The sequence below is a fragment of the Phoenix dactylifera genome, chromosome 4 (genome assembly GCF_051530095.1).
Source record: "Phoenix dactylifera cultivar Ajwa chromosome 4, Ajwa_hap1_PhDact_Kaust_v1.1, whole genome shotgun sequence".
NCBI lineage: Eukaryota > Viridiplantae > Streptophyta > Magnoliopsida > Arecales > Arecaceae > Phoenix > Phoenix dactylifera.
This window is the reverse complement of record NC_143193.1, coordinates 1,516,014-1,587,769: the sequence shown is the minus strand read 5'-3', so window position 1 is coordinate 1,587,769 and position 71,756 is coordinate 1,516,014. Positions and strand designations below refer to the sequence as shown.

General features: G+C 38.5%; 2 protein-coding genes across 5 annotated transcripts; one reads left to right on the top strand and one right to left on the bottom strand.

The window, feature by feature from the left end:
- The first annotated feature begins 27,389 nt into the window (after positions 1-27,389).
- Positions 27,390-32,928, top strand: LOC103708072 (long chain base biosynthesis protein 2a-like). Its single transcript, XM_008792839.5, has 12 exons — positions 27,390-27,815; positions 27,937-28,002; positions 29,276-29,364; positions 29,606-29,751; positions 29,829-29,953; positions 30,048-30,141; positions 30,230-30,393; positions 30,635-30,796; positions 30,891-31,017; positions 31,127-31,293; positions 32,220-32,327; positions 32,435-32,928. The coding sequence occupies exons 1-12, from the start codon at positions 27,690-27,692 to the stop codon at positions 32,522-32,524; spliced, it is 1,464 nt and encodes a 487-aa protein (XP_008791061.2). The 5' UTR covers positions 27,390-27,689; the 3' UTR covers positions 32,525-32,928.
- A 1,215-nt stretch (positions 32,929-34,143) lies between these two features.
- LOC103708071 (uncharacterized) lies at positions 34,144-45,445 on the bottom strand. Of its 4 annotated transcripts, none has more exons than XM_008792838.5 (13): positions 44,989-45,445; positions 44,762-44,878; positions 44,573-44,670; positions 41,229-41,312; positions 40,875-41,005; positions 40,593-40,665; positions 40,451-40,496; positions 40,232-40,341; positions 39,962-40,069; positions 39,817-39,876; positions 38,414-38,475; positions 35,894-36,209; positions 34,144-34,909 (listed from the first exon to the last, which is right to left on the bottom strand). In XM_008792838.5, exons 1-13 carry the CDS (start codon positions 45,191-45,193, stop codon positions 34,688-34,690), a joined length of 1,632 nt encoding a protein of 543 aa, XP_008791060.1. In that variant the 5' UTR covers positions 45,194-45,445; the 3' UTR covers positions 34,144-34,687. The 4 variants fall into 4 exon arrangements, with proteins under 4 accessions (XP_008791060.1, XP_088575638.1, XP_088575636.1 ...); XM_088719512.1 differs by having other exon boundaries at positions 44,573-44,686; positions 44,989-45,377; XM_088719510.1 differs by lacking the exon at positions 41,229-41,312.
- Positions 45,446-71,756: the final 26,311 nt, after the last annotated feature.

Below are 71,756 nucleotides of genomic sequence, written 5' to 3'. Positions count from 1 at the left end.
GGCCATGCTTCCTCTTTAAAACACATGGGGCCAAGGAGCAAAGTAGAAGGAAAAGACTACCAGCTAAGAGAATATTAGACAACCGTGCAATTCTTCAGATTCAATTTGGTTCGCTGAAAGAAATAAAAAAAAAAGGTCAACAGAAAAAATAAGAAATTACTTTATATTTAGTTGGAGTTTTCAAAGAAGAGAGATAAAAAAATAGTTTTCTCATAAGAATAAGATTCCACATTTCATAGAAAAAAAATTTAGATAGAACATGGAAAAATCTAAATCCTATCGGTTGGAAATTTCAGTATTTTTTTTCCGAAAGTATTCTTAAGCTTTTAGATAAATTTGAATATTTTTTTTCTATTTATTAAGCATAAACATGTATTATATATAATTTTTTATAGAAAAATAGATGCTAACTCAAACATAAGTTGTCCTGAAATGTTCTCAACTAAATATGTAAAAATTGCTTTTCTAGATATCATATACCTAGATATGGGCTTTTCAGAAAAAAAAAAAATTAGTGAGCAAAACTTTTTTCAGCGAACCAGACAAAGATTGAGCACCTGGAAGCTGCCCCTGGCAACCTTACGGGCTCGTTTGGTTCGCGGGAAGTATTTTTCCTCCTAGGAATATGATTCCTGAGAATCAGATTCCTAGGAAGAGGATACCTAGGAAAGTACTTTTGACATGTTGGTGCCCGCACAGATATAATATTTGGTTGGTACAAGCTCAAAACTTCCAGCCAAATTAATCCACCATTGCCTCTACGTCTTTGTTTTTAACAAGAGAACTGCTTGAAGCCAAATAAAAAAGAAAAAAGATGTCTTCTATACAAACTTTCTCACGTTTTAAATGGCACTTAAAATAGTAGAGTTGGAGTTCTCTTTCGAGGGGCTTTCCCTTGGCCAGTGGAATCGCTGCATTTGTGTCTTTTTCTGTAGTAGGAACGTGGAGGGGAAGCCTTTTACTTCATTTGTTAGGTAGGAGAGATCATGGCAGCCATTGGAGGATTTGGTTGATTACAGTCCAACTCTAGTTGGAGATGGTGAGAGTTAGGTGGAGAAATTTCTGACCCGTATCCACCAAGCCATTTGAATTTGTCTAAAATAATCAGGTTCATGAACAGCTTTTCATAACTGGATTGGGTTTGGATTTTTTTTGTTTGTTTGTTTGTTTGTTTGCTATCAATATAATTATGATGCAAAAATATTTTTATTTTTTCTTTCTTTTTTAATAATATAAAGTGATTGAAGTTGTCATGTTGCTAGAATCTATTGACTATAGAGCACAATTCATGTTCTTAAAGGGACTTTCTTCAATATGGAGGACTTTGTGGGGGCTGTTCTTGGATGGGGAAAGAAAGAAATTTAGAGGCTCATGCATGCTTGTTTTACATGTTCCTCCACATAGTCTGATTGAATTTCTAGCTCCCATTTTCCCTACTCGGTGTCCATGAGATTAGTAGTTCTTGCTGGTTGTTATCTTTTCTTTCTTAGTCTTCTTTTATTCATCTTATTTGTTTTATCTCTTTCATTTACTTAATTAAAGTGGTTAATTCTTTTCTAATATTTATCATAAAAAAATACAAGTAATTAATATAGTTCATTATCTCAGGGATCTTCCCGTTCTAATACTCTATCCGAGAGCTATCAGTATTAATCAAATCTGTTCCTATCTAATGGAACGCTATTAGATCAAATGACAAAGACGTTGTTGAAAAAGAGATGACTTTTTTCGGATGAAATGAAACATTTGATTCATGTATTGATTATTTTAGAAAAATTATGCACATGATTGATATGTGAAAGTATTTGTTACGTAGCTCTAATTCCCTTGATGGGTACAATACATGATGTGATAGGATAAAGAGAACAGCTAGTATGAATGGAGTGGAAGTTTTCTCCTTTCTTGAGAAAGAGGGAAATAAAGCTTGGATCTTTTCCAATTGGAAAAGATATGGAAGGTGAGGTTCCTTATCTAGCTACATGTACAAACGTGTACGTGATAACACTTCCATATGCTTTCTGGTGCACAACTTTTTATTGGATGGATCTCACAATCACATCCTTGTGGAGATGGTACAGATTGTGGAAAAATGAAGCCAATAGCATATGCATGTGCCATCCAATGGTGTTACAATGATAAAGTTTACAGTAGGAAAAGTGAATTAAGCTATGAATACGGCTCGACTTTTGGTTCCCCCAATAATCCAGATAGCAACAAGAATCGGAATCCTATGCGAGTGCTGTGCATCCTCTGATGGCCACCATCAAGCTTGTGCACCATATTCGACACGATGCGTGCTCGTGGACTGTCTTGTTTGGTGATTGTTCATCTTTTGATTGTGGCTATCTGCAACTGCATAATACTGCGATGCCGCCCGCGCACCGTAGAGGATCCATGCCCAGGGTAGAAAAGGACGGCAAGAAATGGATTCGAATTTAGAGCATGGTAGGTATTGCATTCTAATTAAACATATGCCCCGGTAGATGCCGCCCTTAGGTTGGGTCAACAAGAATGTTAGGTTGCAGTTTCCAAGCAGGATTGTTAATCTCGGGTAATATCTAGTGTCCATATGAAAAGAAGAAGAAGAAAAAAAGAAAGGTAGAACTATAAAACTTCTTTAGTTGTATATAATTTTTATATTAGTTGGCTAGGAAACTTGTTACCTTAGTTGAAAAGCTCATTTCAACACATGCAAAGGAAAATCTGCTTTACTAGAAGCCATGTGAAAAAAGGAAGAAGGTGAAATTTATTATTATTAGTTTGGTACCAATCCAAAGATTGCAGATGCTAATGGGCAAGATTTCTTTCCAAGCTTCCACTGGGTTCCATGTTTTCTTCACTTTTTGTGAATCCAAATGGTTGGATAGTCATCTTTCGCTCTTTCAAGGAAAGAAAGTAAGGGACAAAATGAGGAGATTCAAAGAACCAAAAATTTTCAATGGAACCCACAAAATAAATATTAATCATATCTAAGTAGACATCCGGACCAACCGATCTGCATTTATAATAAAATATAATATGTTACCATCATTATCATCATCATCATTTTTTAAGCATATGTATTTATCACGCTCTCGACCCGAGATCACGAGCCGGGGGATGCGCCAACCGCCGCACATCCGTAGGAAACTCTCCTCACACGCATGTAATGCATCTTAACAAAATATCTCAAATATGTAACTAAAATTATTCAACTATTAAAATACAATCTTATTCTATTAACTAACTCAGATTATAAAGTCTCACAGTTCTAAATACGCAGCGGAATAATAAACTACTAACATGTAAAACTTAATTCTTTAAATAACAAAACCTTGCAATGTCTAACATGTTAGATTATGGCCCCACAATTGTGACAAATTGGGCTTTTAAACTAAGCCCATTATCTAGAGCTCTGTACTATAGTTTCTCATACGGATGAGATTAACTATATGGGCGGTTTCTTTGTACGGGACAGAAACCACAGATGGAAGTTTCGTAACTTCCATCCTTCTTCCTCTATAAAAATCCACCCTTGATGGGAGGATTGGGATCTGTAGTACGAGAGGAAATCAGAGAGAGGTCCCTGGCCTTGCAAGCAAGAAGCCCTGTTCCATCGTTGGCGTTCGAGAGAGGCTAGAAGATTTCACTCTTCTCCATCGAAGGATTGAGACCACATCCTGCTTGTGTAGATCGACATCCTCTTCATAGCTGGAGGTATTTTCTGCATTGAGATCAAGTTATTCATCCCACATTTGGTATCAGAGCCATTCTTCCTCCTCGGCCTTGCCTTCCCTCTATGTGGCCTCAGTTACCCCGCTGATATCCACAAGCGAGCCAAAGCCTCCGGCGGACGCTGGCGCTAAAATTGTGGCATGGCGCGATGGAAAAGGGGTAGGTCGCGTCAAGGACCGTGGGGACAAGAGAAAGGTTGGAGATTCATATTCACGGTGAACAGTGAAATCAGATTTTACTGTTCATCGTGAATATGAACAGTGAAAATCAGATTTCACTGTTCATCGTGAATATGAAAAGTGAAAATCAGATTTCACTGTTCCTGATTACGGTTCCCAAGATGAACAGTAATCCCGAATGAATTTCACTATTCTCGAATGAACAGATTTCACTGTTCATTATGAATATGAATAGTGAAAATCAGACTAGATTTCACTATTCCCGAGATGAACAGTAATCCCGAATGAATTTCACTGTTCCCAAATGAATAGTAATCATGAACAGTGAAATCTGAAATCAGATTTCACTGTGCATTCGGGAACAGTGAAATCATGATGAAAATCTGAAACAGTAATCATGAAATCGTGATGAAAAAGGTCGATTTTACTGAAATCAAATTTCACTGTTCATTCAGGATTACTGCTCATTTGTGATTACTGTTGATTCGTGATTTCACTGTTCATGTTCAATGTTCGTGATGAATAATAATGCTAGTGCATATTGTCAACTTATGTTATACATGCAACCATACATAAAATCAACATGCTAGGGTAAAATGCAAATATATATTAATCAATTTGATATCACTAGAAATTAAGTTGTATATTTGATTGGTCTAAGAGTAGCCAAAGCATCTTAAACCATGATAATATACATATTCGGTGTTTTAGTGGAATCAAAATTGGGATTGTCTAGAAGTTTGATAATTTGGTCTGAAAGGGAGATTGTCAAATTTTTGATAGATGTATTTAGGTTTATTGTTGAGTTTTCGTTTAGAAATTTGTGATCCAGAATCCATAACATGCTCTCTTACAAAACGGTATCTACAAAGATCTATCTAGGTAGCTTGGTACTTAAGTGAGCGTAGTGCTCCACCTATCTGGGATCGGCCTGGCCGTCTAGTACTTGAGTACTAACTGGATTTTTAGAGATCAAATATCTAGCAAGATAACTCTATTAGGTGTTAATAAGATAATATATTGATATTAAATTGAAAGAGATACCTAAATACCCAAAGGTAAAGGGTCTTATTCCTTTCAATATTAATAATTTGGGTCTTATTAACATTCTGTCTTTACAAATAACTTGTGTGTTATAACTTTTACTCAAAGGAGGGTTATAATGAGACTGGATTTTTGTTCATAGAAATCTCAACGTGGGTTGATTTTTCAAACTAAAGTTAAGGTGGAATTTTGTGTTTCATAGTACTTAGTAAATATGTTTATTTATTTGCGGTCATTACACCAAATGAGTCATCACGTATCCCTATACTAAGTGGTGATATTTTTTTGGAATGGAAGGAGAAAATTCTCCTAACTTTAGGGTGCATGGATATTGATTTGGCGCTCCGTGAGGATGAACCACTAATTTCAATGGAATTAAGTGCGACAATCGAAAAGAGTGCATATGATCGGTGGGAGCGGTCAAACCGCTTGTGTCTTATGTATATGCAGAACTATGTGGGAAAGAGCATTCGGGGTTCTATCCTTAAATGCACTAAGGCAAAAGAATTTCTCAAGGTTGTAGAGGAACAATACGAGAGTTTTGATAAGGCTTTAGCCAGCACTTTAATGAATAAGATATCATCCATGAAGTATAATGGTACCAAAGGGATCCATGAGCATATCATGGAAATGCGAGACATCGTTGCACAACTAAAGTCTTTGGAGATTGAGATTTCTGAGTCATTCTTTGTCCACTTCATACTTAACTCCCTTCCTAAAGAATTTGGGCAATTTAAGATATCTTACAACACATAAGGAAAAATGGTCTATTAATGAATTATTGACCATGTGTGTGCAAGAAGAAGGGAGGTTAAACCAAGAGAAACTGGAAAGTGCCCATCTAGTGACTCGTAAGACCGGATAAGGAAAAATGGAAAAAAGTGACTTCAACAAGAAGAAAGGTAAAAAGGTGCCTATAAAGAAAAAGGGCAATATAGATACTTCTAAGTGCTTTTTCTGTAAAGGCAAGGGTCACTACAAAAAAGATTGCCCCAAGTTTAAAGCATGGCTTTTCTTCTTAGTGTGTTTTGAATCTAATTAGTTAATGTACCTCATAACACATGGTAGATTGATTCTGAATCTACAATCCATATTGCAGGGTTTCATAAATCGAAGGAATCTGATGGAAAGTGAACGATGCATCTATTTAGGAAACTGAATGTGTTCACATGTTGAAGTGGTTGAAACCTTTAGGCTTGTCTTGCACTCCGGTTACGTTTTGGACCTTGAAAGAATTTTCTACATTCCATTTTTTGCCGGAAATCTTGTTTCCATTTTAAGACTAGCATCTTATGGTATTAGTTTTTCATTTGTGGGTTCTATTTGTAACCTTGTAAAAGATTCCGTCGTTATTGGAAATGCAAATTTAGTTGATGGTTTGTTCAAACTCCATTTGAATTTAACTTCTGATTTTACTCTTGTTACTACACATGGTACTATTGGCAAAAAGCATTGTGTTATGGGTGAGAATTCTTCTATGTTATGGCATAGGAGATTGAGACATATCTCCATAGAAATAATTAAAAGGTTAGTGAATGAAGAAGTACTTAGTGCTCTCGATTTCTCTGACTTTGGTACTTGTATGGATTGCATTAAAAGAAAACAAACCAACAAAACCAAGAAGGGTGCCAGGAGAAGCTCTCAAGCATTATAGATTATACACACTGAAATTTGTGGTCCTTTTTCTACTCCTTATTTAAATGGTCAGAAGTTTTTTATCACATTTATCGATGATCACACAAGATATATGTATCTCTATCTTCTATTTGAGAAAAGTGAAGCACTTGATGCTTTCAAAACCTATAAGGCAGAAGTAGAGAAACAATTAGAAAAAGTTATTAAAATTGTGAGATTGGATAGAGGTAGGGAATACTATGGTCGTACACAAATGAGGGACAACAACCAAGTCCATTTGCTAAGTTCCTCGAGGAACATAGCATTATAGCACAGTATACGAATCTGGGTAGATCAAAATGGTGTGGTCGAAAGACGAAACTGTACACTTATGGAAATGGTAAGGAGTATGCTTAGCAACTCCACCCTTTCTTTATCTATGTGAGGCGAGGCCTTAAAAACCGTAGTGTACATTTTCAATCGGATTCCGACTAAAATAATTCCAAAAATACCTTTCGAGATGTGGAATGGTTGGAAGCCTAGTTTAGGATGTATACACATATGGGGTTGCCCGGTTGAGATCCGCATTTATAATCCACATGAAAAGAAATTAGATTTAAGGACAACGTGGATTTTTTATTGGTTATGCAGAAAAATCTAAGGGGTTTAAGTTCTTTTGTCCCACTTATATACCTAATATAATAAAGGCTAGAAATGCAATATTTCTTAAGGATGGTGACAATAGTGGGAGTGAGCAATCTATGGACTTGATCTTTAAGGAACTACAAGTTCAAAAGAACCCTATAATTATGGATGAAGTGGTTGTACCTCTATGTATTCCTATGGATATTATCGGGGAGACACAGCCAACTATAGAATTGCCACCCATCCAGGAATAAGTTGCCATTGAGAATGTCATACAACCTTCTGAGGATGCGGACATGACATTAAGGAGATCAACAAGAGTAAGAAAATCTATAATATCCTCTGATTATGCAGTGTACCTTCAAGAGTCTGACTATGATATTGAAATTGAGCATGATCCAAGTTTCTTTTCACAAGTCATGAGTGGAAATAAATTCACATTTTGGTATGATGCTATGTTGGAAGAGTTAAACTCAATGGCGAAAAACCAAGTCTGGGATCTCGTTGAATTGCCTAAAGGAGTCAAAGCGATTGGTTGTAAGTGGGTTTATAAAACCAAAAGAGACTCTAAGGGCAATATTGAACGATATAAGGCTAGACTTGTAGCCAAGGAATTCACTCAGAGGAAAGGCATTGATTACCACGAAACTTTCTCTCCAGTTTCAAAGAAAGATTCATTTAGAATAATCATGGCATTGGTGGCTCATTTCAATTTAGAGCTTCACTAAATGGATGTGAAAATAGTATTCCTCCATGGAGAATTAGAGGAAGAGGTTTATATGTCTCAACCTGAAGGATTTTCTTTGGATAAGGAAAGTCATTTAGTTTGCAAACTTAAGAAATCTATATATGGATTGAAACAATCCTTCTGTCAGTGGTATAGAAAATTTCATAACGTAATAACTTCATTTGGTTTTGAAGAAAATATTATGGATCAATGTATATACCTTAAGGTTAGTGGGAGTAAATTCATCTTCTTAGTCCTTTATGTAGATGATATCCTACTTGCAAGTAGTGACTTATCTATGTTGCACGAAGCAAAATAGTTTCTTTCTCAGAACTTTGACATAATGGATATGGGTGAAGCCTCTTATGTCATAAGCATAGAGATTCACAGAGATAGGTCTCAACGGACATTAGAACTATCTCAGAAAGCCTACATAAATAAAGTTTTGGAGAGGTTCAGAATGAGGGACTGCTCGTCCAGTGTTGCACCGATTGTTAAGGGTGACAAATTCAGCCTAGATCAGTATTCGAGAAATGATTTAGAAAGGGAATAGATGAAGAACATTCCATATGCATTTGCAGTAGGAAATCTGATGTATGCTTAGGTCTATACAAGACCTGATATCGGATTTGTAGTAGGAATATTGGGCAGATACCAGAGCAATCCAGGCATGGAGCATTGGAAAGCTACAAAGAAAGTGATGAGGTATCTTCAAGGAACTAAGGATTACATGCTTACATTCAAAGAATCCGATCAACTTGAAGTGATTAGATATTCGGATTCAGACTTTGTCGGTTGCCTTAATTCCAGAAAATCTACTTATGGGTACATTTTTCTTCTCACGGGAGGTGCTATATCCTAGAGGAGTGCGAAGCAGATGCTGACCACTTCTTCTATTATGGAGGCAGAATTCGTGGCATGCTATGAAGCTAATTCACATGCGATATAGTTAAGAAATTTTATCACGGGTCTTAGAGTTGTGGATTCTATATCCAGACTATTAAGAATCTTCTGTGATAATTCTGCAGTAGTACTTTTCTTGAAAAACAATAAAAGTGATAGTCGAAACAAACACATCGACATTAAGTTCTTGGTTGTTAGAAAAAATGTTCAGAATCATCAGGTGAAAGTTACACATATTAACACAAGCTTGATGATCGCCGATCCTTTGACTAAAGGAATGTCTCCTAAATTGTATAAGGGTCTTGTGGAGCGTATGGGACTTGTTAGTTCTCCTTGTGTTTAATATGATTGTATGTACTCGAGACATCATTTATTAATGAAAAATCTTTCTATTGCAATATAAAGTTGATGATTTTGAAATTATGTTGTCTTCTCATATGGTGTGTACATAAAGTTTTAGAGAATGACATGATTGTCTATTATGACAATAAATAGTTCATTTGGACGTTAAGTTTGGACCTTGAATGATCATTTGATACTTCATTCAGTTAATACTACTTAATTGAAGGGAACAAACACATTGTGATACATGGAAGGTAGTATTAATTTGGAGGATATGAGCCACCATGATTCATGTATTTGAACTCTTTGATATAAGTATGAAGTTTAAGAGTGAGTATAAATCTCTTATCTATAGTTGTATGGCCATACATTCAGAATACAAGAGATTTTAAATACAATATGTGACAACATGGGCCAAGTGGGAGAATGTTAGATTATGGCCTCACAATTGCCACAAATTGGGCCTTTAAACTAAGCTCATTAAGTCTAGCCCATTATCTAGAACCCTGTACTACGGTTTCTCATACGGATGAGATTGACTGTATGGGCAGTTTCTTTGTATGGGACAGAAACTGTGGATGGAAGTTCCGTAACTTCCATCCTTCTTCCTCTTTAAAAATCCACCCTTGATGGGAGGATTAGGATCTGTAGGACGAGAGGAAATCAGAGAGAGGTCTCTGGCCTTGCAAGCAAAAAGCCCTATTCCATTGTTGGCACTTGAGAGAGGCTAGAAGATTTCACTCTTCTCCGTCGAAGGATTGAGGTCGCATCCTGCTTGTGTGGATCGACATCCCCTTCATGGCTGGAGTATTTTCTGTATTGAGATTAAGTTATTCATCTCACATAACAATCATAATAATTGTCTAAAATGACAGTTCAACTTAAACAAATCCTAATTTAAAATAGCTTGTGCCACTATCTGTGAGGAACCGTATGGGCGTGTGTTTAGTCTCACATCGGTTATTCGCTGGGTAGATCTTGGGTACTCATACAGGATCAAAAAACCCAAATAATAACTTCCGGCTAGCCATTTTAGGTGAGGTCCTAGGTTGTTATAAATAGTATCGGAGCGGACCCAACTCATAATCTATGTGGACCAGGAAACACTGCAATACGGATCCATTGGGGCTGACCACGAGCCGATCGTAGTGTTTGTGATTAGATTTGAACCCTTAGCTTGACGAGAATGTCATGGCTTGAACGGGGAAAGTATGTGAGGACCCGTACGGACGTGTGTTTAGTCCCACATCGGTTATTTACTGGATAGATTTTGGGTACTTATACAGGATCAAGGAACCCAAATAATAGCTTCCGGCTAGCCATTTTGGGTAAGGTCTTAGGTTGTTATAGTATTAGTACATGTATAATAGATCCTAATATGTATCTATGATAACCACTTATGATGTATTGGTACATGTTTGATGTCTACTGAAGGCTTTTATACCTATATTCCTCGCAAAAATGGAGGAACTTTTCACAAGCATGAAAGTATGATTTTGATGGTAGCTGGTACCTTGGTTTTAATTCCGTTGACCTAGTAGGATTGGAACTCTCATCCGCATGAAAAATTTGCTAGTAAATTTATGGGAATCTTTTATTAGACGTGATAATTGCATGTACACGGGGATTTGGTGTATAGGACACATTGGGTAACTTGAAATGCATGACACAAGGGCATGAGAGATGGCACAACAATCACAAAAAGAACACCATTGGCAAAAATACATAGCACTACTAATTTGTAATTTATAAATTTCATCAAAAATTTATGAACAATTACATAATTGTAATCAAAAATTAGCTAAACAAGGAATACTTTGGGAAATCATTCATCGAAGGGGAAAATCAGGTGGTTCATAATAGTTTGGTGGCCACGTGTAGTTTGGGATGCACGTGCCATGTGGCCTTGAATGGTTGGGTTTAGTCCGAAACAAATCCTTATTTGTTGCTGTGATCATGACCCATTCTTGGCTTTTAACCTAGTTGTTGACCACTTTGTACAATATGAGTTTTAGGTCTAAACCTCGATAGAATATGTTGAATCTTACATCTGTTGTATGTTGAGATAATCTTAGACATTTATATGGGCCAAAAAATCTAAATAACACATCAGATTAACCTTTTAGAATGAGGTTTTAGATTGTTACAAATGATATGATCAGCCTTAGTCTATGGTCTAGGAGATACTATAGTATGGATCCTTTCGAAACTAATCACAGGTTGATCATAGTATTTGTGTATGAATTTGATTTTTAGATTTTAGTTTTTTAGTTAGAAGAGGATGCCAGGAGTTAAATTGAAGGGATATACGAGGATTTATATAAACATGTATTCAATCTCATATCAATTATATACTAAAAAGATCTTGGAGACTTATACAAAGCCTGAAAACTCAAATAATACATTATGACTACTTTTTTCGGGTGATATCTTGGATTATTGCAGAGGTATTTTCTCAACGAAAATACCACTTCTTGACATGAATCCAGAATGACATGTGCTAAGGATAGGAGCGAAACCAAAGGACTAAATGTAATTCAGCATTTGTATAGCTAATTCAATTTGTTAAAAATCTACTTATATACAAATATAAGTACTTGACTAACTTGTTAGAAGCCAAGCAGTAATTATCTGTGAAATAACATAATTGGGCAATGGAAGTTGGAACTCCCAACCAAACTTTCAACATAGGGGTGAAGAGTGTTAGCGAGGGTTAAAACGTTGTAGTTGGGCTCAGGTGACAAGAATGATCAAAGGCCAATTGGACTTGGCTCAGCCATCCTTTTCCCATGGAAGAAGTCCTGGGTTTGAGTCCAGATTGTATCATCCTCATTATATTTGTATAAACAAGAGCAAAATAACCAATTTACAAACTAATAATCCTATAATATTCATACTTCTTCCCTCTTGTCCCTCAAGTGATCTCTCTCTGCATGCGCACACATAAACGTAGGGAAAAATAACCATCTTATTGAGTCTATCTCAACAGTTCACTTGGCAAGAGAAAGAGCATATGGGATTATTTGGTCAGTGTAGTCTGAAGTTGTCCTCTGTTTGTTATGTTTTCCCTTAGTTTCCACTTGGGGTACCAAGGGATGTTAATGGGTTGAGTAGGGCTGAAACCGGATTGGATACTAGTATATCCAAATGCATATTTATTTTGTTTGATGAATAGAGATATAGATACAGATTTTAGTTGGATGCAAAAATTTATATTTACATCTATTTTTAACGGATACGGATATGGATATAAATTGGATACAGAAAGTATGGATATAATTATGGGTATAAATCGGATAATTAAAATTTATGACTACATATTCAAAGATATTACTAAGTAGATGATAAATCAAGTTAATTGCATGTTAATTTGGTCATTTATTTTTCTTAAAAGTTTATAGTGCTATATAAAATTCGATAGAATTATAAATGGGATCAGATATTTAGATACGGATCGAATAGTTGTTTATCCATATCCATCTTTATTTTTTTTAATGGATATGGATACAGATATGGATATTAGTAGCTAGGATCCTCAAATTTTTATCCATATCCGGGTATATTTGGATACGAAAATAGATCCGAATGGATATTATCCGATCTATTTTCACCTCTAGGGTGGAGCCAAGGTGTAAGATTTGAAAGGTTAAATTATAAACTGCAACTCACTGAATCATTGACATCCCTAGGTGTATAAAGGTCTAGTTTGGGTCACTTTAAGTCTCATTAAGGGTTGGGTTTAGATAAGTTCTTTAAAGCTAGATCATAATTCTTGGACGAGCGCTGGGTTCGTCAAGTTATTTATTAGGTAAGTCTAACTTTGCAAGAACCATACCTCACATGACTAGAAGTCAGGCCTTTATTTTGCAGGCAAGCCTAACTTATGGATCGTTAGTGTTGGGGGAAAAACCCAAGTCATGCCGCCTCGGAGGCGCCCGACCAAAAGGGGCGCCGACCAGCAGCGCTCAACTAGAGAGCGCCGACCAGAGAGCGCCAACCAGCAGCGCTCAACTAGAGAGCACCGACCAGAGAGCGCCAACCAGCAGCGCTCAACTAGAGAGCACCGACCAGAGAGCGCCGACCAGAAGCAACCCCGCCATAGGACACTCCCTTAGGTAACCAGCTCGGCTCGGAACCCGGGCCGGGCCCGTGCCTTAGCCAAAAACTCAGTCCCCGCCTAACCCTCTAAGGGACCTGACAACTTCACTACAACCTGCCACCTTCTTTTAAGCCATCAAGGCACAAGATCTCCGCAGGTATTCGGCACGACCTATCATTAATGCATGAGACCCCCTCAGGTCTCCGATGCACTCAGTCATTAAATGAACACGGCTCAAGATGATCTCCGGATCACTGAACCATCAAAGCGTATGGCTCTCCCTGACCGCCGGTTCACTCGGTAATTAATGCACTTACCATCTACGAACTCCAGGCCCACCACGGCCGACGGTTCAACCACTCCAACGGGTCTGATCAACCGCGACAACTCCCTGACTCCGGTCTGATTCGGCCTTATTCTCCACTACGCCATTAATGAGCCAAATCGTGCTCAATTATCACGAAAGAGGACAAATCCCCTGTCACCTCCCAGGTAACAAAATACCTTTCTATAAAAGGGAACCTGGGGGGAAGGAGGAAGGGGACCAACACGAACACAAATACACACATAAAGAACAAACATTCTCCTCTTTTTCTCTCCCCCACATATTAGCCCCCTCTGACTTAAGCATCGGAGGGCCGGCGCCGGAAAGCCCGGCCACCGGCTTTCTTGCAGGACTCTCTCTCTCTCCAAGGAGGACGCCACCAGCCGGTGCACCGTCGTCCACCGTCCCTGCGGCGGAGCTCCTCCCCCCTTCGGTTCGCGGCGGCCCCCGGGTCCAATTTCCAGCAACAGTTGGCGCTAGAGGAAGGGCCCGAGTCGCTGCCATGAAGCTAAGGAGTAAAGGGGCTTCCAACACCTCTCGACGTCCTCCACCTAGTCCTGAACATTCTGTCCGAAACTCGCCGCCTCCGGCCGAGACAACTCCTCAAGTTCGGCCGGAGCAGTTTGATGCCCTGGTGCAACAGGTGCAAGCCTTGGCTACCGCTGTCCAAGGCTTGCAACCTAGGGGCATCCCGACGGCACCACTTCCTCCGGCTCCAGTTCAACCGGAGCCCCCTACAAGCGGGCTCCCCCTTCAAGGCCAGGACTCTCAAGTCCAGGCCTCCCTCTGGAGAGAACACCCAGTCAGAGGCCCTGGAGGCTGGCCACAACCTTCAGAGGCTGAGTCGGTTCCAGGGCAACTTGCACCCGAACGAACCGCCGCAGCGGTCCTCCAGAATGATGAACTCGACAAGAAGGTCGAGAAGTTGGAGCGCCAGATCCAGGCACTCCACGGAAGAAAATCGGGGCGTGATGGTGACTTCGAGTTCACCACGAAGTCCCCCTTCTCCCCGGAGATCGAGGACGAACCAGTCCCACTGCGGTTCAAAATGCCCCAGGTGGAGCCTTACAACGGCAGGGCTGACCCCCTCGACCACCTGGAAAGCTATCGGGTCTTAATGGCCCTACAAGGAGCCTCGGAGGCCATGATGTGTAAGGCCTTCCCAGCAACACTCCAAGGACCGGCCCGGCTCTGGTTTACCGGGCTGAAGCCGAGTACTGTCTCCTCTTTTGAACAGCTCGACAGATAATTCGCTGGCAATTTTGCCGCCAGCCAGCCCCAGCGGCAGACATCGGACTCCCTCCTTGATATCAAACAAAAGGAGGGAGAATCCTTCAAGGAGTATTTGGATCGTTTCACTGCCGCAACATGGGAAGTCCGGGAGCTTGACCAGTCAATTGCCATGTTAGCACTAAAAACTGGAGCCCGGTCTTACAGGTTCCTCTTCTCTATCGAGAAGAATTTTCCTGCGGACCTCACCGAGATGCTTGTTCGGGCACGGAAGTACGCCAAGGCTGAAGAAGCCGTGGCTGTTAGGCGGAGCGGGGCCGAGCAGAACCCCAAGAAACAGAAGAGACGCCGCGAGGAGTGTGGCCAGCCCAGAAGCCCGTCCCCGCGTCGGGCTAAAAATCCGCCCCGCTTGAAAAGTCCACCCCGGTTACGGGGACCGCCTCAGCAAAGGTCACCGCTTCGCCCGAGGTTCCCGCCACGGACCCGTGCATCCGAAGGGAGGTATGAAAACTATACTCCCCTCACTGCTCCTCGGGCTGAAATCCTCATGGAGATTGAGGGTCGGGATTGCATCCGGCTCCCACCTCCGAAACAAGATTTCAGAACTCGGCGTGATTCCCGGAAGTATTGCCGTTACCATCGGGATCACGGCCATGATACCGAGGATTGCTATCAGCTCCGGAACGAGATCGAAGCACTCATCCGCCGAGGGGCGCTTGATCGATTCGTGCGAGGCCGGCGTGAAGAGAAGAAGCCAGCCGAAGGAACCGCTCAGCCCGAAGGTTCAAATGCCAACAAGCCCATCGCCGGCACCATCAACACCGTCCGAGGCGGGGCCTCGGCTGGAGAAGCTTCAGGGGAAGGAACCTCCTCGAAGCGCCTGCGCGCCTCGGAAGCCATCTCCTTCTCAGATGATGATTTAGAGGGAGTTGAAACTCCCCACGATGATGCCGTGGTCATCTCCATGATCATAAATAAATTCGATGTAAAACGCATCTTGATCGATAATGGAAGCTCGGCGAATGTTTTGTATTTTGATGCCTACTGTAAAATGGGGATGACAAAAGAGCAGCTACGGAGGATGAATGCTCCGTTAGTTGGATTTACTGGGGATTCGGTCCCAAGAGAGGGCGAGATCGACCTCCTGGTCACAGCCGGGCTCGCCCCCCATGAAAGTACCGTGGGGACAAGCTTCCTCGTGATACGTCTGCCCTCGGTCTACAATGCCATCCTCGGAAGGCCAGGTCTCAACACCCTCCGAGCAGTGGTCTCGACACGCCACCTGCTCATGCGATTCCCCACCAGCCAAGGAGTTGGCGAAGTTCGAGGAGACCAAATGGTAGCAAGGCGATGCTACCTGGCGACCCACGAGGCAAAACGACCAGCCGAGGTGCCTATCCCAGCAACCGACCAGCCCCCAACTAAGACTCTGGAGGCACGGGTCAACCCTCAGAAAAAGCGGATAGAACCTGGTGAGTTATTAATCCAAGTTCCTTTACGCAAGAACTTTTCCGAGCTAACCGTGCAGGTCGGCTCTGGCCTCAATGAGTGCGAGAGGGATCGCCTCGTCAACTTCTTGCGAGACAACATGGATGTCTTCGCATGGTCGCCCGCAGATATGCCGGGGATAGACCCAGAGATCATGGTCCACCGGCTTCAAGTAAAGCCAACCTGCAAGCCCGTGCGACAAAAGAAGCGAGGTGCCGCCCCTGAGCGACAGCGAGCAGCAGCCGAGGAGGTCGACAAGCTCCTTGAAGCTGGCTTCATCCGGGAGATATCCTACCTGGAGTGGCTCGCCAATGTGGTCCTCGTCAAAAAAGAGACACTAAGGGGCTCATTATTCTACCCTGACCACGGTCGGGATGCCTCCATATTTTGGGACGAAGTACCTACGTGGACTTCCTGAAGATGTTCGTGAGTCCGCGACCCGTTCTCCATCGACCAACGAGCTCGGCTCGTTCTCCATCGACCAACGAGCTCGGCTCGTTCTCCATCGGCCAACGAGCACGGCTCGTTCTCCTACCCCGAGACGTCGGGATGCCCCGATATTTCGGGATGCCCCGATACGTCGGGATGCCCCGAGACGTCGGGATGCGTTCTCCACCGACCAACGAGCTCGGCTCGTTCTCCATCGGCCAACGAGCTCGGCTCGTTCTCCATCGGCCAACGAGCTCGGCTCGTTCTCCTACCCTGACCACGGTCGGGATGCCCCGAGACGTCGGGATGCCCCGATACGTTCGGATGCCTCGAGACGTCGAGATGCGGTCTTCACCGGCCAACGAGCTCGGCTCGTTCTCCATCGACTTCAACCAACGAGCTCGGCTCGTTCTCCATCGGCCAACGAGCTCGGCTCGTTCTCCTACCCCGACCACGGCCGGGATGCCTCGAGACGTCGAGATGCCCCGATACGTCGGGATGCCCCGATACGTTGGGATGCGGTCTTCACCGGCCAACGAGCTCGACTCGTTCTCCATCGACTTCAACCGACGAGCTCGGCTCGTTCTCCATCGACTTCAGCCAACGAGCTCGGCTCGTTCTCCTACCCCGACCACGGCCGGGATGCCTCGAGACGTCGAGATGCCCCGATACGTCGGGATGCCCCGATATGTTGGGATGCGGTCTTCACCGGCCAACGAGCTCGGCTCGTTCTCCATCGACTTCAGCCAACGAGCTCGGCTCGTTCTCCTACCTCGACCACAGTCGGGATGCCCCGATACGTTGGGATGCGGTCTTCATCGACCAGCGAGCTCGGCTCGTTCTAATCATCGAAAAGTCCATGGTTGGCAATAAGCTGGATTTCTCTCTGCCGACGTCTCCAAAGAACGGACTCCGAGCAGAGGAGCGTCTTCAGTCGCCTCGACGTAGGAATGCTCACGGTACCAAGGTACCCATTTATTTAATGTTTTTATATTATCTTATCTATTCTTGAATTTTTCTCTCTGCCGACGTCCCCAAAGAACGGACTCCGAGCAGAGGAGCGTCTTCAGTCGCCTCGACGTAAGAATGCTCACGGTACCAAGGTACCCATTTATTTAATGTTTTTACATTATCTTATCTATTCTTGGATTTTTCTCTCTACCGACGTCCCCAAAGAACGGACTCCGAGCAGAGGAGCGTCTTCAGTCGCCTCGACGTAAGAATGCTCACGGTACCAAGGTACCTATTTATTTAATGTTTTTACATTATCTTATCTATTCTTGGATTTTTCTCTCTGCCGACGTCCCCAAAGAACGGACTCCGAGCAGAGGAGCGTCTTCAGTCGCCTCGACGTAAGAATGCTCACGGTACCAAGGTACCCATTTATTTAATGTTTTTACATTTTCGGAATCTGTAATGACCCAACTAAAACTACTTCCCGCGCTCAAGCTGGTAGCCAGCTAGAACTCGGAAGTCGGGGGTAGTGTTGGGGGAAAAACCCAAGTCATGCCGCCTCGGAGGCGCCCGACCAAAAGGGGTGCCGACCAGCAGCGCTCAACTAGAGAGCGCCGACCAGAGAGCGCCGACCAGCAGCGCTCAACTAGAGAGCACCGACCAGAGAGCGCCAACCAGCAGCGCTCAACTAGAGAGCACCGACCAGAGAGCGTCGACCAGAAGCAACCCCGCCATAGGACACTCCCTTAGGTAACCAGCTCGGCTCGGAACCCGGGCCGGGCCCGTGCCTTAGCCAAAAACTCAGTCCCCGCCTAACCCTCTAAGGGACCTGACAACTTCACTACAACCTGCCACCTTCTTTTAAGCCATCAAGGCACAAGATCTCCGCAGGTATTCGGCACGACCTATCATTAATGCATGAGACCCCCTCAGGTCTCCGATGCACTCAGTCATTAAATGAACACGGCTCAAGATGATCTCCGGATCACTGAACCATCAAAGCGTATGGCTCTCCCTGACCGCCGGTTCACTCGGTAATTAATGCACTTACCATCTACGAACTCCAGGCCCACCACGGCCGACGGTTCAACCACTCCAACGGGTCTGATCAACCGCGACAACTCCCTGACTCTGGTCTGATTCGGCCTTATTCTCCACTACGCCATTAATGAGCCAAATCGTGCTCAATTATCACGAAAGAGGACAAATCCCCTGTCACCTCCCAGGTAACAAAATACCCTTCTATAAAAGGGAACCTGGGGGGAAGGAGGAAGGGGACCAACACGAACACAAATACACACATAAAGAACAAACATTCTCCTCTTTTTCTCCCCCCCACATATTAGCCCCCTCTGACTTAAGCATCGGAGGGCCGGCGCCGGAAAGCCCGGCCACCGGCTTTCTTGCATGACTCTCTCTCTCTCCAAGGAGGACGTCACCAGCCGGCGCACCGTCGTCCACCGTCCCTGCGGCGGAGCTCCTCCCCCCTTCGGTTCGCGGCGGCCCCCGGGTCCAATTTCCAGCAACAATTAGTATATAACAAAAATCATATGGGGCAAGCACTAGAGAAAAAAATATGGAACAAGTTTTCTATCTTGTCATGTTTCTTCTAATGCCTATTTTAAAAAAGAATTTTGAAAGTCGGAAACTCTTTGTAATGGAGTCGTCTAAAAACAAAAAAATCCTAAAAAAAGAAATCATGAACAATATCCTCTTTCTTTCTAGTCAAACCTCTCCATCCATCCTCTTTCTCATTAAGCCGTCTCTTTCATCCATAAGATTTTCCTTCTTTTTTCTGAGTCTTTTGCTTCTCCAAATTTTTTTCTCTTTTTCAGAATACTTGAACTTAAGAGTTCATGGAATCCAAAGAATAATACACACACACACACATATATATAATTTCTTATGGGAGAAAAAATAGAAAATTGTGTACTGTGCACTGCTACCGATCAATATCATGTTTTAGGAATTATGTATTAATTTACCTAAAGATGTATATTATTAGCTTGCTAGATGACTAATTTGCTTAGTGTATATCATCGAGCCATGCAGTGTGTACAAGTAAAAAGTATATTTTGAAACTGCATATCATTTTTTCTAGATGTGTGTATTGGATCATTATTAGGAGTGTATTAAAAAAGCTTACAGTAGATATTAGGAAGTTGATAAGTATATATCATCTAGCCATATAGCATGTAGTGGTGACCATAATATTCTAAAAACTGTATATCCATTTACTTAGAAGTGTATATTAAGTTGTTAGATTACTACTTTTCTAAGTGTGTATCATCTAACCATATATTGTGTATTGGTGAACGCCATGTTTTGGAAACTCTATATCAATTTATCTAAAAATATATATTGCCTTGCTAGATGGCTAATTTGCTTGGTGCGTATCATCTGGCCATGTAGTATATACTCATAAAAAGTATGTTCTAGAAGCAAAGAAGAAAAAAGATTAGAAGAGGATACCATGCACAATTTTTTTTTTCTTTTTTTTAGATTGCAGGATTGATGACTCTATTACTAGGAGTCTCTGATTTTTAGGTTTTTTCTTTAAGATGAGTATTGGAAGAAACGTGGCAAAATAAAAAGTACGTCTCATATTTTCTTCTCTGATGCCTGCTTCATATGATTTTATTCGTCACCGTAGATGTAGGCCAAATTTAAAACACAACTCAAATTCAGACAATTAGAGCACAATGGATGGTTGATGGTGACACATTTCTTTGTGTCATATACTATTCCTTTTCTATAACTCAAATTTTTCAATCACCAACTTACTTGAAAATTATTTTTTACTTTTTGGTTTCTTAGAAAAAGTGGAGAGCCCATCAAGCTCCTTTACAAAGGCCTCAAGCCAAAAATCAAGACAAACAAGAGAAAACTTGAATAGAAGTTTCATCCACCCATCTAAAAGATTATCAAACATGCACCAGTTATGCAAATCAAGACAAACATAGCAAGAGCAAATAAATTGGGCAATAAATCTTCCCCAAAGAAGTATTGTCATAATTTTGATTAACTTTTTCTTTTTATGATTTGAAATATTTTAGCTGCTCCAAGAGTTAAAATATTTTGATGGAAAATTGCATGACATTGGCTTCTCTGGAAAACTCTTTTGGAACAAAGATGCATGATCAATCATCAATCAGTGCATGGTGACATCCATGGGATCGATATAGATCATATCATGATATATTATCATGAACCAAGAGCCATTTAGAGCTATATTAGTGCAAAGAGTTCTACTTTCTATAAATTGTGATTCCATTCAATCTCTGTTGAGCTGCATTTTTATGGGAGTTCTGCTCATCAACAATCTATTGTTTCACATTGTGCCTGTCTTCTATTGAGTTGCAAGGGTGAAAGGATTTTTTTAAGGTAGAGATTCTATACCCAATCACACTGTTGATATGGCCATCCAATTTGCCCATGAATTTTGGGAGCCATCATCTTCTACTTGAGCTACCAACTAATGCCAATGCGATGCTTGCAATTTCAGGATCTCACTCCCTTCCTCCTCTCTAGTTTAGACTTACTCCCTCTTTCGTGGGATTGTCAAAGTAAATTTTGATGGCTTTTTCTAAGATGACCAAGTTGGAGCTGGATTCATTTTTTAAAATCGCCATGGTCAGGTCCTATTAGCAGGTTCAAGATCTTTTCATGCATCTTTTGTGCCTGTTTCTAAATTGCGAGCTACTTGGGCGAGATCGTTGATAGCCATTTATACTTCAAAAATGTACCAGAATTATGCTCGAAGGTGATTTGATCACTCTTGTAAACTGGATCAACAGTGATACACACACTTACATGCATGTATATGTATGCATGTCTTGTGTGTGTGTATATATGTGTGTGTAATACTTAGACACACACACACACATACATACATACATACAAGCCATTAGAAGTCCAATTAAAAAAAAAGAATTTAAAATTTTTAAATTTTGATTTATAAAAAAAAGACTTTGGTTTTATTCTTCGAACTATTGATGGGCCAACCGATTTGGACCGCCCAATAAATTGACCTTGATTTCCTCCTGGACCAACAATCTTATTGATACATCATAATTCCTTGCCTCCAAGTCAAGGCAATTGACACTACCCCCTGCATCTGATTTCCAATGCTTGAATTGGTCAACCCTAGCCATTTATCTGTAGTGACCAAAACTCTTATTGGTATGAATACGCCATAAATATCAAAAGTGCAAGTTTGACCTTGGCATGCAGATAAGCACATTTCAATGTGTCACATTGTATCGAAATAAGGCTACATGTGTGTTTCGACTTTCCAACGATATATTTGTCGAAACTAATGTATCTGTTGATACTCGACACTAACGGAATGTCTATTAGAATAGATGATTAGATTTTTTCATCAACATTATGGAATGTCAAAATGATGCCTACCATCGTCAAGGACATGTGTATGGCATTCAAGAGATTAGGTTAAGATAGACCGATTAGGGATGTAAGTGAAACTTGGAATTTATCACCAATTTCAAAGAGCTAGCAGGCTTTGTCTTGGAATTTATCACCAATTTCAAAGAACTAGCAGGCTTTGTTTTGTCCGCAGAAACCATGTAATGTTACAATTCAATGTTCTATTTCAAAGTTTGACTCATTCCATCTCAATTATGACCATTTCTTGAATATTTATTGGAGAGGCAGGCTACCAAGGAAAACATACATATTGGAGGCCCACACTAGAGGCATATGTAACACCTTTTTTTTATCCTTTGTGGTACGCACTAAGTAATTGACTTGGGCAATTCTTTTTGGCCTCTTCATTAAATGTATTTTGGCTTCTTCCTGCATCATTTGCTCCATGGATTGCATGAATACATGGTATGCAGACATTGTTTGAATGGGTAGCATCACTTAAAATATTCAATCATAAGCATGTTTGCTGACTCCATTCTTTTTTTTAAAAAAAGAAAAAAATTGTATAAGATATTCTAATTATTTCTCATAAAATGTTAATATCTCTTATTTGTGAATGTGTGATTTAAATTGGTTAAATTGGTTTTCAATAACTCAAGCTAAACCTAGTTAATCCGTATTCAACGAGGAACACAATTGTTTAAATTAAAACTTGGCGCAAACGAATTTCTCCGATTCATACACAAATTTTGTTTTTTTCTTTTTTTCACTATTGAACTTGTGCGCAAACTCTGGTTGGCTATGTTGGCAGAAAAATAGCTTTTCAAATAATTAGAGTGCACGTATTTATCGTTTATCAAGTTCCTTTGGAGCATGAGCATCATGATTTTAAGAAATTATTGTTAATGCATGTAGAGATTCAACATTTCATGTCATTTTGGTTTTTGTATGAATCAGTTGAAAAAAATTCTCTCAAACATTTTTCTATAGTAATTAGGTCAAAGATGAGATGGTGTTAAGTTTGATCAATCTTAAAAGATACATAAAATAGCTCCATAATCTATTTTTATATGGAAGTTCCTACAGTTGTTTTGCATCTTAACCAAGCTTCACAAGTCTCCATTGTTTTGAAAATCCTAAAGCATCTTTGCACTTTTGTTCTCCATGTCAAATATCAGGGTAATTAGATAAAGACCAAGATAAGTAGATTGGATTGGACTCCTTCAAATAACTTAAGCTACAGGATAGAATAATAAAATAAGCACAAAATACAACAAAGTTGACTTATGACTCACAATTCTCTGTTGTATGAGCCTTGCCATGACCCAGAACTGTAAATAAATTAAGCCTAAGAGGTACATGATTAGTATGGTAAATAGACCAAATATGTCATTCAATCATAGATAGGGATTTGACTAAGACATATTGACAGTATTGAGACCATAAAACTAAATAATATCTATCCTCTAAACCACCAGTTGGCCAACCGTTTTGGACCTCCCAAGAAAGGATCAAAACGTACCTTAGACGTCTTCCAAGTTTGTAGACAGTGCATCATTTGGAATGATTGAATTGGTCCACATTAACTCCTCCTTTGGTGGATAATAAGGTCACCCAAATTAGTGAGCTCTAAAACTTTGGATTTTTTTTTTTTGCTACAAAGCTCTAAAACTTAGGAAGCATAAAACTTAGGAAGCAAGTTAGGCATTGCATGGTCTCCTCGATTTGGCGCTTACACAAATGTGTCCTTCATTTGAATCAGGCTAGAACATGTATTTAGGCTACTTAGTTAAGGTTAGGGATAGAAAGTGTGAACAATGATACTAGAAAGCCATACATGCCAAGAAGACTGAAGTATGTGATCTAATGTTCACTAATTATCATCGATCATCATCAAGGACATGTATACATAAGTATGTCCATTTAAACCAGGCAACAACATTTGTTTAGGCTTCTCAATTAAGGTAGCAAATAAAAAGTAGGTCAACACATGGAAGGTAGATAACTATTCACTAGTAATTGTCTATTGTCATCAATCACATGTAAAATAGAGGACTTGGGAGAGTTTGAACAACTGATTGATCGATAAAATCTAGGGTTGAGGACCTACTTGTTGAGCATAGCCCATCTTTTGAAATTACGTCTTTCATCTTCAACCAGACTCTTTCAAGTCGAAAACCCTTCATGAACCTTTCATTTTTCGCCTACATTAATGTGTCCTTCATTTAAACTAGGTTAAAACATTTTTAGGCTTCTTAGTTAAGGTCAAGGACAAGAATTGTGTTAACATCAACACTATGATGTTGTATATATGCCAAGTTGATTGAAGTAGGTGTTCTAATTTCAGCAATATGGATTGTAGATAACTACTCTCTAGTTATCGTCTATCATCAACAAGGACATGCAAACATGAACATGCCCTTCATTTAATTCAAGTAGCCAGATTGATGCTTAAGATCCATTAAGAAATAATTTTCTAAGTTCTATATGCAAATCTTTGAATTGATCAAAAGTCCTAGGAGAACATTGGTGGATTCTTTCCATTTCATTGTGGCTCATTCAAAGGGGCCAAGCTCCCCACTCACCAACCCATTCTCAATAAGCTTGGTGCTAGCGTTGGAAGGAGTCCACCCAAGCTGACCCTAGGAAAAACCTTTGTTTGCCTATTCTTTACGGTTGTAGAATTTTGGGCATGTTTCTGAATCACCTACAAATACAATCCTTGATATAGTAAACTCACAAAACCTAGTTTCCATGGCTTGCATTCCTAGTTTAGACAAATAGTATAGATTTATTGTGGACCCAATTTTAGTGCTTGTGTATCTAATTAAATTCATCGCTATCAAGACCTAAGTTTCATGTTCATGAGAAAAATAGGGTAATGTCGTCCGAGTAGGCTATTTAATCTTGAATAGTGTATCTAGCATGGTAGAGGAGGGCAATGCATAATTCCTCGATGAGTCTTAGTATAATATGTATTAGCAGAGATAATTTTAGAACCATTAATTCGAGATATAAAGATGGCTTCGACTAATAAAACTATAAAAGTGCTCCATTTTTAGGTCTCCTATTTAAATTCTGCTTGGTTACCAATCACAATCTAAGTGGTTATTGCAAAAATATTTTTGTTATTTCTAATAATTCCATTTAAGCATAAGCTCATTCAATGTCATTCATAAATTGCGCAACACATATATAATGTATTATTAGCTTCAAGTCCAATATTCATTTGTCATATGTTTGTATCCCTTTTTCTCTCTCTCTTTCTCCCTTCTATATTTGTTTAAAGATAACCCACAGATTTTTAAAATCCTTGGAGCTAGACATCCAATAATTCACTTTTGACTTTCCTTGCATATGCATGCTTGACTTGGGATGATGCAGCTTTATTGTACCTTGAATTGTAATGTTGGGGCCAACACTTTCTATATCATAAAAAATATGTATAATAGCTTTTATTTGAAAAAAAAAAATATGGTAATAGAAAATAATAACACCAAAATGTTGATCTAATAATTACAAAATCGTTTGGCTATTTTGTTAATCCTAGGATTAGGAAATGCAAACAAAAGAAGGAAGATTTATCTATTTCAATATATAGTTTTTTTTAAACTATAATATCGATTTTTCTCTTTGCTTCTATAACATCAAGGTATCGCCTTTGGTTCTCTAATATAGATAAGAAATAAATAAAAAAGAACGAATAAAGTATCTTGATCGAGCTTAGAAGTTATGCTTGTTGAAACAAGTCTAGGTATGACAATCTAACAAGTAAAATGGCTGAAATGGCATGAGGCTCTACAACTTTTCTTAATTAAGGACCAAGAGATGGAGAAGAATTATAATCTTGATTAAAAGCAAATTATCATAGGGATGTACTTAAAAACATATGGAACAAATTTGTCCTTTTTTAGTTGTCTTTTCCAACTTGAAGAAGAAGCATGATCCAAAGATTCCAAGTAAGATGTTGCCATATGAAAGCTTGACTCAGTGTGTGGTCTACCTAAAGCCACAGATTCCCATCATTGCAATTTGGAGCTTTATTTATGGCTCCCTATGGGAGCTTTCTTAATCAAAGGGTGACCTGTTGAATGGGTCGGTCATATCATAGTAAATGCTCTCCGCTCACAGGATTCGGTCGGCTCTTCTTGTCAACTTTGGTGAGTCCAAATTTAAGTGCATTCAAACAAAGAAGCTGTTCAGATTATATCTTTGGAAACTTTCAGTTTTAAATAGTATTGGTTTCTTTGGTCTCATAATAAAATGTTAATGATTCTGATTTATTTATTGTCCACACTTCTTCCCCAAGGATGGTCAATAACAAACCATGAAATCTGCATGAAACTAAGAATTTTTGAGGTAAAAGATTTTGCATACATTATTATTATTACTATTACTGCTACTACCACTATCCTATTTAAATATCATTGGTGCGAAGTAATAATAGTATTGCGATAAAAGAATAAAATCTTATATACATAAGCATTTGATAGATAATATGAAGGCTCTCTGTGAAAATTATTTGATCATTGGTATTATTTTGCATGAGAGCTTGTCAATTTATGTGTTGTGGTGTCATTGCTCCATAGACATTTAGCCTCAACAAACTCGCTTAGCACTTAAATAAAGGAAGAAGGCAATCATTTTAGCCAAACATGGTTTACATTCGAAGTAAAAATCCATTGGTAGTATACATTCCATTTGAAGGAATCATTCCCTTCTTTGATGCCTTCAAATGGCCTTAGAGTAATTCCTACCATGAATGTCCATTTAAGAAGCCCTGGAATGTAGTTTCATAAGATGTTTTCAGAAAAATTGAGAGTCCATGAATCATAAGAAATATTGTTATGGGCACAACTAGGTATCTTTGTTGTTATGAAACTACTATTTTTTATATGGGGATAAACATTTTTTGGCTAAGCAAGGTAATAAATATATCAAACATTTTTCAAACCATTATTTAGCCAAATAAAAATCAGTAACAATATTTTCTTCTTTCCAAGAAGGACTAATAATAGCATCATAAGCCCATAATAGTTAATTTCAATAGAAAGCCATGATCATTAATATTATGCACATTTCTATCCAACAAGGAGAGAAGATCATAATAATATTTAACATGAATTCATCCCCAATAACATTACTTGAATGTAGCATGTTGGGTTGCTTGCATAGACCAGACTCATTTTTTATTGATACATAATTCCCAATCAAATTTTTAATATTTTAATGCTCATAGATATTTTCAAATTTAAGTTATATAAAAAAAAATTGTTAATAAAATGAAATAAAATCTTAATGCTTCTCCAGGTCAACACACCCTCCCCATTTCCACCTCCCCCCCTTCCCCAATTCAACGTTCAAACCACTCTCTCTCTCTCTCTCTCTCTCTCTCTCTCTGACCCCGGACGCCATTGACGACCATTCCCCTCTCCATTAAACCCTCACTCCCCCCGCCCTCTCTCTCCCTCCTCACCCGCATCCCTATCGCTCTCCCTTGCCACTCCTCTCTCCTTTGATCTCGCTCGCTCGCTCGCTCGTTCTCGCTCTCTCTCTCTCTCTCTCTATCGCGCGATCAATAGCGGTTTCGAGGACAAGGCGAAGAGAACGATGGTGAGGTTGCCGTACTTGACCGCGCTGACGACCCTCGTCAGCTACGGCCTCCTGTTCGCCTTCGGGCAGCTGAGGGATTTATTCCGGAAGCTCATCGATCGGTCCAAATCCAAAAACCTCAAGGTCCCTTCTTTTTCCTTGCTTTCGATTCCGCCTCCAATTGGGTCGTCTAGTTTTCTATCTCTTTCCTGGGATATGTGTTTGATTTGGTTTCTGAGAGGGATCTGGTTGCCATTGGAAGCAGGGGTATGCGCCGATCTGCTTAGGGCTCGAGGATTTTTACACCCGTCGTCTCTATCTCCGAATTCAGGTGTGTTCTTGATTCCATCTTCCGTTGGATTTCTAGTTAAAAAATCTATCTTTTCTTTTTCTAATGCAGTCGGCTTTCTTCTTATGATGTATGAACAGTCTCTTGCCTGTTAGAAAATGGTAGAGTTAATAAATAAGAGCAGTTTCATATTGAAAAATGATTCGAAATAGTTATTCCATTGCATCAGGGGAAAAAAGCGCCCTTTGAAAGGATGTGAAAATAATTCTGGTGTATTTTTCAGCCCTTTTGGTACTTTATGCAAATATATAAGAGATACGGGAAAAGGGAACTCTTCTTAGGTGCTTGCTTTTTGGTTTATTGATGTTGATTTCCTTTGCACAGCGAATTAGACTTTTTTCCTTTTTATTTTCCTTTTTGATCTTTGGTTTTTGCAACTGGTGCTCTGGTTTCAAGAAAGTGATTGGTTTTATGTTATGCTCTCATCATATTTTTTTCATAACTAGAAAATTGATGAATCTAATGCAGTTTGCTACTAAAAAAGGGGAGGACCAGAAGTAATTTAATTAATAGTAAAGAATGAAAAGGAAGAAAATTGATGATATGAAATTCATCAAGTAGAAGATAAGATTTGGAGTCAGCTAAGTAGAAAAAAATTATTAATAATTTTTCAAATTAAATCATGGCAGATGCCTCTTGCTTATACACATAGCCAAGTAGAAAAAATTATTAAACGAAACAAAAATGACTAAGACTTTTTACCAAATCAAACTAATTTTATTAACACAACCCAGTGCGATCCATATGACTCACACTCCTAACATTCTAATTCCACGCTCCAGATTCAATCTGATCTTTGATACAAATAATAACTAAATAAGAAAATATAAGTGGAAAATCTTGGGGCTTGAATTTGCCTTACATGTCTAAGAATTCTATATATCTATTGAGCTATATCTTTTGGAAGGTCGTGGACCGAAGGTACCAGAAGTTCGCATATTTTATCTTGCATATAGCATCAGCTGCTGCATGTGCGAACATGTTTCAAAATGAAAATCATAGTAAGAATTACCATGACATGTGGTCCTTGTCACTGCTTTGATTTTGATTTCTGGGATAGCCAGGGTGATCGGACTTTCTAGACTGGGAATATGTGCACGTTTAGGATAGTGAAGTTGCTATAGTATTGTCTTCGGAACAAGAATGATCTACTAGGATAATATCATCATGCAAATATTTAAGCATTACAAGCTGATGTCTTTTTCTCATAAACTTTAAAAGTATAGCCTTTTAACATGATATTCTAATCTGGCAGGACTGTTTTGGCCGACCAATTGCAAGTGCACCAGATGCTTGGTTTGATGTGGTTGAGCGTTATTCAAATGACAATAACAAGACACTGCTGTAAGTATATCTATACATACTCTCCATTAGATATAATGATTTGATCATAATCAGCAAGGTCAGGTATCAGGAACGTATCTGATTAGGATCAGGTTTTGATTTGCAAGGACATTTGGAGCCTGAATGATGGGCACAAATTTTACCTTTCTTCATCTGCTGCAATTAGACAGAATGCTTTTGTGTTAGTAATGTCTTCTCTGGAATGTGTTAAGATTATAACTATTTCTATTACTTGGTGCAGCCGGACCTCAAATACTAGTAAATGTCTCAACCTAGGTTCATATAATTACCTCGGGTTTGCAGCAGCAGATGAATACTGCACTCCTCATGTTATTGAGTCCCTAAAGAAATACTCGCCCAGTACCTGCAGTGTTCGTGTAGATGGCGGTAAGCACATTCTGTTTGATATGTTAAATGATGCAATGAATTTGGATTGATTTTCTTAATACTTGATTTGGCATCAGGCACCACTAAACTGCACACTGAGCTGGAGGAGCTGGTTGCACGATTTGTGGGAAAGCCAGCTGCTATACTTTTTGGCATGGGTTACGTGACAAACTCAGCCATCATTCCTGTTCTGGTTGGGAAGGTTTGTACAATTTCTTGAGTTAGATATTACAAACATGGGCTTCCGTATGACCAGCCTTTACTGATTTCTAATTGCTCAATATGATCATATATAGGGAGGGCTGATAATTAGTGATTCTTTGAACCACAACTCAATTGTCAATGGTGCTCGAGGGTCAGGTGCAACAGTGCGGGTGTTCCAACATAACAGTAAGTTTTATATCGATGATGATTCGAGAATGTTAGCTTATCTACTTTATTTTCATGTTCTTGATCTTTACTCCTCTTGTTCTTGTAGATCCCTCTCACTTGGAAGAGGTGTTGAGAGAGCAGATAGCTGAGGGACAGCCTCGAACGCATCGACCCTGGAAGAAAATCATTGTTATAGTCGAGGGCATCTACAGCATGGAAGGAGAGCTTTGCAAACTTCCTGAAATCATAACTGTCTGCAAGAAATATAAGGTCTGACTACATTGACATCTTGATTTCTATTTTTCTTTTGTTTTCTGATCTTTTATATGCATGCATCTGGTAACAACATAATGCTCTTGTGCTTTCATCTCTAAATTAGAGCTCAAAAGTCAGCATGGATGTTTTGTTAATTTTGGCTTGCAAAGTATTCCAGGGAATGGTTAAAAATTATAGAACTCTATATTATATTATTTTATTGTTATTTTATCATTATTATTATTTTTTGAAACAGGCATACACATACTTGGATGAAGCCCACAGTATTGGTGCAATTGGAAAATCAGGAAGAGGTGTTTGTGAGCTCCTAGGAGTGGATCCTGCTGATGTAGATATTATGATGGGAACATTTACAAAATCATTTGGATCTTGTGGAGGTTATATTGCGGCATCAAAGGTCTAATTCTTGTGCACTTTGCATAACTATATATTTTGCATAACTGCAAAATTGGAGTCCAAGATTGCTTAGATGACCTCTTGTCTTTTTTCAGGAAATCATCCAATATCTGAAGTACACTTGCCCGGCACATCTTTATGCGACTTCCATGTCACCACCTGCTGTGCAACAGGTTATATCTGCAATTAAAGTTATTCTTGGAGAAGACGGGTCTAACAGAGGTACCTAAGGAAATATTTTGAAACATTCTATCTTCTTCTCGAGGATATGTGATGATGTCATCAATGTTTATCTTGGGAGATTTCTAATGTGTTATTTATTCGTTAACAGGGGCCCAAAAACTTGCACGCATTCGTGAGAATAGCAATTTCTTCCGGTCAGAACTTCAGAAAATGGGTTTCGAGGTTCTTGGGGACAATGACTCACCAGTTATGCCTATAATGCTTTACAACCCAGCAAAAATCCCAGCCTTCTCTAGGGAGTGTCTCAGACAGAATGTAAGTATGACGGTTTATTTAACAGGTTATGATGCATGTGAAATAAGAATGCATCCAACTTTCTAAAAGCCAGACTGCATGTCTGTAAACATATGTCTCCATGCGAGGATAACTCCATACTTGACTTGTCTATCTTAACCATTCAAATCCGACCTCTTGAACCTCTATCATTAAACAAGCCAAAGTTAATTGGACAGAGCTTGATAAAATGTCTATAGTGACTCTGGTTGTGCACTATTTCCTCAGTTCAGTATTTGACAAGATGATAAAGTGCAACAATGTCACAATTTTACATGGACAAAATGGACTATAGTATGCCTGGCTGTCTTCTTGGCTTAATCGAATGAGTGCTGCACTTAAGGTATAAGTGGCATGCAGCTTGTTCCCTTTGTTAGCTCAATTTCACTTCTTCAAGGTCTTAAGGGATCAACAATGAGAAGTCCTTGATACTTCTGGTTACACATTGTTAAAGTCTAACTAGCTCAGCATACAACTACTTGCAATCCATTCTGAAAATCCATGATTATTTATCTTCATTTTTTCATTTAAACTTTTTATACTCAAAAGGTGGTACCTGTTGTGTGGCTGCTTTCTTTTTACTCAGTTGTTTTTTTCCCTTTTTTTCTTCTATGTATTAATTGGGGTTTCTAAAAGGTGCATCTCTTTGCACCTCTTCACTAAGAAAAATTGTCTCTATCACCGAAACAAGTATGTGTCTATTTCAAATGCGGTTTATGTGACACACACTCACTTGTATTTGCATCCATGCCTGGCCTTATCTTGCATAGGAAACCAATATGCCAAAGTATGTGAGATCTATATTTCAAACTTATCTGCCAGATTCTACAGTCTAATATATCTACATTGCCATCATTACCATTTATTTAGTGAATATCTCTATCTAATCTGCTGCTGAAACCATATAGGTTGCTGTTGTCACTGTTGCATTCCCTGCGACCCCTCTTCTCCTTGCAAGGGCTCGTATCTGCATATCAGCTTCACACACCAGGGACGACCTGATTAAAGGCCTGGAGGTTAGTTGATTTCCAATATACAGCATTGTACAAACTGGCTTACTTTGTCGACTCTTTCGGTGCTTGTGGACTTAATTTTGCGATTGTTCATGGTGTGCGCCTTCTAGGTTATCAGCAAAGTTGGCGACCTTGTCGGCATCAAATACTTCCCTGCAGAACCACCTAAGCACGAGCAGGACAGGAAGAAGCTGGAGTAGCAAAATTTCAGTTGCAGAGATCCCACTACCGCAAATCACTCTACTCAGAGCAAGCCAGCTAGCTAGTCCCCAACATTATGTTATTCCTATGCCCTTAGAAGCTCCTTGGTTCTCCTCGGCTTGACCTTTGTTCATAGATCGGAAGCCAAATTTGTTTCCCCAGATGACTGCAGTTTATATACCTTTCATGTTCTTTTTCATGTGTATATTAGTACAGTAAGTTTGTGCTGATTAAGTATGCCCTTTTCTTCTGGCATCTGGACCATCTCAACTCTGGTGGATTACCCATCCAACCCAGGTTATGTTGACGCCAAAACCATGTCCACGAGATGTGGTAATGCATGGTCTCAAGGCATATTCACATACATTTCCAAATAAATACAAGCCTACTTCAAACTGAGAAATTTGTTGTAGAGAAGGTGAAGGACCAAGAAGGCTGCATAATGATGGTTTGGGGATGGAATGATCTATGTTTCCTTTTTGGAACTTAAAAGTACACATTACGAGTGCTTAAAGTTGACGTAACTTGATGACATGATGCGAGCTATTTTTTTGGGATTTCATAGCTTTCCATACATGCTCGGTTCTACTACTACTTTGAGATATGGTGAGGGGAGCACCTCTTTCTACATATCCATGCTTTTCATTTTTAAATAAAAATATACCCATCAGCACCATGGTTATGGACCTCTCCATGAAGGCCGTTGAATGATTCGGTCATTTACAATTTTTTTGAAAAATAATTATACAAAAAATTTTAAACTATTTAGAGGTTTTTAATTTTTTTCATAAATTTTAATTTAGTGCGATCATGTTGTTGAATATTTAAATTTGTTCGATTCAGATTCTGCCTATGAATTTTGTCTAGTTGCTTTGACGAAATGAAATTATCCCATGACCAACTTATATGGCAGAAAAGAATGATACCTCATATGATATCATGAGACAATTCTGTCAAAACGAAATTTATAGCTACAGCCTGAATTGAACAGATTGCACTAAATTAAAGTTCAAAAATAAATTAAAAACTCACAAATAGTTCATAATTTTTTACATAATTATTTATTTATTTATTTATTTTTATAGTTGTTGGTGCTTTTGAACCTAGAACTGCCACGATCAAAATTGAGCCTTCAAACTTTGATCGGTCCCAAAGTGTTCATTCCTTGTTTTTTGTTGTGCAAGTTGGACTTTGACATCATATTCTTTATTTAAGAACTTGGTAATCGTTTAACATCAGCCAAAGTTGGTCGCCGAAAATAGTAAGGCCCTGTATTTTTCCTGCATAGGCTTTTCCAAGATATCTGAGTGAATGAAAAAAGATGTTAATAAGCTTAACACTAATAAGAACGATTTTCTATGCCCGTAAATATTAAGCCAAAATCCCCAGATAAAACGTAATAAATACGAAAAAAAGAGGAACATTTCTTCTTTTTTTTTTTTTTGAAATCTTAGAAGCGCCTCTCTGTTCCGGCTTTACTGCGGTGCCGAAAAAACTATTAATTAGGCTGAATAACGTAGATAAATGGACTCCATTAAAGATTATTCCAAGTTATTTGCAAACCAAATAAGGCTCAAGGTCACATGAATAATGCAGTAAATATGTCACAAGCAACATGTATGAGGGGGACATGGACTAAACTAAAGATATTTTAGTCCCCAATAACCACCTTTTATATAGATCCTGGAAAAGTCATCAATAATCTTTAATAAAACTCAAGCAACAGTACAGAATAAAATAATAAAACAGCCACGTACATACTGTTGTATGGTACAACTTCTGAGACTTGCGTGTGGTTATTAGAAACCCAAATGCCACTCTACCAGAGGTCCAGCATCCACTTTGGCAACGTTGCATTGGTGTATCCATCGCTAACCACATGTTGAGTGAAATCACCATGGTCATAATACCCCAAGCTTAAAAAAGCCAAAGAGACCTGTGAGAACTCCAGGCCAATGAAGGCAATTTCTCGTGCGCTACCACTTCTGCTCATGACATCAGCCACATTAGACAGCAGGCAAATGCAAATGTCAAGAGACTTAACTTCAAAAAGAGATGCACAACAAAGTCTGTATGTGGTGGAGAATGCAACCGTCTAACTCAGACGGCAATCTTCATCATACTATGCTCATCTCTATACCTGATCTGCTGCAGATTATATTTCATGCAGGACTTTCACAGTTCTGGTTTTCTAGGTTGGGGGGGTAGACAGTATCAAAAACAACCCTAGCAAAGACATGCCGAACCTCCGCCAGTCCACCTTGGGCCAGAACATGATAGTTTATCTTACCTCGCTTCGGAATGAACCTACTGTCCTTGTCTCCATGTCCAACACACTCAAACATTCGGCAAACCATCAAATATACTTGCAGAGGGATAAAAACCTGCAACAAAATGGAACACCACTTTTAGACAGATTCTAATACCTGCATCGGTTGCTAAACTGACTCAGAGCAATCATTTTTAATAGTGAAAATGGGAAAGAATTACTAATCAAAATGAAAAAAAATTAAATCATTATGCTCTGCCACACTATCTGCTACATGAAATATTGATGTAAACTAGCAACTTAAAGCACACCACTAACAGCAGTGGCATCGTACCACCCGACCATCGCCTCGACGGTCAATGGCCAAACCTTTGCCAGACATACATTTTGCTTTAATTTCAGCTCAATATCAACCTATCCAAACTTCCCAGCAAAAGCATCTTCAGTATAATCAGGAATTTAGACACAGCGATTGACAAGAAATGAGAAGTCTTGCAGCCACAATCATCGATAAAGGAATCAGTTGCTTAAGCAAACCGACTAGATAAATTCTTTGCTATGAGATATTTCCTCATAATTTCCTATCAGCAGTGGTACTACCACATTCTCTCTTTCAGAATCCACCAAAAACTGGAAAATCAAGTCAACTCAATGCATGTAAAACAACTAGTCAATGGTACTTTGGCATTTATTACATAGCATATATATATATATATATATATATATGCATGTGTATCTAGAAGACCACATATTTTAACTTTATATATTAATAACTTCCACAGAAAGGTGTCGAAATTTTGATTTTCTTGGGGTTACCATGCTGACATAGAGACAGTAAGCAGGTAATATATGAACTCAACATTGCATCACAATGTTATAATTAGATCAGTTGCAGACATCCTTTCTATTGATAGGTATGACATTTGAATTTTTTTATCTGTTTTTACTGACCCATGCTGTTGCTCAGAATTAATCATGCCGATTCACATTTTCAATCAAGAAGTTGCAGGGAATTTTATCAAAAATTAAATCTTTAAGTAACAGATAAGAAGCAAAACTGTAAGCGTAAAGCCCTTTCAGGAAGATACATGCCACTAACCATATCGGAACATGGGGCTCGAGGGTATCCTGCCATTGCTTTTGAAACAAAATACTCATCTGTCATTGAACTTAGTGCAGCATTGACTGCAGAAGAAAGATCCACAACCTCTTTAACTAATTCGTGGTCCGTATCCCATCTTTGCAGCTGCAACAGTTCTGGAAAGTTAGCATCATTCGGGTAGGTGATCGCCCTTGCTATTTCCACAGCTTCTGGCAAATCTCCTCCATTATGAAGAGCAAGGGTGAATATGGCTACAACCAAAGGATCTCGAGGTTGACGCACCAGCGCTTGATGAAATGCTAACAACCCAACCCTGTTAAATTAATAATCAATTATGAAAAGGTTGCATTACATCAACATAAATACTAAAATTATTTAACTGAAAAGATGGGTTGACCATTAAGCATAAGCATGAGAGGCCACTGCATTGTTTACCTCGCGCTACATCAACTCCACCCATATAAGAAGCTATTTGACAAACAAAATGACTTTTAGATTGTTCTGAACAAGAGGGAATGGGTTTTACAAGAGAATTTCAGCTTATCCTGATGTATTGAAGAATCTTGGGATAGAGGCCTACCGCTCTGTCTAGACTCTTGCCAAGCACAGGCAAATCCTATATGGATGTTTGTTACTCAAGTACACCATTGTAACCATGTAACTGGGAATACCAGGTTTCGCAGAAAGTCTCTTAACTTGTCTATACATTCCTTGGCCAATAATCTGGCACCAATTCAAATAGTAAACATACCAATGGAGAGTTGATCCGAAAATTTTCTCATGGTTTAATGGATTATATCTTGATAATTAATCAGTACTTCAAATGCACTGTAAAGGCTGCACAGGCGACCACATATGCAGATGTAGTCCCTTGACTACACTGCACTGCCTATATGCATTTTCCATATGCAGTCATAAACATATAGGTCGGAAAGGCAGTCTACTTAGCAGCATGCAGCAGTATTTGTGGCTTAATTAGCATTATCTGGCTAAATATGTGCCCATTTAGTATTGTGGGGCCAAATACATGTCCCACTTATGTAGGCCTATGCAGAAGGAGCATGTTCAAAATAATGCTTTGACAGAAATTTGATTTTAATTATATTGTAACTAGTGCCATTAGTGCTAAGTGCTAAGCACTAATTATTAGTTCTTATTATTATTAATATTGGTAATATTTATTCAAAGAAATATTACTACCACTATTATTGTTTATATTGTACTTAAACTATTTTATTTATTTTTATATATTTAAAAAACAAATACCCACATATGCATCTGCATATGCAGCCTGCATACTGCATATGCTTTATAGGGTCCCTTGGCCGCTTGCATACCTTTACAAAACACTGCATTTAAGCCAAGCCCTGATAAATGACACAAGAAAATATTCTTGAAAACAAAGTAAACTTTAAAAAATATAGGCACTTGAACAAGAAGAAATTTACCATTTATGGGAGACTAAAGAATATAAAATAGGTGAAAAACTTCTAGAGAATGCTCCTTATTTTATCAAATGTCGCAAAATAGATTATTTGAAATCAGCACCTGTATTTTGATGAATATGATAATGTGAAATTTCTCCAAGTAACCAAAATCTAAGAGTAAGACCATGTTCATTATCAGGTATTGTGCTTGCACTCAACAACTCCTACCAATGTTGTTCAATTAGTTCAAAATTTTGTTTCGATCTAAGTGATTCTATGAACTATGCTATGATATTTATTTTTTCCAATTAACCTAAGCCGATACCATGTATCAACTACAGTTATGGGAACAAAAGTAATCTTTACCCATTATTTGTTACACAATCATTTATACTTTGTAGGGAGTCCAATTCATTGTATGAGAACAGACTTGGCACTCACAATAATGTTCAACATCTTTTTCAAATGAGGATATATTGGGGCTTTACCCTGAATTGCTTTTAGTATTATATGATGACAGGAAGGTCCTGGGACAAAGGATCCCTTGGTACAAGGTTCTTCCTCTCTGTAAAACACAATAGCTTTTATAGGATTTTTTCAAGAAAAAAAATTGATATCCATGCAATTTATAAACTTTCTCAAGCAGGACAGACTTATAAAAGTGAAATATATGTGATGCAAATCAACTAGGTAATAAAGTACTCTATAGTGCAATTCAGGATATTAATAAAATTTTCAAACAATTAAAGCACGCAAAACTATGCAATTTAAAGGCTACATAATGGACTTTTGCATCTAGACTAAGAAGGATTCTGAGTATAATGCGCCATTGCAAGTACGAAGCAAAAATTGATTTCACAAAACCAAGTAAGAGGAATAACTGTGCTACTTCAACAGTCGTGAAACATGGGCACAAATATTATCAAAAGAAATTATAAGTCCATTGATAGAAATCATATAAAGGTTATTATGTATGTATAATTTGAAGAAACTATATGTGTTTAACATGAGTCATTCCTTTGAAATTCATCATTTATAGAAGGGATTTATAGAAATTGATCAGTTAAAAATAAAGAACATTAGCACTTACCATAAGCTCTTATGGCATGGCCTGTCGGGCGCAAGAAGTTTATCCAAGTTGGAGAACAAAGTCTGCACATATGATATTAATGTTAATAAGTTGAACACTTTTGACATAAATAAACACATGGACCAGAATAATTACCATAAACATAGAAGACTGCTAATTTGTTTCCCTATTTTTAAACCTATTACATTTCATCAAGAACAATGGAGTTCAAGTAACATATCACAGAACTATACTATGATGGCATGAATGGTTGTAAGAGGATAAGAGTTCCTACTTCCCACATCTTCACATAAATAATGACCATATGTTAAAGGTCACCTCCTCCCACCCAAAAGTTATAAGCCAGAAATACAGGCCCAATCAATACGAGCGTTGAAATTAGATCAATAGTCCTTTTCAAAGATCCATTGAATCAGCTTTCCCGATTTTAAATTATGCCTCATATAGGAATCTTTTCTATTGAAAAAGGCCTCGTTGTCATTGATTTTGACGATGATGATGAAACATATGGCTAGCACATCACCATCCCATAAATGGGGGGAATATAATGATGCTAACAGTATATCCAGTTTCTTCCTATTTATGATGTAATTTTTCTATTTATGATATCCATAGATATAACAAAGTCCAAAATAATCTTGAAGGTATGATTCCCACAGCTAATGTAGATGATTTAGAATCAAGAATAGCTATAATTTTTATTTGTTTCATAAATTCTTTAATAACTTCTAAAACTACATAATTGACCAAAAAGTCTAGTGGCTTGAGCCTAGAAGTTTATCTTTTATATCTTCAGTAAAGTCCTTTATCCATTAGGATTTTATTGATTTTTTGGTATGATCAAACGTATAATTGACTATTTAATAATTCAACATTGGCCTGCATTTTTATAAATTAACAACAATGAATATGTTGAAACACAAACATTATTCCGAAAAAAACAAATAAAAGAGTAATGATGCAGACAGAATACATGGAAATTAAGATAGGTAGTGGAGATTTGTTAGGCACATGACATACATTTTAAACAAAACCTTACTAAAACAATCAAAACCATTTTCTATAATCGTTAAATGACTTTGAACTGTACAGGCCATGTCTTCTTCAGGGTGAATCCCGGTTGGATGTCAAAGTTTATGGGACTACACTCCATATTTTTGATTATAGGCTGAATCAGGTCCATTTAGGTTCAGTTAAGTTGGCTCTAATCACATGCGAAATCCATATCTAACCCAATTGGTGGTTGGGTCTTAATTTTGGGCCATGCCCAATCAACTGGTTTTAACTTAGGTATGGTTGGTCTAATTCAAGGTACAGGTCAAATTTGGGTGAGGTCCAACTGCAAGCTTAGAAGGAATTGGTTTGCAATAGAGTAAGAAAAGAAGGCCAAGATTTGCACTTACAAGTAACATATTAGATCGTTTATCTCGCCTTCGAAATCCTTGTGAAACGAAATATGCTGCCTGTTCAGTGTATTCACATCAATCTGAAGAAAGGGCAAGCTTATATATACAGGATGACTACAGAAGATTAGAAACAGAAATAGACCTGAATTGGTAATAGAAGTTCCAGGAGCCCAAATCTCCAAAGCAACCTTAAAGAAGCTTCAGCTGAACCATATGCAAGCATATAATTCATTTCCATTAGAATTCTTCCCTGCAGCATTTGCAACAACATTAGAAGAGCGAGGTGAGAGGAAGTAAGAGTTTTTCTTTTTCTTTTCTTCCTTTTTTTTTTTTTTTGTTTTGGGGGGGGGGGGGGGGGGGGGAGACGGAGTGGGAATAAATGAAAGAAAGTTTAGAAACATATGCACGACACCTTGTCAAGTGTCAATACTGAGCTAGCAAGATCTCTCACAGAATATGCTGTTTCTTTTGAAAATCGGAACCCTAAACGAGCTGCAATTCTAATTGCACGTAGAATGCGAGCTGTAAAATGCATAAAAAAATCTCCATTGGTTGCTGGCTTTTGAATATATAACTAGGTGCATACTAGGAGACAATAAGGTTTTCAAAGCAATAGAATATATGCTCTCACCACAATCCTCTTGGAAGGAAGTGTGAGCACGATTTACAGTTCGAACCTAATAAAAGAGAAGCAACTTATGAGCATGACGACCACACCAATTAGGTCCTAGTAAATCAAAATGACATGTGGAACTCAAGAGATACATGCACACTTTAGCTTTTTTTAGGTCTTCCATGCCACCCAAGTAGTCATAAACAAAATTTGAGAATGGATTAAACATTAACCTGAGCACAAAAAACAAAGTATTAGAAGATAGACAAGTGATATGCAGTTATGCACCAAGAAGGCCAATTATAACATTCAATAAAAAAAGGAGGACAATCATGTGAAGAGAAGATGGAGCCAAATATTATCAGGAAATAACGTATTGAGAGCATCACAAAACAAGAAACAACGAAATTCAGCTTTGAAAAGATAGGGTCAAACTAGTAACCCATTTATAGTGAAATCTCGTCCAAGACAGTTTCTCCACCGAATATAATCTTGCTCATCACAGTCAGGTCTTCTGGAAGAATAAGTCAGATCATTGTTTGGCTTTCTTCCAAGGGTGCTAAAACTTGAAACCTGATAAACAAAAAGAGCAAATTAACAAGTGAGAAATCTAACATGAACAATAGACCCCAGAGTGCACCTTAACTATCCCTATTGCACAAATTCAATTTCTGTTCGCAGAACAAAAGCACTATGGATAATTTACTCCATTATGATTTACATTTAGGAAACTATCCAGGCAACTAATTATGCTTGTTTCATGCTTATGTATCCATACATGAAGAAACGAACAAACCTCCACAATGGAGTTATTGCAATACACATGGCAGATGGGAAACCGTTTTCCAACTATATTACATCTTGAAAATGTCTTCTGAACCTGCACAGTTGTACATGATAAAAATATTTCATAGAGCGACAATTGCACTACAAGTGTCATGCAAATAAAGAAAATTGACAATATAAATTGCTTTAGGTACCTGGTGAAGAAGTACATACTCTATATAAATGCTTACAGAAAAAAAAAGTGAGGAACACAAAGAAAGCTCAATTGCTGCACAGATGCTTTATGCCGACATGCGGCCTCCCTCTTTTTCAACCTCTATTAAAGCTAGAGTAAATTCAGTTTGTTGCAATAATAAATCAGTTGAGTTTCCTAACAATTAAATTCACTTTAGATTGCTTTCCTCTTTATCTAGCACAAGATTGATTACTAAGAATTTTGAATATATGATTCTACCAGATATCTTTTATTCTTTTATTGGATAGCCAAATGAATTTCCTCTTTCATTTCTTTTTATGTTGGGGGCTTCCTTTTTCCAAAAGTGGCATAAATACCCACATGCTGCTATTTTTCCAACTATTTCATATCAACACACACAGTGATGTAAAAATTGCACCAATCTAACAAGCAGAAACATCGAGAAAAACTAATCTAGTAAGAGGTCTTTTTCAGAGTTGAATTAGAGAATTATGTCTGCGCCTACAAAATGTACTTTGTTATCTTTGCAAAGATTTGTTTAAAACTTTCATTATAATATATCTTGAGATAAGAACAAATAGAAGATCTAGTTAGATTAGGATAGACTCCAGCAATGGTTTAGGTTCTTGGGTATAAAAATAAGCTCTTTGTCAGTTTGATTATGGTTATTGGTTGGGTGGAAATGGAAGTTAGTGGCTTCCTTAACTAAAAGAATGGTGATCATCATAAAGGTCAGAAGTTGAACTACCAATACAGTTGTCAGGGTTCACTGGAATAAATCTCATTTTATCCACATGATCTGTGTATTTATTGATCTATCCCTTGGGTTTGTAGATATCTAAAGTCATTTAAGAAACAAACTAAGGATCAGTATTCTGATACTAGCTTACAGATTAACCAATAAGACACAGGATGCCAAATAAAAAATGAATTTTATAGCAATATATTACCAGATCGATAGTCTAAATAAGCATGCAGACAACAATCTGATAATGCACATTAAATCATGCATCATATGCATGAAATCTGCATAATAAGGATTCACTTTTCAAACGAAAAACTCAAGGAAATCAAGACAAGGCCTCTGATACATTTGACACGATAGTCTAGAAGACGGGCATTGAAGAAAAATGTTACAACACAGTGTGGATGAGGTTAACAAGCAATATGGCTTGCAAAGAATGCATTATTTGACAATAGATATGGTGGATACCAAGTGAAGAGAAAAAAAATTTATAATTTACCAGCGATATAATGGAGCCACTGCTCCAATGGTCATTTATGCATCTTCCACACCTGACTCTGAAAGGATAATTGCAAAGAAGAACCATAACTTTAGATTCATTAACCAAGTGTCAGGAAGCAGCGGCAATGAGAGAAGGAATAAGAGGACAGATGGCCACCAAATCCTAAACAGACTAACCGATCTAACCGATCTTTAACCATAAAATTGAAAGACTTTGCTAGTGAAGGAAAGTGATGCAGGGTGGAACTAAAAGTCAGAAAGGGGGAACCTCAGGTGAGAGGAAGAGATAAAGACAAAACATACACATAGACAGACAGAGAGATGAGAGGGAGGGAGGGTGAGGGAGGAGGGAGAGGGAGGGAGGGGTAAAAAGGGCATCGATGCCAAGAGAGCATAAAGGAAGGGAAAATTTAACTTATCCCATACCCTATCTCTCGTTTGTGGCATAAGAACCCTTACATCACCTCAGAGCTCATCTAACATTAACCATTACATCAGATTATGACAGTGCTTCTTTAAATTTGTTAGCCCACACCTGTAATGCTACTTAAGTTGCCATCTTGGTGAAATGCTGAGACGTAATTTGACATGGAAACTCCCTACTACACTATAGGTGAAATGACTTGCATAGAAAAAGATTCCCAAAGATGCAACAAAAAATGTGCTAGAAAACTAATGACATGACAAACTACTGAAAAATAATGCTAAAATTTTGCCAGGAGAGCAACAGAAAATAGTGAAAAAGAAAATTTAGCTACAGCAAGTGTTGGGGATAGAGACACTAGTATGTGTACAATCTAGATTACAATGAAACATCCTCAATGTAATGGATAGACCAAAAAATGATCATGTTTAAGTTGAACAGTGTGCGTGATGCCACACTAAAGTATCATGTGTAAACCCAACTCAAGATCCAATTATCAATGCTCAAGTGTGATCAGGAGGTCATGGAACACCAAGATCAACAATCATAAGTACAAGATCTCTACCATTGAAACTTATTATGACTAGAGACTTGATGGAAGCTTGGAAAACATGATCAATTAAACAAAAAGATATGATATGAAATTGAAATATCGTGTGAGATCCAGGACCAAGCAAGGCGATGAATAAAAGATATTCATTATTAATGCCTGGAATTCACTAAGAAAATCAACCAATTTTGATAATGCTTTCTTTCGAAATAACTAGACTTATATATACCCTACCTAGATTGCCCAAAGTAACTTAAACTATTATGAAGAGAAATTAGTATTGTTTCTTGATCTGATTAATCTAATCTTACACCTTTTAAACACAAAATCAACTCAATATTAGCCTAACTTGTATTTTATCTCTAATTCTGTACGAAACCAATTTAGAACTCATAACAACAAAATTAGGATATCTAACAAGTTTTCCGTACTCAAACTTGGCTTTGGCAAGTGGTCCCTCGCCTTGAACAAACAAGAATTTTTCAAAACACACTGGAATAAAGATTCGGCAGGGTTATCCCCTAAATCAACAGCCTGGATAGACTAATTGAAAGCTTAGAGTTGTCATGGGTTAAACAACCATATCTTCTCAGTTGATAAACTCTTAATGGTCTAAATTCATTCTGTAAATGATAGAGTGAATGTTTCTGACCAGAATTAGTGAGTTGGTAGGTCAGATACATGGAGTAACTGCTTAGGCCTGCACAGGCAAAGTTTTATGTACCTTGTAATATAAAAATGGGATTACAGTTAGAATATCAACAATGCAATAAACAGAATCATGAACCTAATCCCAATACAATGTGATATCCTAGTTAGAAATATATGGCCATGATAATATTTGTTCATAATTAATGAAACGATTGATCAAGAAACAAAACTATGTTTGAAAAACAATCTTATAAGGCAACTAAATTCACGAAGAAGAGCAGAAAAACCTCTTTAAGCTCCGCTGATGTTATAATGTCAAAATCCTTTGGAGTTCTCTTCATAATGAGATCTCTCACACAACCTCCCACCAGGTATACCTCATACCCTGCACAATCACAAACCTACTATCTAGAACTATACAGAAAGGCGGCATCTTGGCAACATAAATACAGCCAAACTTGCGGCAATGGACCCACCTTTCTTTCTAAGCGTATTCAGAACCGATCTAGTCGGCTTTCGTATCATCGAAGTCTTAATTCCGAGCTCCTTGGAACTCATTTTCCTCCATTCCGGCCCTTTCACACCCTCCCAACCTTCAAAGACAACAGAAAACCCATTCAAATCAACTCATCAGACTATCAGAAAGTGAAAGTGCTAGTAAAAGTAAATGAATCATCTTTGGAAAAGATCAAAGGGTGGTCACCTCTTTCATTAGGAGAAGGAGGCCGGGAAGAAGACTGAGCGGAGGTCGGGGGAGGATGTCCATCGTTGGCGAGCCAGTCGGGCTCGGCCAGGGTGTCGAGGGCGGTGGCCAAGCTCCGGCAGGGGGCACGGCGGAAAGAGAGGAAGAGGGGAGCGCGGAAGGAGGAGGGGGCCCTGGAGACGGCCCCGAAGCCCGCGACCGCCATTTAAAGCTCGGGCGGGCTAATAACCATGCCACTGGAGAATCTTCGGAGAAGGAAGAAGAAGGAGAATCGGAACCTTAACCCTAGGATGGGGACAAACGGAACCCTAGAGGATCCAAAACCCCAGGAGCGGGAAGAAGAAACCCTAGAACGCCGATTGAAGGCGGCGATATATCCGAAACAACGTGGGAGCGGATGGGCAGCCGAGAAAGATACTTGTGCTAGGATTATCTGATGGTGTGTTAAACGAATCACAGCCGTTTGATCTAGAGGTCCATGGCTATAAAGCGACCATGCCAAGCCCAAGAATTATGGAATGATGCTTGATAAAATGCATAGAGTAAATGCTTTTCATTGGCAACACAAATGCAATATTCAAAATCTATATATAAAATTTTTTTTTTTTTCAATGCACATATATGCATGCTTGTGTTCTTAATTAGGTTACCTGGTTGGTAGCATGCTTTTTGCCAATTCATTTTGGTCGAAAAATGCGCCAAAGGCTAATCATCAATGTATTAAAGCTTAAACTAGCGAGCACTTGTTCGAGTGTGGAGTTGGAAATAGGTTTGAGCCGACTCGGGGTTCGTTGGGTTGAATTGGCTCCTGGCTAGACCTTAGGGTAGAAAGTAGAAATGGTAACAGTTTGGGTATGAGTCAGATCGGCCATTACCGGTACTTGTCTCAAGGCAGGATGGAAAGAGACTGGTAAAGTTTCAGGATAGTAGGGCGCGTATAGTTAGATAGAGTGGCTTAGACAAATCGGATCAGATTATACAAATCAATTTTTTCTTTCTTTAGAGAAGATTTATGAATAGTTATATATATTTGGATCACGTTCGGAATGAGTTTTGCCATTACTTGTACTTATTCCAGATCCGCTGTGGGTTCAGTAAAATGCGCCCCTATTAAGATCGAGACTATTTAGCTAGTCCAAGCTCGACCCAAAGCTTGAAATTGTGCTCATCTCTATTTTTCATTCTCAATTCTCTCCGCCCTACTAAGGAATTCAATGAGGTCTCAATGAAAGAAATAGCAGTGTGGTTTCTCAACCTTTTCTACAGGCATTTTCGGTTCTCAAGAAAGCTTTAAAAGAGAATAAAGGGGAAATGAGAATCACATATAGAATTACATATATTTTCCAGCAGTCAGTCCTAGAGAAATGAGATCAGAAGATCTGCATGGCCTGAACCAAGAAGGCAAAAGCCAGATAATTTCAATTTTGAGGATGAAAAACTGATTATCCTATTAGACTATAGCAAGGCCTATAGAATGAAAGATTATTCAGAAATAGGCTTGTTGTGGGAATAAAGGGTCTGAACTTAGTCTCACATCGACTAGATAGTGTAAAGATCTATTCCTTAAATGGAGGGGGGCTACCCTTTTTTCTTCAGAGGCATCTTTTGTGGGGCAAAATCGTGCGTTGGAAAGAGACTATGAAACCATGTTCAAAGCGGACAATACCTCTGAGGAAAAACAGTTGCTTTCGTTGTATGAGCCCAGTGGGAACTGATCTCTAGAGTTCGGGAGATACCCTCCGACCTCATCAAGGCTCATTGTGGCCTTAACTCGCGGTATGTTAATTAGATGACATTCCATTCATAGGAGGGTCGAGAAAACGGGCAATTTAGTTATTACTTGAATTCATCAAACATACCCTAAAGTGATTAGATTGGCTAGCTTTTAAATGGCCGTATCCATATGAATATGATAAATGTCCTAGAAATTATAAAATCTCATATTTGGCCAAATTCACCAATGATGGAAACTAGTTGATTATAGAGCACATCACTCGATTCGCACCACAATATGGTGAATTGAGTGGAGATGATTTCAAAAAGCTGAGATTATGTCCAAGTTCATTTACTAACATTGCTTTCTAATAGGATATAACTTTGTCGAGGAATTCTGTTAATACGTAGCAAGAAATGGAAGATTAGTTCCATGACCTAGTTTTATAGAAGTTAATCATTATCAAGTGGCAAAAATATGGAGGTGCGTGAACTGGGCCTCATCCGAATAGGCCCTTACTTTTGTTTTCAAAAAAAACAATCTTTTACTTATTCAAATCTTTTCTTTGATTGTGTTTTAGAGAAATTTCTGAGGGCAGCACCATGGCTTCTGCTCCAAGGATGCCAACTCTCTTCTAAGTGCTCAACTCCATCTCCAACTCCAACTCCACCTCCAGCTCCCAAATGCATGAACTGGGCCTTCATTGCCACCTTCATCAAACACGTAGGAAAAAAAACAAAGGAGCATCTTTTTCTTTCTTACTAAATCATGCATTTTATCTCTTACTAATCAGTTTTTTTTTTTTTTTTCGAAATTTCATATATCATATGCATGTTTGGGTGGTAGCTATCATTCTTCTACTTCTTGCAATGCTGTCACTTGGGATTGTGTGGCACAAATTTAATATTGGGAAAGCCATACTCCACATGCTAGTTCCCACATTTGTTCTCAAATCATTGCTTTTATTTTTTGAAGTGAGATTGTGAGAACCCATGCAGACGTGTGTTTAGCCCATAATGGTTATTCACCGAAAAATTTTAGGTACTTATACAGGATCGAGGAACTCAAATAATACCTTTCAGTTAGCCATTTTGGATAAGGTCCTGAGTTGTTACAAATGGTATCAGAGTAAACTCGACTCATAGCCTATATGAACTAAGGGACACTACAACACGAATTCATTGAGGCTAACCACGGGCCGATCATGGTGCTTGTGATTAAATTTGAATAGATTTAAACTCTTAGCGTGACGAGGATGTCAGGGCTTGAAAGGGGCGAGTATGTGAGAATCCGTGCGGGCGTGTGTTTAGTCCCACATCAGTTATTCGCCGAAGAGATCTTGGGTATTTATACAAGATTGAGGAATCCAAATTATGTCTTCTGACTAGCCATTTTGGCTGAGGTCTTAGGTTGTTACAGAGGTAGAGAATAATTAGTATAATGTGGGAAGATTAGAAGCCTGTTACATATGTGGAGGTGAAGCTCCATGACTTGTTAAATATTTTGCTGGTGTGACTCCCCTCATTCTTAATCTTAGTACAAAACCTAGCAAATTAGACCCTAACAGCGGATAAGGAATTAGAAGATAGGAACCAGGTACTGAGATTGTTGAAGAAATCCAAAGCCTGCCCCAACAAGTGCAAAGAAATATCACTTCTCTCATTCTTGTCATTCTTAACCTCATAGGGTATAGAGTTGGTAATCAACTAGGCCATTCAATTAGAGAGGTTAGAAAGGAAGAAGAGGAGCACTTTATCACAAAAATGTCTCTCACAGCTGGATGGACAAAATTTATCTTGTGTGTTTTTTTAATAAACTGATGCTGGTATGACCCCTTAATCTACAAATTCTTGCCTAATCTTAGGCAATTATCAACAAGTTGGTAGCTCCTCACCCTCAAGGTGTTCATTTTGAAATGTGAATGTCATCAGTCCTTAGCTACCTATCTTCTAAGAGAGAAGAAGGGGAAAGTTCAACCCAAATCCAAAAATAAAAGCAAGGGAGACCATCAAAGCTTAAATCCATACGGAACGGAACAAAAATATGCACCCTGTAGGGTATAACTAGGTTAACAAATTGGTAATGGATAATGATAATTGAAGGCTATCATCAAACCCAAGATGAGATTGCTCTTGAACACCCATGTTCGACGACGCTTGTTCTAGAATCAAACCTTGGTCCTCATACATTAAACTCCATTGATAGACAATTGTAACTTCCACAACACTAGACTATTGGCTTCTTTTTTTTTTTTTATGAGAAGACTATTCCCCTTACTTCTCTCATTAGATTTGCTTTCATCTCTACTGGCTTCTTCTTCTGAGAATAGACTGTTGTCCTTGATTCTCTCATGACATAAGCCTTTTATCTCTACTTATACTAGGCCTACTTGTTATGTACATTTACAAGAAGCCAACCTAAATTGATCCAAATTAAATGTGAATGCATTCACTTATAATTACCATACCTAAAATGAGTCAATATATCCAATTCTATCATCCAGGCTGTGATTTGGATTCCTTAGGATGGAGATACAATGCATCTAGATGAGTATAAATTGAACCATGTCTGTGAATAAGCCCAGCAATTAACGTATGCATTCTCTTTTTTGTGTGGATAATAAACCTAGGACCTTCTATACAAGATGGCCTTTCTATCAACTGAGACATCATTAAAACATTACTAAAGTCAAGAGTTATCCAGTTCAACCCATACTGCTTCCTTCATAGGAATTTTAAGCGCTTATTAGTGCAATATGCTAGAATTATTATCGAACATCGAGGGAAAAGTTGCCTCATCTGCAACATTTTCTTAGCATTTTTACATTTATTTGCATCGAATATGTTGACAATCAATCCACTAATTTGAATTTATATATATTCATTAGATCTCAAATGTTGCAACATTTGATGATGCAACCTACCCCAATGATCGGACAACATACAACTAAACTAGTAGCTTTAGGATTCTCTGCGATATGTGTTTAGCGCCGCAGAGAACTGTACACTTCTTGATGGCTGCCATATTATCTGATAGAGAAGATAGATGGCTGTCAAATATTTAAGAGCTCCACAATCGACTGATATGACAACCATCAAGAGCCATATAGCTCTATGCGATGTAAAATATGGACCGCAAAAGTTCCAAATCAAATGTATTTTAGTGTTTCCATTAGATTTGTTTTCATCTCTACTGGCTTCTTCTTGTGAGAATAGACTTTTGCATAAGCGTTAATTCTCTCATGACATAAGCCTTTTATCTCTACTTATACTAGGCCTACTTGTTATGTACATTTACAAGAAGCCAACCTAAATTGATCCAAATTAAATGTGAATGCATTCACTTATAATTACCATACCTAGAATGAGTCAATATATCCAAGCCTATCATCCTGGCTGTGATTTGGATTCCTTAGGATGGAGATACAATGCATCTAGATGAGCATACATTGAACCATGTCTGTGAATAAGCCCAGCAATTAATGTATGCATTCTCTTTTTTGTGTGGATAATAAACCTAGGACCTTCTATGCAAGATGGACTTTCTATCAACTGAGACATCATTAAAACATTACTAAAGTCAAGAGTTATCTAGTTCAACCCATACTGCTTCCTTCATAGGAATTTTAAGCGCTTATTAGTGCTATATGCTAGAATTATTATCGGACATCGAGGGAAAAGTTGCCTCATCTGCAACATTTTCTTAGCATTTTTACATTTATTTCGATCGAATATGTTGACAATCAATCCACTAATTTGAATTTATATATATTCATTAGATCTCAAATGTTGCAACATTCGATGATGCAACCTACCCCAATGATCGGACAACATGCAACTAAACTAGTAGCTTTAGGAGTTATTTCTACTAATATATTGCTACCAAGGCATTTTTAGGTTTTGCTAATGAGTGCATGCTAATTGCCGTTTAAAAGTAATAATGCGTAATCTATATCTCGAGTTAGGATTCTCTACGATATGTGTTTAGGGCCGCAGAGAACTGTACACCTCTTGATGGCTGCCATATTATCTGATAGAGAAGATAGATGGCTGTCAAACATCTAAGAGCTCCACAATCGACTGATACGGCAACCATCAAGAACCATACAGCTCTATGCGATGCAAAATATGGACCGCAGAACTTCCAAATCAAATGTATTTTAGTGTTTCCATTAGATTTGCTTTCAACTCTACCGGCTTCTTCTTGTGAGAATAGACTTTTGCATAAGCGTTAATTCTCTCATGACATAAGCCTTTTATCTCTACTTATAGTTATGTACATTTATAAGAATCCAACCTAAATTGATCCAAATTAGATGTGAATACATCCACTTATAATTACCATTCCTAAAATGAGTCAATATATCCAATCCTATCATCCTGGCTGTGATTTGGATTCCTTAGGATGGAGATACAATGCATCTAGATGAGCATACATTGAACCATGTATGTGAATAAGCCCTGCAATTAATGTATGCATTCTCTTTTTTGTGTGGATAATAAACCTAGGACCTTCTATGCAAGATGGCCTTTCTATCAACTGAGACATCATTAAAACATTACTAAAGTCAAGAGTTATCCAGCTCAACCCATACTGCTTCCCTCATAGGAATTTTAAGCGCTTATTAGTGCTATATGCTAGAGTTATTATCGGGCATCGAGGAAAAAGTTGCCTCATCTGCGACATTTTCTTAGCATTTTTACATTTATTTGGATTGAATATGTTGACAATCAATCCGCTAATTTGAATTTATATATATTCATTAGATCTCAAACGTTGCAACATTCGATGATGCAACCTACCCCAATGATCGGACAACATGCAACTAAACTAGTAGCTTTAGGAGTTATTTCTACTAATAAATTGCTATGAAATGAGTATTTTTAGGTTTCGGTAATGAGTGCATGCTAATTGCAGTTTAAAAGTAATAATGCACAATTTATATCTCGAGTTAGGATTCTCTGCGATGTGTGTTTAGCGCCATAGAGAATTGTACACCTCTTGATGGCTGCCATATTATCTGATAGAGAAGATAGATGGCTATCAGACATCCAAGAACTCCACAATCGACTGATACAACAACTATCAAGAGCCATACAGCTCTATGCGATGCAAAATATGGACCACAGAAGTTCCAAATCAAATGTACTTTAGTGTTTCCATTAGATTTGCTTTCATCTCTACTGGCTTCTTCTTGTGGGAATAGACTCATGTCCTTAATTCCCTCAGGATATAAGCCTTTTATCTCTACTTATACTAGGCCTACTTGTTATGTACATTTATAAGAATCCAACCTAAATTGATCCAAATTAGATGCGAATACATCCACTTATAATTACCATTCCTAAAATGAGTCAATATATCCAATCCTATCATGCTGGCTGTGATTTGGATTCCTTAGGATGGAGATACAATGCATCTAGATGAGCATACATTGAACCATGTCTATGAATAAGCCCTGCAATGTATTATGTATGCATTCTCTTTTTTGTGTGGATATGTTAACAATCAATCCACTAATTTGAATTTATATATATTCATTAGATCTCAAACGTTGCAACATTCGATGATGTAACCTACCCTAATGATCGGACAACATGCAACTAAACTAGTAACTTTAGGAGTTATTTCTACTAATAAATTGCTACGAAATGAGTATTTTTAGGTTTCGGTAATGAGTGCATGCTAATTGTCATTTAAAAGTAATAATGCGCAATTTATATCTCGAGTTAGGATTCTCTGCGATGTGTGTCTAGCGCCGCAGAGAACTGTACACCTCTTGATGGCTACCATATTATCTGATAGAGAAGATAGATGGTTGTCAAATATCTAAGAGCTCCACAATCGACTGATACGGCCACCATCAAGAACCATACAGCTCTATGCGATGCAAAAGATGGACCGCAGAAGTTCCAAATCAAATGTATTTTAGTGTTTCTATTAGACTTGCTTTCATCTCTACTCGCTTCTTCCTGTGAGAATAGACTGTTGTCCTTAATTCTCTCATGACATAAGCCTTTTATCTCTACTTATACTAGGCCCACTTGTTATGTACATTTATAAGAATCCAACCTAAATTGATCCAAATTAGATGTGAATACATCCACTTATAATTACCATTCCTAAAAAGAGTCAATATGTCCAATCCTATCATCTTGGCTGTGATTTGGATTTCTTAGGATGGAGATACAATGCATCTAGATGAGCATACATTGAACCATGTCTGTAAATAAGCCCTGCAATGTATTATGTATGCACTCTCTTTTTTGTGTGGATATGTTGACAATCAATCGACTAATTTGAATTTGTATATATTAATTAGATCTCAAATGTTGCAACATTCGATGATGCAACCTACCCCAATGATCGGACAACATGCAACTAAACTAGTAACTTTAGGAGTTATTTCTACTAATAAATTGCTACGAAGTGAGTATTTTTAGGTTTCGGTAATGAGTGCATGCTAATTGCCATTTAAAAGTAATAGTGCATAATTTATATCTCGAGTTAGGATTCTCTGCGATGTGTGTTTAGCGCCGCAGAGAACTGTACACCTCTTGATGGCTGCCATATTATCTGATAGAGAAGATAGACTGTTGTCTTTAATTCTCTCATGACATAAGCCTTTTATTTCTATTTATACTAGGCCTACTTGTTATGTACATTTATAAGAATCCAACCTAAATTGATCCAAATTAAATGTGAATACATCCACTTATAATTACCATACCTAAAATGAGTCAGTATATCCAATCCTATCATCCTGGCTGTGATTTAGACTCCTTAGGATGGAGATACAATGCATCTAGATGAGCATACATTGAACCATGTCTGTGAATACGCCCTACAATTAATGTATGCATTCTCTTTTTTGTGTGGATAATAAACCTAGGACCTTCTATGCAAGATGACCTTTCTATCAACTGAGACATCATTAAAACATTAATAAAGTCATGAGTTATCCAGCTCAACCCATACTGCTTCCCTCATAGGAATTTTAAGCGCTTATTAGTGCTACATGCTAGAATTATTATCGAACATCGAGGGAAAGTTGCCTTATCTGCAACATTTTCTTAGCATTTTTACATTTATTTGGATCGAATATGTTGACAATCAATCCACTAATTTGAATTTATATATATTCATTAGATCTCAAACGTTGCAATATTCGATGATGCAACCTACCCCAATGATCGGACAACATGCAACTAAACTAGTAGCTTTAGGAGTTATTTCTACTAATAAATTGCTACCACGTGGGCATTTTTAGATTTCGGTAATGAGTGCATGCTAATTGCCGTTTAAAAGTAATAATGCGTAATTTATATCTCGAGTTAGGATTCTCTGCGATGTGTATTTAGCATCGCAGAGACTATACACCTCTTGATGGCTGCCATATTATCTGATAGAGAAGATATATAGCTATCAAACATCTAAGAGCTCCACAGTCGACTGATACGGCAACCATCAAGAGCCATACAGCTCTATCCGATGCAAAATATGGACCACAGAAGTTCCACATCAAATGTATTTTAGTGTTTTCATTAGATTTATTTTCATCTCTACTAGCTTCTTCTTGTGAGAATAGACTGCTGTCCTATATTCTCTCTCGACATAATCCTTTTATCTCTACTTATACTATGTTATGTAGATTTATAAGAATCCAACCTAAATTGACCTAAATTAGATGTGAATACATCCATTTATAATTACCATTCCTAAAATGAGTCAATATATCCAATCCTATCATCCTGGCCGTGATTTGGATTCCTTAGGATGGAGATACAATGCATCTAGATGAGCATACATTGAACCATGTCTGTGAATAAGCCCTGCAATCAATGTATGCACTCTCTTTTTTGTATGGATAATAAACCTAGGACCTTCTATTCAAGATGGCCTTTCTATCAACTGAGACATCATTAAAACATTACTAAATTCAAGAGTCATCCAGCTCAACCCATATTGCTTCCCTCGTAGGAATTTTAAGCGCTTATTAGTGTTATATGCTAGAATTATTATCGGGCATCGAGGAAAAAGTTGCCTCATATGCGACATTTTCTTAGCATTTTTACATTTATTTGGATCGAATATGTTGACAATCAATCCGTTAATTTGAATTTATATATATTCATTAGATCTCAAACGTTGCAACATTCGATGATGCGACCTACCCAATGATGGGACAACATGCAACTAAACTAGTAGCTTTAGGAGTTATTTCTACTAATAAATTGCTGCCAAGTGGGCATTTTTAGGTTTCGGTAATAAGTACATGCTAATTGCCGCAGAGAACTGTACACCTCTTGATGGCTACCATATTATTTGATAGAGAAAATAGATGGTTGTCAAACATCCAAGAGCTCCACAATTGATTGATACAGCAACCATCGAGAGCCATACAGCTCTATGCGATGCAAAATATGGACTGCAGAAGTTCCAAATCAAATGTATTTTAATGTTTCCAAATCAGTGCTGTTCATATTAGTGGTATGGTCATCTTATATTCCTTGATTGCATTTAAATCTCATCCCTAATCCATCCAATCCGAGCTTTGTTTGGCGATCATTCCTTCTACAATTATATCAAACAACTAAAAGTTGCTAAATTAAATTGCAATTACACAACTAGTTCTGGTGCTTTTGTAACAATTCATCATATCAAACATCAAGAGCTATGCATTTAACTAATCTTGCTTGGTTAATCATTTCTCAGGGAAAAGCACAAGGCACTTGTTTAATCATTTCATCGACAGTGATCGAGTGGATACGGGGTGCAGACCGGTATGAGGATGGTCATCCATTTATACGCAACATACGCAAGCTGGTTGTTGAGCTGGGTAAGCATCAGGTTGCGCATGCTTTTCAGGAGGCAAACAGGGCTGCAGACTGGATCGCCTCCTATGTTGCACGATATTTCGGAAAGTTCTTGTAGATGTCCATAGCAGAACTCTCGTCCCCATTATATTCTTTATTCTTTTTTAATTTGACAGGATGTATTCATGTTAGAGCTATATGAATTACCGTTAGAAGGAGGAGGAGGAAAAAAAAAGAAAAAAAGCACAAGGCACTAGCTCTATTAATCTCTGTACTGCATTACCACCTAGAAATAATTCATGATGAGTACTTGGTTTCAGGGCCCTAGCCAGCTACTAGCCTACAATGATTCTTGACCTCCAAGAATATTCAGGATCCTTATACGTGGCCACACGTTGTCGTACATAAGAAAAAAAAGTGAACCATAGGGCGTGAAGCACGTGCCAAGGTTAGCTGAATCCAGACCATGTTGCGTGGCAGTACATTAGTTGGTCAACACGGAAAAAATTGAAGCATGAATTTTGCGCGTCAAGAATTAATCAATTCTGCCGGACTTAGCTACATTCAAGTGAATCTACTGGACAACAACAAAAATATTATGATTCGAGTTATTGAATATGCTCTACTACTAATATAATTTAATATTATTTTGACGGTCCATTTTTGAAGCACTTAGGTCTCATTTGGAGGAGCTTTTGAAAAGTCAAAAAGTTCTTACTGTTCATCTAAAAGCACTTTTAGATGAAATAAGAATATTTGGTAAAAATTTCAGAAAGCTGTTTTAGCTTTTGCAGAAAACTAAAAACAGCTTTTTAGGAGAATCTTCATTTTGGAGCTTTCCGAAAAATTAGTACTTTTTATACTCGGTCAGAAAGCTGTTTTTTGACTAAAATACCCGTGATAAAATATAACAATTACACAAAATATCCCTTTAATAAAATTTGATATATTATGAAAAATTAATTTATACTAATAAATATAATATTTTTATATCTTTGTTATTTATTATACTATAAATATAATATTATATTACATTATATAATAATATATTGATACATTTTGTTAAATAATTTAATATTATATTAAATTATTATGCTATAGTATACAATATTATATTACATTATAGTAATATTATATATTTATATATTAATATATATTATATTTTATTATGCTCTGTTGTATAATACTATTCAATGTCCTTTATGGTCATTTTGTCATACCCAAAGTACTTTCTCAGTAAACATATGGTACAACATTTTAGAAATGTAATTAGCAAACATCAAACAGCTATTTATAAAATATCTACTTTAAAAAGCTCTACTGCCAACAGGTTCCCAAACGGAGCCTTAATGCATAGACCAGATGTTTTCGGAATACATAATTTTTTTATATGTAAGCAATCTAGAGGTAGTAAAGTACGTTTAACAATTCAAATCATTGATGTGAGATGTGAGACTTCCATCATCTAATCTAAAATTTATCGAATTTGAGTGAAGGTCCACACGCCATGACTATTTGAACATTTGATGCCATTGTGGGCGCACCGCCCGCACAGTTGTTGATGTGATGGAAGAAGTAGCGTGTCCGCTTGATATTGCGGGAAGGCAAATGAAGCATCAAAGTCGAACTCCACCCCATGACCATATGAAAGGTATGGTAGATTTAAGAATGGAAGCAAGCTGGAAAAGTGTTATGCTTTCAAGGCTCATCCGATATCCTCGTGGAGACAGCTGGTGCGTCCTTGCAACGTTCGATAAAGTTTTTGAAAAGTAATGTAGCGGCTGCAGCTCGAAATGGTCATGTTGACCAAAATATAAAATAAAAGGTCTATTTAGCTGCACACTTTAAAAGTTATTTTTATTTAACTTTTATTATTTGGTGAAAACATGGCCAATAAATTTAAGACAAATAAGTGAGTCTCAATAAATTTAATCAGGTAATTAGAGTGGTTTTATTTTTTTTAATCTACTCAATTTTTGAAGAAAATTTAGTCATTATACGTTTATTTGCCTACCGAGCGAGCATCATTTTCAACTATTCCATTCTAGATTTATGTTTCAAAAAAAAAAAAAAAGGGAGTTAGTGTATAGCATGAGATTCCCAATAGAGATGTCAAAATTGTGACAAACCGCCATTTTATTTATCAATTTCCTTTTCTTTTTCGTTAAGAAAATACATCTTGTATGCCCGTAAATCCGGCAGGGCAAACTGATGGGATAAATTTAGCAACACTTTTTCCTCGGAATCTCTTGCAGGAAAAGGATAATGTCCAACTTAGAGTTGTCAATTATATCCTTTATGGAAATGGCAAGTCAATTCGAGGGATGGGTAAAATCTATCCCTAAATATTAATCTGAATTATCCGTCTGAATCCCAAATAATTCAAATATGAATTTGAATTGCTAACATTATTGATAGCATATCAATATGATTAATATTTTTGGTGCATTTCAAATGTGAATTCGAATTTCAAACATCAACCATGCAATCGTCTTGCATGTTAAACATGAGATAGAAAAATAAAATAATTCAGATTTTTGCCATATAAGGCGGCACCATTCGAAAAAATTCATACTATATTCATATGTTAATGAGGCTAGACATATGATGTGTCTGCATTAAAGATGCAAGAAAATAGGATGAAGTTTACTCAACCCACCAAGGTTTATGAGAGATTTAAACCCTTCAATTATACCAATCATAGCGACATCACCACATTATCTACACATAACTAAGGGTAAAATAACATGAGAAAAGAAGTGAATATGAAGGGTTAAAAACATAATGTAATCATGTAAGAAGATTTTAAAAATTAGTTGCTTTGCCCTAAGTCGACTTGAGTAACATTCACACCTAGCGAAAAGTAATTTTTCTTGTTCAAATTATAGTCCCTATATAAATAAAAGAATCAATATAAGGTGCACTCATATTTCTTTATCTGATATACCATCTTGATTGTAATGCATGGCAATCCAAATTTTTCTGAATGAGGTGGTATGCATAGATTTATTATGAAGTGAAAAAAAAGTTTTTGTCATGAACCTACTTGCAGTATATAGTGGATTTCAAGATGCATAGTTCAATATATGCCCCCTTCCTTCCCCTTCCTTTTTTTTTCGTTTCTTGTATTTGTTTTTGTTTTTGATTTTTTTTAAAAAAAAGAACTAGTAGGGAAATCCAGCCTAAATTGGATGATAGTAGAACTTGAACAAAGGTCCTCCAATAACTTTATCTATTTTGCGTTACGCATAGCTGCTGCCACATCATCTATCTTGAAGATGGATGGTTCTCCATCTCCGCAATCCACGCTAAAAAGTATCCAAACATGTTCTCGGGATAAATGAAAGCTGTCCGTCTCTGAACTGGATGATGTACGGGCTATCCACAGTGGTACTATGATATAAAAGTCGCACCGCAAAGGATCCAAACTCTATGAGCTGGATCCAGACCTTATCACTCGACCACCTCGAACACTTAAAGCACAAGTTCTGAGTTTTGAATGTGATCATCGTGGTGACAATGCTCCAGCATTTGCTCCAATCAATAATATGACTCTTTCGACCTAATTAATTTTCAAGATAACGGCTAGCTAGAAATTTAACACAAAACCTTGCACCACTTTGAATGATCCATGATCTTGCGAGGACAGTTCAAGCCCTGTAACATTGTGTGCTACTTTTTGTACATTAGTTGATGCGATGGAACCAATAAGTGGTCATATTATATTGCAACAATATAAGCTTGGAAGTCTGCTTTGTCTCCATTACTATGAAACAGGAGGGTTAAAAAATAAGGAGGAAGTCATAAGAAAATTGAGATTTTTAGTGCAGAGATGTTATGCATGGTTATAGTCATAGAGACAGATTGAGTTGATAAAAATGCCAAAGGGATTATGTGCATCCCTCCTTAGGGGCTCGTTTGGTTCGCAGGAAAAGAAGGGAGGAAAGTATGGTCAACGGGAAAGTAATTAGATGCCTCTTGTTTGGTTGGAGTTTTCAAAGGAGAGAGACGGAAAAGTTGGATTTCCATGGGAATATGATTTTCATATTTCATGGGAAAGTCTTTCCCATGAGAAACATGGGAAGTTACTTTCCCATGAGAAACATGGGAAGTTACTTTCCCATGAGGCGGAAATCACTCTATTTTTACTTTTTTCCAAAAAGACCCTTCAGCATTGAAGAAGCATTAAAGAGACATTAAAGATCTAATTTTTATAAAGAGCATAATAGAAATTATACATAACTTTTCCAGAAAAGTGGATGGCCAACCAAACATAAGCACTTTGAACATTTGTCACTTTCTCATGGTTAATCAAACATGCCAAAAGTACTTTCCTAGGCATCCTCTTCCAGGAAATTTGTTTCCCAGGAATCATATTCCTAGGAGGGAAAATGCTTCTCGCGAACCAAACGAGCCCTAGAGGTATCTAAGAATATCTCTCTTACAAAAATACACCTTTTTGGGTAAAACATTAAAATATCGTTTTTCGACGCACGCCTAATTATATCTATATAAGGAAAAATGCCGAAAATATTGGATGTAGTTGTTGTGCTGATGCATGCACCACCAAATAGGGACATAAATGGTTGTCTTAGAGAAATGCCATTCAAAATTTCAACATGTCTTGCTAGGCCTTGTCATATGCCATCTAGGGATCTCCATGCATGCCAATTGATGCATGAAACATCTATATAATATAGGTGGTTGAAGGCAAAGAAGGAGAAGCTAGCCAAGTGGAACTCTTATCTCAGCTGGTCTGCATCCCTTCCATCTGAGAGTGATCCAGGATTTGAATCTTTCTAGTGGCAATTCCAGATCGATATATACACATTTAGGTTTTGAATATACGCCATAATACGAATGCATGCTTTAAAATATGTATATAATTAAAAATAAAGAAAACTTTTAAAGTCTAGATTCATGTTTTGACTCAAAATTATATATACACACACACACATATATTTCTAAGAAAAAGACTCAAAAGCCTTCTGCATTCTACAACCAAAACATGATGAACTCAAAGATTATCAAATCCCAAATCAGTGGGTCACTAATGTGCTGCAATGAAAAGAACAAATCATTAGCACATCAACACACCACAACAAAAAGGACCCATATTAGACATAAGGCACCATGAGCTCATGAACAGAGCCCACACACACACACACACACACACACACACAAATATACACACCACATTGTCATCTGTGGCCATTTTGTGGTCAAGTATAGTGGCGTCTCTGCATGATGATATTGTGGCAACTTTAGTACAATAGATAGCATATGACACATGAAAAATGAGTGGAAACTATTAAAAAAATTGGAGCTTGTGGTGCATGAATAATGGTCACAGATTTGTCACATTCATGAAGATATAAAGATAAGGTTGATAATATAACTGTAGTGATGGTACTGGTCTGCCACCCCACGAATGCGACGGCTGCGACAAACCCTAATATAAGATATCTCAAGTAACACCTCATGGTAATTACCCTTTTTTTTGGATTAATCGGATAAATTAAACCATTCGAATATAGATACATTAGCAAATAAAATATTCATGGTAATTACCTCTTTCAAAGTGTATCATAAATCATCCTACCAACAGAGAAAAAATTTAAGCCATAGATATACTCCAAAAATAGCTGCTCGAAATATATTTTTCGATACATTTGGTTCATGACCAGAATTAGAGTCGAAATTGGATTTGAATTTGAATACCAAAGGGGACTCAGAATTGAGTTTTAGGAGATTGAGCCATTCCAATTTCTTTTTGTAATCACAAATGAGAATATAATTTTCTTTAATCAAACAGCTGGAAGTCACTTGTTCTTATTCTCATGGCAAAATCTAACTTCTTCCGACCAAATATGCTCGATCGAAGTGAAATACCAACATACCAACACTGTGAACTAGAGACGTGTGGGTGCATCTTTGTATTTTTATGTTTATTGGGGCATTTAAGTCTCCCACATGTCAGGCTAGGACCACCAAGAGAGAGTTATGCCTTGAGTACTACTCTTCCTCATAATTCGCATAAGATAGGGGTTAGTTTGGGCCATGCATGCATGTTACATGATTATAATACTTCAACCTCTTTTACTATGTGATCGTCATAAACCAATTGCAATGATATAACACTATCGAGATATCGCTGTTCACTTTCAAAGAAATAAAAAAAAAAAGAAGGACTGGGTACAAGGAATGAAAATTGAGAGAATTCGATAGAGACAAATCATTTATGGCATCTCTTCCAACAAAATCTTACATTTTGCAGAGACTTAGGATTCAAATCCTGAATATTGCTCAAAAAACAAAAACATTATTTGTATCTATGCATAATGATATAACACCATCGAGATAGCGATGTTTAAACTGCCGGAGACTCTTGTATGCCACAATGTATCCTTTATCCTTTTTGAGATACATGAAAGTCCAGGCTGGTTGTGGTAGGCAGGCGGCGCACTTGTGATATGACTACTATTGGAGATGAGCTTAGGATAGTGGGAAAGGGAACCACCTATGCGAGAGAGACTCTATCATGATGATTGAGTGGATTCGTGGTGTAGAGCGACAAAGTGATGGCCACCCAATGCTCAGGGATATCCAGAGGCTAATGTCAGGTTGCCGCTCTATTCAGATTGCTCATGTATATCGGAAGGCGAACAGAGCTGCAGATTGGGTCCCCCCCCCCCAATCTCTATGTCATCTTATTTCTCTTGACTCTGTTGGTAACACTCATGCCAGATTGACGTGAGCTACCATTGTACCAAAAAAAAAGAAAATACTCCTCTCCTCTAGAAGTGACCTCAAAAGTAGGTCTGCAAATGGGTTGTGTTTGGTCGTCATCCGGCTTGATTGATTCAAATTTGAGCCAAAATATAGCTCCACCAGTGTTAAGATTTAGATCTTGATGGAGAACAAGATTGGTTGGATTTGGGGAGGGCGGATCTTTTGAACTTGTCATGTCAAAGTTTAAGGGGCCACATATGAAATTTTAAGCTAATCTCTCTCTCTCCATTGAGAATGGTGTGTTTTATTCCAATCACGGCTAATTATATCCTGCACCATATAGACCAATATGGCCATGCACCATGCCAGTTAAATCATCTCATTCCCATGGGCCAATTACCAAGATGAGGACATGATGAATGACGTGACATATGCAGCGCAGAATATATATTCTTTCCAATTAGATGTTTCATGCCATACCCAACTCAAGTTCACCTTCTCATTTTTCTTAATTTCATACATGACTCGTAATTCTTAACTTCAGCTATAGGTTTAGGCTAGGTGAAGATGGGTACAGGTCAAATACAAGCTACCAATACCTCTATCTCCATTATAGAAATCCTTACAACTCTTGGATGTGGTAGATTTTTACTGGCCGTGCAACTTTGAGTTTCATCCAACTCATCAAGATTATTGGATTTAAATGGAAAGAGAATTCCTTATATATATATATATATATATATATATATATATATATATATATATATATATATAGTTCTCTCTCTCTCTCTCTCTCTCTCTCTCTCTCTCTCTCAAAATCCACCATGCACCATTTTGCATAAAATCCCTATAAATTGATCCGTAGATCCATAGCTTGAGATCCTTCTACTAGATAGTTCCCAATAAATTTCTTCTACCAGATGAGCCCTAGTTTTCTAAGGCTTCATTTACTTCATGTTCCTAATTTATATATACAGACTTCATGGGTAGATGGGGTTTTAGACAATCAGCTAGAATGATTTTTGAAACCTATTTATATATTTTTAATAAAAGGATTGATCATGTATGGATTCAATAAATTTAAAAGAGTAATGCTACCGATCCCATTCGCATCCCTGCTAAATTCTCTGTGTTAATGTGGCAGGATATTGGTGCCCCATTCATGAGGGATTGGGAACTATCATGAGAAATGGTTGAACCGAAAACACCATGTTAGCCCTAGAAAGTAGAAATATGAGCGCAGTGTCATAGAATTTTCTTATCTTTGTAGAAATCGATATTATGTAAAGGAATTTCGCATATATGACCTCTAAATATACTTATACCCTTAGATCTATAATTTACATGCATACCTTTCAAATTACTTTTATATACATTAATTAGAAAGGAAGTTTTTATTTAGGTAAAAAATATGGAATACCGCTGCAAATTTCATATTATCAAAGTCAAAAATCGGCGCAAGGATAATTTCGCAGATTACATTATATTTTAGCCTAGTCGAAGTCTAGTTACATGGAAGAACAATTGTGGTCCACCCACAGAAGTTACACTCTTGCATGTGCTATTAAAGTTCATATTGGCAAGAACATTTTACATACTTAATGACACATGTTTTGGTTGGGAATTTTAGTTAACCATTTTAGCATATAAGATCTGGATTTCAAGCTTTATTGTTGTTACTACAAAGAGTTGGTATTATGTCACGACCCCCGCCCCGTTCCCGGCGGGCCGCCGCGACGGTCCTAGGGTGCGGGTAGGCATAAGGCCACCAGCCACCACGTAGAACCCTACTACCTATCAATCATCAATAAATTCTGAAAATTTTGGCATGATGCATGCACAAAATGATCACCTTTCCTATGGTGACCTGTCAGGATTATCTCATTACATACAACAACGCTACCTGTCAGAGCAGCAATCACATAACCTGTCACATAACGAACCTGGACAATATACATCAATACATCATCACAGGCATATAACTCAACTGTATAAAAATCTGGTTCCCATCCATCCATGGTCAAACCCATATCCACAACAGGATCTATGACTGTAACTATACACTAAATACAACAGAAGGTTTATAATACACCAAAAGGGGATAAACCTCTATCTACATTATACTATACTATACTATGGAGCGGCACAGCTAGCAGGCAATCTCTAACCCTGCTCTTCTCTATACAATACCTGCCCTGCAATCAAAAACACCAAACTGGGGAGTGAGTATATGAATACTCAGTGAGTGGAGTAGAGAGTACTATGCACATGAGACAGAATATAATCATGGCTCGAGATGAAATCTCAAGATCAATAACAACATGAACATGAACTCAACATAGAGAATATGGAGTAAATCATCAATATCACCACAATCAATATCAACTCATCTGAAGCATATATGGAATAATCAAGTAAACATATATGCTACTCATGAATATGCTCAACAGATCATAATGCTGGAACATACAAATCAGGTGTCAATATGCTAAAATCATCACTAGACAGCTGTCGGGAGGTGGGTTTTACGCCCCAGGCGAACCAGCAACAACTCCCTACTGTCACATGCATATGCAAGATAAGACACCATATCGATAATGTAAATGCTAAACAGCTGTCGGAAGGTGGGTTTTACGCCCCAGGCGAACCAGCAACAACTCCCTACTGTCACATGCATATGCAGGATAAGACACCACACTAATCATGTAAATACCGGCCAGTATCCAGAACAGAAATCCATCTCACATCTACATACTAAACGGCACCTCGCGGGAATTCTACATCCGCGGAAAGCCATACTGCACCTCGCGGGGTCTTACTATGCCCGGCGGCAAGCAGAATATAAGTCGTAGGACCGGCCGATCCTACGCCTAGGGCCGTGTCCCCCCCTAGGAAGGGACTGGGCTCCGCCCACCCAGAAGGCTACTATGTGCACAAAGGCCGATGTTCAACCCCATCGACTATAGGTGTCCTGCAGATACTGCCAAGCCATGCATAAATGCCATAATGCACCCTCCCAATACTCTACTAAAAAGGAGCATAATTAAGACTACCACTCACTCGACTCCGACCCAATCATAAACTAACATTAGGGTTGGGAGTGAGGGGTCAAGGGTGTGCAATGCAACTCAATATACCACTGAAAAGGCTCTACAAATCTTTGAAATGGAGGAAATGAAATCAATTTACAAAAGAAGTTATTTCACAATTTGGAACCAATTTAATTACTCATAAAAGAGTATAATCAAGCTACGACTCACAAGTCTTTAAAATAGAGGAAATGAAATCAATTTGATTACTCATCAACCCCTCGTAATTCCTCTCAATGTTCCCTCAAATGCATGTATAGAATAATCAAGCATGGAGAATCAAGATTATAGAGGAATCTACTACAATATCAATCAATATGCTCAAGTGGAATCAATTCACACTTGGCGACATTCATGAAAATGAATTAAGGATGCTCATGGTGCAAAGTACATGACTCCCACTCACCTGCCAATCCGGCACGGCCTCGATACGCCTCTAGAATTCTACAGCAGGCAGTGGGGAACTTCTTCCTCTCGTTCCCTAGCTTCTTGCCCAACTGTGACATGCATTTACCATACATTTAGTCTTGTATCAAGGTCATAATCTACGTGCCAATTATAATATAGGGAACTTTAATTGATTCAACTCCCCCGTTCCCTAAATCTTTTCTTTTCTTTCTCTTTTTCTTTTTCTATTAATTAACTCATAATTTATGTGTATTAGGGACTCCCTTGCATGAGTACAAGGTCTCCCTTAGCCTAATCTAGGCTTAATACCCTATTATGGCATGAAATCCCTTATTTTTCCACCCGGATGAACAGTAACCCGAACTGACAGTGGGTTACTTCATCCCGGTTTTGATCCACTTCCAGGACTCCAAATTTGATGAAATTTTTTACCTAACATTCTACACTCATAGAGGATTCCAAAGAGATAACATGCATCATCATCGGAGTCCGTTTGACCCCCTAAATAATTCGCCGAAGTTGGGACTTCGACACAGTTTTTCCGTAGTGCCGGAAAAATTTGTTAAAATCCGATTCTTCCTCTTTTAACCACCTCTACAACCCTTATCCGACCCCTCTAGACTATATCCACCCTTTGTATAGCCTAATGTCATCAAAAGACTAGATAGGGACGGATATTTACCTTTTTCTTCTTGTGAAACTTGAGTCCTTGCGTAGAAGGGAAGGAGATCTACACTTTTTCCTTCAGCTGGCAGCGCAACCGGAGCTTCCTTGCACCTCGAATCCCCTCCCTCTTTCTTCTTCTTCTTCTTCTTTTTTCTTCTTCTTCTCTTTTTCCCTCTCTCTGTGTTTCCACGCCTGAGACCTCCTCTCCCTCTCTGTCTCAATTCCCTCTTCTCAGCCAACCCACCGCCAGACAACCCCCATTTAAGTCAAATCAAAGCACTATTCACCTTTGTTTAATATTATTAAATTCCCATTTTGCCCCTAACACTTCAACATATCTACAACTATGCCATTATCTTTTGATTCCTTCCAATTTTACCCCTCATATCAATTTTAAATGACTATTCTATCCTTTTTTATATAAAAAAAAAATATTTTGGGGTTATTACATCCTCCCCCCCTTATATAAAATTCGTCCTCGAATTTAAAAGAGTAAATTACCTGATTACTCAAAGAGGTGAGGGTATTTGCTCTTCATACTTTGCTCCGACTCCCAAGTGCATTCTTCAACATTGTGCCGGTGCCATTGGACCTTTACCATACATATTTCCTTATTTCTCAGCTTTCTGATCTGAGTATCAAGAATAGCGACAGGAAGTTCTTCATAAGAAAGATCTTCTTCTACTGTAACTTCCTGCACTGATAGCACATGAGATGGATCCGGCACATACTTCCGGAGCATAGATATGTGGAATACTGGATGCACATGGCTGAGGTTTGGAGGCAGTGCTAATCTGTAAGATACATTGCCAACTTTATCTAATATTTCAAAGGGGCCAATGTATCTGGGACTAAGCTTGCCCCTCTTTCCAAACCTCATTACCCCTTTCATAGGAGAGATCTTTAGGAACACGTGATCCCCCGTGCCAAACTGCACATCTCTCCTTCTGACATCTGAGTAGCTCTTCTGCCTACTAAACACTGTCCTCAACCTTTCCTGTATCATTGGCACTTTTTCTGATGTCTCTCTGATCAAATCTGGTCCTTCTAGGTGCTTCTCTCCAATCTCAGACCAGCACAAGGGAGATCTACATTTCCTCCCATAAAGTGCCTCATAAGGTGCCATACCAATAGTGGAGTGATAACTGTTATTATATGCAAACTCCACTAAAGGTAAGTATCTGTCCCAGCTACCTCTGAAATCCAGTACACACATTCTGAGCATATCCTCGAGGGTCTGAATGGTCCTCTCCGATTGCCCATCTGTTTGAGGGTGAAATGCTGTACTGAAATCAAGCTGAGTTCCTAATGCCTCATTGAGTTTCTGCCAAAATCTAGAGGTAAACTGTGAACCTCTATCTGATATAATAGAAACTGGCACTCCATGCAGAGATACTATTTTATTCACATATATTTCGGCATACTGAGCTACTGAATATGTGGTTTTCACCGGTAGAAAATGGGCTGATTTTGTCAATCTATCCACAATCACCCAGATGGAATCATATCCTTTTTGTGTTCTGGGCAGCCCGACCACAAAATCCATAGTTATCCTTTCCCATTTCCACTCGGGCAAAGGTAACTCTTGCAACAGTCCTGTTGGCTTCTGATGTTCAAATTTCACTTGCTGACAAGTCAAACAAGAAGCCACATATTTGGCCACATCCCTTTTTAATCCGTTCCACCAATATATGCCTTTGATATCATGATACATTTTGGTGGAACCAGGATGAATGCTATAGGGAGTGTTGTGTGCTTCATGCATAATCCTCTGTCTCAGATCTTCCACATTTGGCACACATAGCCTACTGCCACATCTCAACATTCCATCTACAATCTGAAACCTTTCTGACTGTCCTGATTGCACTTCTCCTTTCAGTTTCACAAGGATTGGATCTAAATCCTGTGAAACTTTGATTTCATCTATCAACCTCGGTTTCACCTGAAACTGTGCAATCAAAGGACGAACCTCTAATACCTCAAAAGATAGTCCCTGAGCAAATAAATCTGCCAGATCTCTGACTATCTCTCTCCTCTGGCCGGAGATGTGAGATAAACTACCCATTGATTTCCGGCTCAATGCATCTGCTACAACATTAGCCTTGCCCGGATGATACAGGATTTGGCAGTCATAATCCTTCAACAGTTCTATCCATCTTCTCTGTCTAAGATTCAAATCTCTTTGCTGCTGAATGTACTGGAGGCTTTTATGATCAGTATATATTTCACATTTCTCACCATATAAATAATGCCTCCATATCTTTAATGCAAATATGACAGCAGCCATTTCCAAGTCATGAGTGGGATAGTTTACTTCATGCTTTCTTAGCTGTCTGGATGCATATGCAATCACCTTGCCATTCTGCATCAATACACATCCCAATCCCACTCTAGAAGCATCACAGTAGACTACAAACCCGCCTGTATCTGTGGGTAGAGTCAAAACTGGAGCTGATGTGAGGCAATCTTTCAGCTTCTGGAAGCTCTGTTCACAAGAATCTGTCCAAGTGAACTTAACCTGCTTCCGAGTCAGCTTTGTTAATGGGGTAGCTATTTTCGAAAAGTCCTTTACAAACTTCCTATAGTACCCAGCCAGACCCAGAAAACTCCTGATTTCTGTTACATTTGTTGGTCTCGGCCAATCCATAACTGCCTCAATCTTCTTGGGATCCACCCTGATTCCTTCCTTACATATTATGTGTCCCAAGAATCCAACTTCTTGTAGCCAGAACTCACATTTGGTAAGTTTGGCATACAGTTCATGTTCTCTCAAGGTTTGCAGTGCTATCCTCAAATGCTCTTCATGATCAGCCTGACTCTTAGAATATATGAGGATATCATCTATAAAGACTATCACAAATCTGTCAAGATAGGGTTTAAAGACCCTATTCATCAAATCCATGAATGCTGCTGGGGCATTTGTCAGCCCAAATGGAAGCACTAGAAACTCATAGTGCCCATATCTCGTTCTGAATGCAGTCTTCAATATATCTTCCTTTCTGATTTTTAACTGATGATACCCAGACTGCAGATCAATCTTCGAGAAGTACTCAGCCCCTTGTAATTGATCAAACAGGTCATCTATCCTGGGGAGTGGGTATCTATTTTTGATGGTCACTTTATTCAGCTGTCTATAATCTATACATAATCTCAGCGACCCATCCTTCTTCTTCACAAACAGAACTGGGGCACCCCATGGTGATGTACTGGGCCTAACAAACCCCTTGTCTAGCAGATCCTGCAACTGCACCTTCAACTCCCTCAGCTCTGTAGGTGCCATACGATAGGGAGCAATCGATATAGGGTTTGTACCAGGAAGAAGTTCAATACTGAACTCAATTTCTCTATCAAGTGGCAATCCTGGTAATTCCCTTGGAAATACATCAGGATACTCCCTAACAACTGGAATCTGCTGCAGATCCACAGACTCTACCTGGGTGTCCATCACATAAGCTAGATAGCCTTGACACCCCTTTCTCAGCAGCCTCTTTGCTTTTACTGCAGACACCAAATTCATTGGGATCTCACTCCTGTCCCCTTGATATGTAAATTTTCCCTTATCTAAAGGTCTGAAGATAACACTCTTTTCTTGGCAGTTAATGGTGGCACGATTGTCTGATAACCAATCCATGCCCAGTATGACATCAAAGTCTAACACTGCCAACTCAATCAAATCGACTGGAAGTGTCTTACCTTCTACCTCTACCACACAGGTAGGATACACATATCTCACTTCTATACTATCCCCTACAGGTGTGCTAATAACTAAGGGAATATGCATCAATATCTTATCCTTAGCTAACTTTTTAGCAAAATAAGGGGACACAAATGAATGGGTAGCTCCAGAATCAAATAACACTCTAGCTTTAATCTTATCAATGAGGAGCATACCTGTCACAGCTGCATTCGATGCCTGTGCCTCTTGTGGATTTACCGTAAACACTCTTCCTTGCCCTCTGCCTGCTGGGGCTAATGGCTGAGATGGTCCGGCACTCTGCTGTGACGCTGGTGTCTGACCTCTGCCTCTGCCTACAGGCCCCCTACTACTAGGCCTGTCCATCTGCACAGAAGGGTAGGATGTTAAAGGCACAAACTGCTGGGTGACACCCTGCGGGCATTCTCTGACAAAATGACCCGGCTGTCCACATCTGTAGCACACTCCCTGACCCATTCTGCATATGCCAGGGTGCTGCTTCCCACATATGCCACACACTGGCCATGATTGGAATTTGGATTCAGTTCTGGCCATAGTGACCGGAGGACGAGGTGCTGATGGTAGAGAAGCATCCTGTGACTGACCTCTTCTCCTCCACTTCCTCTTACGTGGGGCAGGTGGAGCTGAGCGTACAGACTGCTCCGTCGGGCCCTCCGGGAGACTTGCTCCCTCAGATCTACCTCGGCTGCTTTGCCCTTTTCCCTTACTCATTTTCCTCTGTTCTCTTTCAGCTCTTTCCTCTTTGTTTCTGATCTCCCACTGTTTTGCTTTATCAATCAGCCTAGACAAGGTGGGGACCTCTACTGCCAGTACTGCATTATACAGCGGGGAAATCAAGCCCCGCTTGAATCTTTCTATCCTGGCAGCTTCAGTGGGAATGATGTAAGGAGCATACTTCCCCAATCTAGTGAACTCACGAGCGTACTCAGATACACTCATTCCAGGCATCTGCTTCAGCCTCTCAAACTGAAGAGCTCGATTCTGCCTCTCAGCCGGAGACAAAAACTCATCCATCACTGCTTGCCTGAACTCTTCCCAGGTTGGAGGATTCCTACTGTATAATCTGTCCTCCACGTGCCTCTGGTACCAGCCCCAGGCATCTTCTTTCATTGTGAGCCCTACAAGTTCTATTGCCCTTGCATCAGAACAGGGCAGTCTCCGTATCATCTTTTCAGTCTCTTCCAGGAATCTTTGAGGATCTTCACCTTCTTCCCCCTTAAACTCCGGGGTTCTGAGCCTCAGAAATTCCTGTACAGTAATCCCCTCATCATCTAGAGCCCGCCTGGCCAAACTTCTTGGCACAGCTACAGGAGGTGGGATGGATACTACTGACGGGGCAGGAGATTTCCCCCGAGCAATCTGCTCCCTCAGAGCCTGATTCTCCGCCAGTAACTGTTCCATCAATGCATCTCTACTTCCTACCTCTCCTTGATCATCAACCCTCCGTCTATCAGCAGGAGGAGATTTTTCTATTTGGGGCTCGACATGTGCAGAACCCGCATCCAATGCTATATCTGGCTCCATTTTTCTTGGAAGTATTCTTTATATGTCTCTAAAAGAGTCAAAAAGAGAGGGCAGTCGTTACACAGAGCCATAATATATTTTACTGAATTGTAAATGACTCATAA

Bases quoted from the DNA above. Each gene is read 5' to 3' on its own strand.
- LOC103708072 (XM_008792839.5), top strand. From the start codon at position 27,690: ATGGTGAGGTTGCCGTACTTGACCGCGCTGACGACCCTCGTCAGCTAC. The intron at 30,142-30,229 runs GTAAGTTTTATA...TTGTTCTTGTAG, and splicing joins GCGGGTGTTCCAACATAACA to ATCCCTCTCACTTGGAAGAG. The intron at 30,394-30,634 runs GTCTGACTACAT...TTTTTGAAACAG, and splicing joins CTGTCTGCAAGAAATATAAG to GCATACACATACTTGGATGA.
- LOC103708071 (XM_008792838.5), bottom strand. From the start codon at position 45,193: ATGGCGGTCGCGGGCTTCGGGGCCGTCTCCAGGGCCCCCTCCTCCTTC. The intron at 44,879-44,988 runs GTGACCACCCTT...TTGTCTTTGAAG, and splicing joins TCCTTCTCCTAATGAAAGAG to GTTGGGAGGGTGTGAAAGGG. The intron at 36,210-38,413 runs GTAAGTGCTAAT...TTAATTTAACAG, and splicing joins CCATGCCATAAGAGCTTATG to GGTTGGGTTGTTAGCATTTC.